This window comes from Chinchilla lanigera, unplaced genomic scaffold (assembly GCF_000276665.1).
Source record: "Chinchilla lanigera isolate Chin_1 unplaced genomic scaffold, ChiLan1.0 scaffold00057, whole genome shotgun sequence".
Taxonomy (NCBI): domain Eukaryota; kingdom Metazoa; phylum Chordata; class Mammalia; order Rodentia; family Chinchillidae; genus Chinchilla; species Chinchilla lanigera.
The window spans coordinates 13,246,515-13,318,603 of record NW_004955458.1 but is presented as its reverse complement, the minus strand read 5'-3'; the positions used below and the strand labels follow the sequence as shown (position 1 = coordinate 13,318,603).

The 72,089-nt window shown below is 40.5% G+C and overlaps 1 long non-coding RNA gene across 1 annotated transcript; it reads left to right on the top strand.

The window, feature by feature from the left end:
- Positions 1-24,890: 24,890 nt before the first annotated feature.
- LOC106149951 lies at positions 24,891-28,839 on the top strand. Its single transcript, XR_001236444.1, has 3 exons — positions 24,891-25,698; positions 26,034-26,055; positions 28,221-28,839. It is a non-coding gene; the product is annotated as an uncharacterized LOC106149951 (long non-coding RNA).
- The last annotated feature ends 43,250 nt before the right edge of the window (positions 28,840-72,089 follow it).

Below are 72,089 nucleotides of genomic sequence, written 5' to 3'. Positions count from 1 at the left end.
TTATGCCTGCTTTTCTTGCATAATTGTTATTAATGCCCCTTTCACTTAAAAAAAATTCTCCTGAGTTAGAGGAAAATGGAAATGTTCTAAAATTAGATTGTCCTAATGTTTGTAAAAAGCTATGATTATCACCAGGAAACACTGAATTGTATACACTATGTAGGTGAATTTTATGGTACATGGTAACTATGTGTCGATGAAGCTGTTTGGAAAACTTGGTCTAGTCTGGGTGGTAAATAATGAGTTTGTCCTGTTTGTACAATCTGCAAATAGTTTTAAGACAAGGGAAAAAAAGAAAGAAAGAAATGAAACTGGAGATGCTTCCTTTTGTCGGGGGAGGCTTCCCCTGATACGGTTTCTGAAGCGTTGCTCATAGCAGATGCCGTCCAGAACAACAACAACAAAATGATTATGGTACACCAGTAATTAAACTACTATTTTTGATAGGTGAACCCTTGCGTTGGCATTGGGTTTATTTTAGAATTTACCAAAAACGTAGGTGGCTTGTACAGGAAACATACCGTATAAATTTTGCTAAGCGGTTGAATGCTTTAACTAAAATTGACGTGTCTGTTCCCGTGGCTGGGTACTAAGCCACCATAGACTTCATTAGTAAGAACCGTTTCTCTTGTGCTCACACTCTGTGGGACAGCAGTTTAAATGGAGCAGGCAGAATAGGTTGTCTGCTTCCTGCTGTTTGGGGCCCAGCTTACTGCTGGCTTGGACCTTACTCAACCATCAGCTAAAATACCTACAGGTGGCGTTTCCTCCTGGCGTACTTTGGCGTCCTCAGCACAGAGCAGCTGGGTTCTGCGAGGGAGCATTCCAAGAGGGCAAGGCATTTTTAGAATCTGGCACATAGCATCACTTTTATCAAATCGTGTTGATCAGAGCACAGAATTCTGCCTGGACTCAGGGTGTGAGCACATAGATCACTCAGTGGGGAGGGTGTCAGCTCACGTTATGAAAAAGAACGTGAAGAATGGGAGATGGCTCAGGGTACAGCTTTGAAAAACATGCCTCCCCTCTTCCCTGTGTCTGACCCCTGGTGCTCCTGTCCCGTCATTATGATTCCACTCCAAATAGTGGGATCCTTTGCTAGGAGGGAGTCATGGTGGATTGGATGCAAGAGTTCACAGGGATGAGGCTGTTCCACGGTGTCTGGGTCTTGCCATGAACCCTCACAGGCTTTTGTTTTATTTTATTATTATTATTATTATTATTATTTTGTTTTGTTTTTCTCCGGTACCGGGAACCGAACTCACGACCTTGCGCTTGCCAGGCAGGCGCTTTTTGCCGCTGAGCTAAATCCCCAGTCCCCCTCACAGGCTTTTGGATGGGCCAACTGTAGCCACGTTATCAAATTGGCCTACAACGGTCTAGTGAATCTCTGCCATTTGGGGATTCTGTCGTTTTCAGATCAATCAGCCATCTCTTTACTTCTCTCTTCTTTCTCTTGATGTTGTTATTTTTGGTGGCTTGATCTTGCCTGCTTACAACTTGGAGTTTGTAAGATACATTGTCTCCGGGTTTGATGTCAATGCAGTCCATATGGTTTTTATTACCTAGTTCTGTTTCACCTGGGGAGGTGGCAGGACCCAAAGTTACGCTGCCCCTGCCATCACCATCTTCTCTGAATTCACCCAGACTATGCGTTTTAAAAATGTGAATTGGTTCATTGGTTCATTCACCCGCTGCCTAAAACCCTAGTGGCACGCCGTTGCGATGCCACTAACCCTCACCTGGGGCACTCAGTCAGTAGTCAGGCTTTCATGCCTCGCTCTTTGCCCTCATCTCCTCACACCCTCCTGGTGTGCGGTGCACTCCCCACAGTTATCTCTTAGGGCCTGGAAGTCGCCTGGATGAGAGCTTCCTGTTATGTAAATATTGTAAATGCTCTGTCTTCCCCCTGTGTGGTGGTTTCTAGTCATTCTCCACCATATTGTTCCACTTTATTTTTACCGTTGTACTCAGCATTACAAGTGATATTTATTTGTTTGTTTATTGGTTCCTGTACAACAAATAGTAAATATTGTCTGTCTTCTTAAACACTGTACTGCAAGTTCCCATCAGATAGGAGATGCTCAGTAACTGTTAGCAGGCCAAATGAAGGGATAAAAAAGTGAATGAAAAGTGAATACCAGATACAGGTTTCCTGGTTTTATGAAAACTGTAATGATCTTTAAGCTAATTTTTCTTTTGGACCTCAGTTTACTAAAAAGCATTTCTAGCTCTAATATGCTTTGATACTGTAAATCTGTGACATTCATGAGGGCTGCATCTAGGGGGCCTTTTTATGTCCATAGAATCACAAATACTAAACATAAAACTTCCTTCATAAAGTGTAACTGAAAAGTTTAAGTGACCCCTTAATGGTTCTTTGATTACAGAACTAAAATCCTTTCTATAGCCATTAAAATATAATTAGCCACTGAAACAAATGCTACACTACTACATTACACAAGATTTTTATTTCCAAGAGGCTTTTATTCCCCTGGATGCCCCGTGCTTTGGCAGATTATAGAGAACCCTTCCCAGTCCTCATCACAACCCAGAAGTTTACATTTGTAATCCCATGGAAAAGTAATTGGAATTCTAGCAATTCCAGTCTACCACTTCCAATGCAACCCATGGCGAGAATAAAGACGCTAAGGCATATTTGTAGTTGTGGGGAGCCAAGAGGTCCTAAGTCCAGCTAGGAAGATGATGAACTGGAACAAAGGCCTTGAACCAGGTCTGAACCCAGGTTTCATTAATTTGTGAAGAGAGTAGCTTGGTGATGAGTGACTGTGAGAGTGGCGGGAAGTAGGTGAGTACCGTGAGATGGGCCAGGTGGGAGACCTGAAACCACCTCTGCAGTATGCAGACAGAAGGATCTGCAGAAAGAGTAATCTGCATAACACAATTGAGGTAGTAGCTGACGTTTTGGGGCCAGTGCTTTAGCTCAGATGTGTAACGTTTTATGCCCTGGGAAGTCCTAGCCTCTTATCTTGAGGCTCCATCCCAGCCCACAGCATGGAGCATGGCTCTCCATCCTGCCCAGGCTCAGATAGGTTTTATTTGGGAGCTACAGAGAAACACTGCCCTGTCACCTTGCTTCAAAGACGGCACGTCAGCACCTTGGCTGGACCGATTTGCAATGCTCAAAGCCAATTGAAGGGATAAGGAAAAGTCCTAGTCAGCTCTCCACACATCAGTACATGAAAATAGGACCAGGTTTAGCCAAAACGGAGATAACTGCTCTTCATTCAAGAAGAGTTGTCCAGATTGCCCTCCACAGCAGATGGTTCACTCCAACTTAATTTGAAAACCAGCCATATTGACCTGGAAGAGGAAAGACAAACCATCCTTGGCCAGCTTCAATATGATTTTACTTTTCAGTTCAAAATTATATGTAACAGAGCTATTTTCTTCACATATAGCACTTCATCTTCATCAAAGAGGTTTCTGGTTTCTTCTCCTCCTCTGAACTCCTCTGTGTCGGGAAGATACTTTTGAAGCTGTGTGGTCAGCTGATGGAGTCACGCTGTAGACAGAGCTCCTGTGAAGCTCACTGTAGATAGTGCTCACTTTCACATTCTCAAGCTCACTGTAGCTGGAGATGAGATTTAGTTTGTCTGTGCCCTTCTGACTTGATTGTCCGTCCTATCTAGACAGTTTTGGGCCAAGCTCTAGTTTCTCATGAAGTCGTATTTCCATTTTCTGTTCTCCTCAAGTTTTCACTGTGGAACAATTTTGTACTGACTGAATATATCAAACTATCTACCTAAAACAAGGTGATGTCATAGACTGAAATGTGCCTAACGCTGTACTGAAAATTCAGCCCTTTATTCTTTCACGTTTTCTTTCTTGCAAGTTTTATTTCTTTGCTCTTCTTTCTCATAGGTAATAGAACCTGCACAAGCATGAAGAAAAAAAATACTCCTCCCCTGGTTGGTGGCAGTGATCCTAGGTTCATACCAGCTTTATGAACTGTTTTCCTGAGAAAAAAATTCAGTACCATAACAAACATTTTACTTTCCACCTTTGTGTACCCAGAATCTTCTATACATTCATTTCATTTCATTTCTCCCATGTTCCTGCAGTGGAGATGATTCTAGCCCCATTTTAGCAGCAAAGAACACTAAGGTTCAGAGAAGTTAAAAGTAAAACTTGAGTTTTATTCCAGGTCTGATCTCAACATCTCTCTCATTCTTGCTCATGTGTACGTGACACTCTTTTCTGAAGGGATAACAGCACTGTCTGATACAGATATGATATGAACCATGAATTCAAGCCACTCATATGATCTCATGGTACTATGGTCACATTTTAAAAAGTCAGAAGAAATAGTGAAATTCATTTTAGTGTTATATGTTATTGCACAAATACTGTATGTCATAAATAATATGACCTCAACATGCAACAAATAGAAAATTACTAATAGATCATTTTACTTTCTTTCATATAATCCTTCAAAATTAGTGTATTTTATTGTATGGTGCATTTTGATGCAGTCTAGCTTCATTCCAAGTGCTCATTATTGGGAGAGCCCAGAAGCTGTATTCTTACCACCCTTGGATGTTCCATAATTTATCATTCTCTGATTCAGACAGACAAAGAGATTGTTCTGGGTCTGTTTTTATTTTGAAAATGAGACTCTATATATCTTTGCATCTACAGGTCTTTGCATGTGTATATGAACTTAAAAATAGGATAATTTCCAAGATATGGAATAGTAGATGAAGGAATGTTTGTTTTTACATTTTTTATACATTGCCAAGTTGCCATCTGAAGAGGTTGTTGTACAGATTTACATTTCTGTCCACATTGTATGAGTGACTTTTGTCCCTGTCACCACTGTAGCAATTAATGAACAATATTATTTTTGCCAATCCAATGGGTAGAAGTGTTCTCATGTTGGCGTCACTTTTGAGCAATCGTTTTCCGGCTCTAATTGTACAGTGTTGTAGATTCTACCCCACTCTTCCTCTTCTCAGGTTCCCCAAGTGGCTTTGTACTTTACGCCTTCTGTAAATATACTGCTTTATGCTTGAATTGTTCATCTTTTGGTGTCTCATCTTTTCTTATAAACTTCTTAAGCTCAGGGCTATTCTGTTTTTTATGTCTTTCCTCAATGAGTAGAACTTCGCTTAATGCATAATAAGCCAGTATTACATTTTTTGCCAATTAAAGAGTAAATGACTTAATTCTTTTTGAATTAGGCTATCTAATTGTTTTATGAATTTAATAATTAAAATGACATCAGTAACTGTCAGTGAAACTCTGTGATTTATTGAGCTACATGGTCTTGACTGCTAGCTGAAGCCAAAGATGTGTTCCATCTATAATATTCGGGATGGAAACAGTCATATGGTTATCTTACTTCTAACCCTCAGAGTAAGCATTTCTGTGAATATACCGAAATCGTATAGGACTGATTTGGACACCTATGTAGGAGACAGTGAAAACATATAGGCCCGGTGCTCGTAGTTTAATCCGTTCTATCTGGTTTATCATCTTGCAGTTGAGAAGCAGCTTCTCCTCTGTAGCCCTGGGCATCTGGCTGCTGAGGTCATTAGGCCAGGGGCTATGCCATCATTTAGTTTTGAGGCTCTTGAAATGTGATTTGAGAATGGATTTGGGCAGAAGAGTGTTTCCAGCACACATGCGTCCCTGGAGATAATAACACATGTTCCATTTTGGAGATGTTAGCTTGTGTCTTCCTCCTCCGTGCACATAAGCATATCAAGGATTTTGAGAAGCTCAGTGATTCTCAAATTGATTTGACCACAGAGAACTATTCTATTTTCTTGTAACATCTATCAATATTTCATAGAATCCCAGTTTTCTACAGAATAGAGTGGGAGAAAAACAAAAAGAATTCTTTTCCTTTTTGTTATTTATTTATATGAATGGAGCTAAATTATATGTTTACAAATATTTATTACTAAATATGTATATTTTAAACTACTATTGTCTATCTAGCAGAGAATCATTGTTCAGTTTGGGGCTTGTTTTTTTTGTTGGTTGAACCCAGAAATAAATCACAGAGAAGTTGAAATTTTTCACTTAGTCATCTATTTTTTAACAGGCAACATCCAAGGACCAATTAAAAAGATTAAAGCTAACTTGAGGCTTTAGAAACAGCTTTAAAGCCTAAAATTCGATATCTGAAGAAAGTAATGATTTTTAAGAAATAAATCTAGCTATTAAATTCTCTTAACTGGGTAACATTTTTAGATACGTGGACTGTTTCCAGAGAAATTCTTCTAAGACTTCTGTGCTGTCAAATATGCAAATTTCATGACCGTTCTTATATTTTAAGTTGTGGAGACTTACCTATCAGGTAATATAAACTCTAATCTGTGCATAAAAACTCTTAAATGCCCCTCATCCATTTCATGGCTTGTGGGGTTTGTGCTTTTCTTTTAGACTCTCCGAACCACTCACCTTGCTTCTCTCTCAGCTCCTCATTTCCTTCTCTCTCTGTGCTCCTTTGAACCATTCACTGCTGGCAATTATAGGCCGAGCGCAGATGCATCCTTTAATTTAATTTCACATTCCATCATCTGAAACATGACCGGGTGCGCGCTGCGTTTGGCCTTCAGAGTGCTGGGAAATCAATATGTTAATTTACCTCCATCTTCTAAATCATCATTGAGAGGGCAAGGACCTCCTGTGACGTGAGAGGCTCACCCTGGGGAAGAGGAGGGTACGAGGTACTACCCTGCACAGTGGTACTTTCAGGGGTCTCTCCTTCCCCCCCTTTGTTCATCAGCCGTGTTGTAAATATGTTTGTAAGTTAACGATGTGTAACTTTGAACACTTTTCTTCTGCTGAAAAATGCTGTTTGTGGTCATTATGATTCCAAGCCCGCTCTTCATACCCTGTGTAGCCCTGTGTATCTACAGCAAGCCACAAATACTTAACGCACCGAGGCAGCCGTGACACAAGTGTACTTCCAGTTTTTCTGCGTTCTCCTGGCAGATATTTCCATGAATGCCCCCCATGCTTGGATTCCTTGTTAGCATACAAATCATACTGCTGATTCATATTTAAATTGCGGTAAAGTAAGGCCTCCAGAGTTCTTTCTACACCAAATGCCCTAAGGTTAGAGTTAAACCTTTCTACTTTCTTATATCTGTGCAATCAAAATGTTTTACATTAATGAAAGTATATATCTGTAATATAGGATACATTCCACACCTTTTGGTTTTGTCTCATTCTTCATGCAAATGAAGTGCTTTATGCATTTCATGTACCTGTACTATTCAGCACATTCTCTTTAACTTAGCTGTATCAGTTCCATTTTGCATTAGTTGCATTTCTGTGTCTTTATGCAATCCATGGATAGAAATAGGAGGCATGGCAGCTGTAAGGCCTCCAGTTTTCAGAACATTAAGTGAATCTCCCTCAAACCTTGGCGGGTGGACTTACCAGTCTGTTAATGTCTTCTCCACTTCAGTGAATGGCAAAATAGAAGCAGTGAGATTGTTCCCCAGTCTCACAATGAGTAGTATGTGGTGATGCTGAATGCCACTCTTCATGAATTTGGTTTTGTCCTTTTTTTTATTCTATCACAGTATCTCACTGAGTTTACTTTCAAGTCTACTCTTCCCTACCTTTTGAACTTCAATAAATATTTCTTTACTCCCACCTTCTAACACCATTTGAGTTTCCCGTGACTGTATGGAAATTAACTACAGTAGTTTTGGGGTCATAATTTCATCTCGTATCTTTTGATGTAAGCCATTTGTGTCTGAAGATCTGAGTGCATAAAGTGAAAGCACTAAGCTGAATATCCTTCCACCTATTACTCTTTCACTGGTAGAGGAAGTGGATACAGAAGAGGCCCTCAGACTTTCTGTTTGGTTTTGATAGTTGCTTAACATTACAGCATTTAAACCCCACTGTGCACACAGAGACAAAGGCAGTGACTTGGTCCCTTTCTTAATTCCTGCCAAAAACACGCCTGACATGAATAACCTGAGCTTCGAAAGGGCCCGCTGATTGGAGATAAAGTGAGAGCTTCAGTAACTATTAAAATATCATTTCTGGGCTCTCCCCCTTCACCCATTCCATGTCTGTTCCCCATTACTAACAGAACTGCAGAAATTCCTTCTCTTGAATCACCTTAAAATGCCAGTACTCTAATTCCTTTTGGAAGTCCTTTGCCTACTTATTCTAGGAAGTTCTGTTTTCCTAGCTGCCATGTTTGAGGAGGATCTCTTGTCCTGTGTATTTGTGGATCTCTCCCCAACCCTAATGCTCTGAAGTATGTCCTCAGGCCTAATTTGAGTCTCCAATGATTTTGAGAGTCAAACTACAGGGAAATAGCCTTTATCTCCTGCTTGTGCTGTATGTTTTCCAGGACCTTTGAAGTGGGCTCTTCTGTTCTTTACAATGCCTGCAGGACTCTCAGAAAGCAGAGAATTTCTTTCTTAATTATGTATTGATTTTTCCAAGTTTTGTAATTGCCTATTTAAGATCTAAGTTCACCCCTTCTTAATTTCCCTCTTTCGAACGAAAGTCAGACAAGGTAAGAGTAGAGGGTTCCATCTCTGTATGCCATTGGATTAGGTGTATTTTCTATCTCTGCCACCTGTGAGCAAATGACCTTAGACAGTTCACTCAATCCAACCAACCCCTAGTTTCCTGAACTACACAATGGGGATGGTGTATCTTGCCTATTTCTTAGATAACCAATAACCATTTCTGTACTGTATCTAGATTACAAATTCTCAATAAGTCTCGGCTGTTTATTGCTCTTATTATTACCATATTTATTATGGTTTTCTCTTTGCCATCCAGCCCTTTTTATGAGTTATTTATATAAATGGATGTTGCTTCACAAGTTGGAGACTCTTCTATAAACTATGGCACTTGGAGCGAGCCTCGGTGAAGTTAGTCTCTGTATTAAATCTGGGTCTTGGTTGGGTGTGGCCAAGTCTGCAAGAACTTAGGCTCTTTCCAGACCCAGTAAAATAACCTTTCTTGTTTACTTCAGTCTTCAACAAATTGATTTTTTTCAAATGAGCAGGAGGAGACTGATTTTGAGGCAGTTCTTGCTATCTAATAACCCTTTGAAAAGCCAGGTCACTGGTATAACAGGCAAATGTGAGTGTGCCTAGAAGATGTCTGGTTCTTTGAGAGTCTTTTGCAACGAAGTTAACCAAAAATAAGTTGCCTTCAAATATATTTAGACTAAAATGACCCCACATTTAAATCAGCCTTAACATGTACTTTATGGGTCTGTAGCAATAGACAACACATTGACTTTCCGTTAGGATATGCTCTTGCTTTGATTTTATTTTTACTATGTATTCATACAGTAGTTGCTACATCTATGTGTATATGCAAGATCTTGTGTGCATATCACTCAAGACACATATTTACATGTAGTTGAAACTTAATGCTGCTTTGTGTTATTGTATTTCATTTGTGGATGAAATTGGAAGAAAGCAATGAGAATAGAAGTATCATCATGGAAATGGATGTCCTTTAAATATGCATTTTATTTGTTTAAGTGGGAGATTAGGAGTTCAAAAGATGAAATGGACTGTAGGACTGACTCTTTGGCATGCCTCTGAGCAATAAACTACAACACGCAACAAACTTCTGAGTTTTAGTTTGGATTTAACTGATAAAGTCAATGAGGGTTACCTGTGTCATGAGACAGGGAGTTTTCCGAGGATTGTGGAAAAATGCAAAGGGAAATAAACCCATGGCGTGCAGTCAAATTAAAACAGGTCACTGATCCACTCAGCTCAGCCTTTCAGATGTCTTTGCTCATTTCTTCCCTTCCCTTACTTCTCTGTGGCCGTTATATAAACCTTTCCATCGTGTGCCTGAGATTTCCCAGAGGGTCTGCCTTGTGACCTTGCCTCTACCCTACTGTTTGCCATTATCTCTTTCTAAAAGGATGAAAACTGTCTTCCCCGTCGTAGGCAAGATCTGAGTCTCTTTACTTTCCTGGTTTTTGACAAGTATAACCTTCACAAAATAATCTTGGGCATGGCTGAGCCCTAAAAAATAAATTTTGTAGTACTTTTGTGGCTGAACTATGTGCTGAGTCATACGCTCCATCCATGCGCTCGTAAAGTTTAACTGCCCTGAACAATAATGATCTGACTTTGAACTATGACAGAACTAAAGGACTGCTTTTAGTTCCTATTATTCTTTTGGTTAGCTGAGTGTCCTTTTGTTTATTCCATTCTCTGTGTAGTATTTGCTGAGGGTCCACTATGTAATAAAAAAAGCAACAGCTCATATTTATCAAGCATAGTGCTAGGCACTATACAAAGTACCTTAGGAACTATGGCTTATTACCCAGTCACACAGGTGAGAAAGTGGAGGTACAGGTGCTTAAATAATTTTGCTAAGGACATCACTGGTAAGTGGCCATATTTCAGTAGCTACAACACCCATCCTTCAAGCAATGTACCAAAATATTTTTAAAACAATAAACACATTTAATATTGTATTATTCACTTCTCACTTACTGAACCCGAGAGTGACAACAAGGTAGGATGGGAAGGGAAGCAACTCCCTTTCCTAATGCCGCTGTCTTATTTTTTGTGAGTTTAGGGATGGACCCTGAGATGGGAGATTGTTCATTCTGGAAGACATAAAATTATACTGCAAAGGGAAAAAAATCACTAGTTGTTAGCGCAAACTTGCTATAAAGAGAGATGTTTTTCTTATACATTCAGAGGGTTTGCACCAGTAGGATGATGAAGGGTGTGTTTTCAGTACACTGGAGAATTCTCTCTGCGGCTGAGTTAATTTTTCAGACACTGTGTTCTGAAAATGCCACCTGTGACCTTGCCCCTGGCCTGCAGAATAACGCAGTGCAGAAGCCTCACCGCAGGGAATTTACTGGTTGCCACTCTCAGGCTGGGGCCTGGGGCCTTTTCACGCCTGGATCATGTTGATTAGTAGGGAGAGCTGCTTTGTGAGTTCCCAGGAAGAGGTAGTACGACAGTGGTTCTCACACTTTAGGAAGCATAAGCACAGGGAGGAGGGGACATCCACGTGAAGTTTACAGGGTCTCATCCTAGTGAATCTGACTTCGTACGTGGAGTGGGGCACTTCCAATAAGCACAGCAGGGTATTCTGATGACAGTGGTTTGAGGAACACACCTTCAGTAAGGCTAAATTAAAAGAACGTTTCCAGGTGCAGAATTAATTGTGCTGCTGAGTACATCGGACGGAGGCCGTGATCCTCAAAGGAAGGGTCCCTGGACAGTATCGGCATCACCTGGGAACTTGTTAGAAATGGCAGTCCAAACCTACCGAGCGAGAAGCTCTGGGGCTGAGGCCCAGCGCGCTGTCCTTGAGCAAGGGCTCCAGGTGGTTGTATGCACCAAGGCGCCCTGGCAGAATGTCGTTCCGTTGCTTCTCACATGTAGCTGCATATTGGTATTACCTGGGGAGGTTTAAAAACTGGGTCACATACTCAGATATTCTGATTGGCTGGTCCGGGATGTGGGCTTAGCACAGTAATTTTGTTGAAGGCTGCATAGCTACTCTACTGTGCAGCAAAATTTGAAAACCACTACCCCAAAGGTCAAGTTACCAGAGTTTTTGTCACTCTGCTGTGTGAAAACTCTTTTAATACACAAGCACTCTTCCCCAGTCACTAACAGCGAAATGGCACTGTATGAAGCAAATGATAAATGCTATGTAAAATAGCGTCTAGCCAGCGCGTTTATTTTCCATGATTCACCTTTATGTACATTCATAATCTGAGCATGGAAAAAGATAAATAGCTCTCACCAAGCCATTAGGAAAGTCAGAGTCAGTGTTGTAATGAGAACATGCCCTTCCTGCCATCCCTCCCTTGGCCTGTTGGCCAGTCCGCTGGGTCTCACAAACTCTCACATCATTAGCTGCTTCAACTCCCTCAAGTGCATCATCCCCTGTGTCTTTATTGCCATGGAAGCAACTGGCAAGGTTGCAAGTCCCAGCCAACAAGATCTGCAGCCTCTCTAGCTGCTTGTGGCTACATGTAGGCATCCATTTGAAGACAAATACTTCAGCTATTGGCAGTAATAAAAAATGTAGTTTGGGGAAGGAGGTGCCTGCAAAACTGAGGTTGTATAAAATATTAATTTCAGTGAAGTTCGTCAGAAAGTGCCAGTAATTGGCAAATGGCATTCACTAATGGAAGATATCCTTACCCACTTTCTCAGGACTGCTCCTGATTGCGGAGCAGAAGCAGGCGATACTAATCTGCTGCCCCACCTCCACCCTCAATAAAATATATAGCAAATAGAGCATTTAATCAGTGTCACTGCTTGTATAGTTCTGTGACTCCAGCACTTCTGAAAGTGCTTCTTCAAGGACACAGAAGTTACTACTCATTGCTGAAGCGAATTGATTCTGCCTTTTATAAGCTTGTGGACGCACAGAGTTGACAGAATTATGCTGATTCTTCACCCTCCCTGCTTCCTGTCATGGAGGCTGTGGTTGTGTGAACGAGGCACATCACAAACGAGTCACTATACCTCAGCATTGTTCAAAAGGGGGAAAACTCAGGGCTATTATCTTGTTACAAAGCATTACTTCACTCTGGCATCAAAACGTGTATGTTACAGCTTTGGTAAACGAAGGTAAGGAGAGGCAAAGCAGCAGTCAGGGCCACTCCATCTTGATGGGCTCGTGGGTAAATGATTTGCTTGTCTTTCAGTTCAGTGATTATGCAGTTTTCTCTCTGATTAGTGGCAATTTTTCAGCCTACTGTGAGAAATCATGCCTGGTAGTTTATGAATCCAGGAAAAGGTCAGTTTTATTGATTAAGGCTATTTTTCTAAACATGGGCCAGCTACTTGCTGGGAAGGCAAAAATGATGATGTATAACATTCTTCTTTGGTCTTTCTGTTTAATTAGATGTATCAGAAAACCCAGCACCTTTAATCCTGTCACAGATCCTTCCATGAAGTAACGCTTTCGACATTTCAGCAGACAAGGTGTAAATGTTGTGAAAGTAGTTTTTCTTTTCTTTTCTTTTGTTTTTTCCTAAATCTCTTAGCCTTAGGTACATCTGAGAACTTCTTGCTCGTTACTCTTTACTTCTCAGATGTGACTGCCCTTTTTTGACTTGGAGAGTTTCTGGAAATATTGGTCGTGTGATGTAGCTTTATTTGAAAAATATAGAGTTTAAAGGTATTTCTGTGGATAAAAGAGAGTATTTTGGACAATTTCCAACATAAACCTAATTAGAACACTTATAGTGAAAAGCTACACAATGGCTTTCTAATATTTGAACCTGATTATCTTGGATAGTAGAAGTAAGAATAAATATAGAAAATAATGATCCATTCTTTAAACTCTGCTTTGTCTATGACTATTACCTGGACATACAAGAAAGTTTTAGTGCAGGACATATATGCAAGCAATAGCTTGCTAAATTACATATTGCCTTGTAATTTATTGTGTCAAAATGCTCCCCATTTCATGGATGGTGAAATTAAGTGGAAGATGTGCTGTTATTTGCCCTGGGCCTTGTGACTTCTAAGTTATGACTTTTTGTGGTGTTGCTTCATTCCTCGAGAAATACAAGACTTTTAAGACCCATCTGTCAGCTTTGACTTTATACACACACTTTGCATAATGTCATTTGACCTAAAGCCAACATTCTTGTTTATATGGCAAGTACATTTGCTAGAATTAATGTCTTGTACCTCAGACTAATTATAAAAATATACTTTGGCTCCTGTTTTTTATTAAATAAGTGGATTTTAAATATCATTTGATTTTTGTTCAATTGAAAATATCTTACTGTATTTCTCTACTGCCTGGTACCTAAGCACAGACATTCTAAATTGACTTTCAGTTCTTAGTGTCTGAGCTCAGTACTTTTCAGGGACTTAGCAAAACAGGTTAGCTAATTTTCTGCACAGTCATCAGTCTTATCATCATTTAATTAATGCTATCTGGTTCACCTTGAAGTCAGTCAGGTTTTTATTAAAATGCATTAAAATGTTGACATGTAGAGTTTTGAATTTCCTGTAATTTAAAAACACTCAAACCCAATTTATTTTGAATGGGTCAAAAATTCCACTAGAAAAAAAAGGGAAATGAGACATTCGTTTATCTACTTCGTTACTCTCTTACTCACACACAACAAATGTCTACTTCGTGGTGGATGGAGCCTTTCTTGGGTCCTTTCCCAGAACTACTTGCTGAGGATGTGCGTGCACATGCATCGAAGAGCATGTACACCACCCCTTAAGTAAAAGTCACCAATGTACCATTAACAAATTTATAACTTCTTGGAAAGATTAATTATTCTTGGCCTTGACTGTTGATCTTTTAATCAAACAGTGTCAGTAACCCTCAGAATCTCCTGCACTGTTTCATCTCTCTACACATAAGACCACCAACGCAGGGCCACTTCAGGTGTGCTTGAGTCTTCCAGAGCAGCCATGTGGAAGGAATGGAAGCCACGTAGCCCTGATAAAAAGCGCCGAAAATACAGTATGGTGCGTCAGCTTCCAAGGCATTCACACTCAGGTGGGAAACGCAGTCGTGTGAACTCAAAGTTAAAATAATACAGGCAGTGCTTTAGTGAAGGTGTGTGCTGTGTGCTGGGATAGGACAAATGGTGAGTGACAGCCCTGCCTAGAATGGCAACCACTTCTCAAAGGAGAAGCCAGTGTGCAGAGATCTGAAAAATCTCCATGTGCTTTTATACAAAGTCCCCAGGGTTCTGGACTGGTCCTGAAAAGGGCCTCTGATCCCCAAAATATGTTGGCCACCTGCTGGTTGATATGGAAAATTCAAAGGCCTAGAGGTTCAGTCCTTCAAGGCTTTCATTTCTGTCAAAATACTTGTTTGGTCAGTCTTGCATGTCTCTATTTGTTTTCCTGAGAAACCACTTTGAAGATATCAATAAGTAATACAACAACCATGATTAATTTCCTACAACTTTGTCTGTAACTCTGTTTTGTTTGTATTGTTCTTATGCTATTTTGTAAATGGATGTCTGTTAATATGTTTTCCTTCTTTTATTTTTTTTAAAATATATATATATACTTTGGGCAGTGCTCATAACTCAAGTGGCCAACGTTCACGTCTCAGGGTGGATGCATTTCAGGTGCTTCTTCTGAGCATGTTTTCATAGTGGAAAGTGAAAAACCAAAGCAACAGTGAAAAACGCTTGAAAATGTGAAACTTTTGAGTGCCCACGTGATGGCATGAAAGGGAAATTCCAAACCTGGCTTCATGAGGGGCCACAGTCAAAATACAGGAACACTGACCATATTGTACATAGTTACCTTCAGGCTGTGTGTCTGCGGAATGTAAATGAATTTCACGTTTGGACTTGGGTCCCATCCCCAAGATATCTATCTCCTTATGTGTCCATAACTGTTTAAAACTCTGAAAACAATCCAAAGTCAGAAATACCTCTGGTCCCAAGAATGTTGGGTAAGGGCTGCTCGCCTGTTCCAGGAGAGTCTTGATGGTGTCAGAGTTGAGCAGATCAACTACACCTACACATTGTTTAGCTAAGGACATCCTAGATTTGCACTCTCTTCCTGCTCCCCTACTTCCTTCTACTTGTCCCCTTTCTCCTCCTGATTCTTCCTTCAAAGGCAGTGTATACTCCTTTCCCTGAAACAGCGTGAGAGGACCATTTACTCTCAATACTTACAAAAGCAAATCCTCAGCATCTCTTACCCAGGAGCTTTCCACAAAGCATATATGTCATGTATCTTTGCTTCTAGTGTGTTGTAGCGAAGGCAGTGTGAAGGAGTTAGCATAGTCAGCAGTAGATAAGTCAAATAAAGCTACTGGAGAGTTTAAAGGAGGGAGCACTTTACCATTGGGAGTGAGGATCAGATGTCTTAACTCACAGATGGGAGTGGGCTCTTCCATTGCCCTGCAGAGAGAAGTTACAATACCACACTCCTGGTTTCAGCTAAGATCTACTAAAAACAAAGAAAAAGCAGCACCATGATGTTGCTTCTGACTTTTTCACTTGCATAGAGTGATACTGTAAAGGGGGATCTTGGCTGATTAAAGAGAAGTCATTTCAAAGATTGTCATGGATGGGAATGAACCTGGGAACCCCGGGAGGCAGAGCCATCCGTCCGTAAAAGGCTGGAAGTATTCAGGTGCAGGCTGGAACCATTCAAAGGGAAACAGTGTCCTAGATGATTCTGAAGTCTTTCTCAAATTGAAGAGTTCTTGAGCCTATTAAATGTCATCAGTAGTTAGGAGAACAGGCCGTAACTAGAAGCCTGTCCCATTATTGAAAAATGTTCACTTTCAGTGAAGGGTGGATAGTTTGTGAGATACGGAGCCCTGTCTTTTGGTCTGCACTGAATGAAACTATAAGAAAATAATCTTTGATCAGGGATGCTGGTGCATGCCTGTAATCCCAGCACTCTGGATGCTGGTGGAGGAGGATCACCATGAGTTCAAGGCCATTGTGAACTACACAGGAGGACAAAAACCACATTGTACTTATCTGCTCCTGGTGGATGGACATTTGGGTTGTTTCCAAGATTTAGCTATGACAGATTGTGCTGCTGTAAACATGGGTGTGCATATACTGATGTGTTATGTTGTGTTTAATTCTTCTGGGAAGATACCCAGAAGGGGAATAGCTGGGTCGAGTGGGACCTCTAATCCTAGTTTTTTAAGGAATTTCCACACCAATTTCCACAGTGGTTGCACCAGTCTAAACTCCAACCAACGATGGAGAGTGGTTCCTTTTTCCGCACAGCTCTGCCAGCATTTGTTATAGGTTGGTGTCTTGACAATAGCCATTCTTTCTGGGGTGAGTTGGAATCTCAGTGTTGTTTTAATTTGCATCTCTCGAATGACCAGTGGTGTTGAACACTTTTTTCATGTATTTATTTGCCGTTTGTATTTCATCTGAGAAGTGTACTGAACCAGTAAATAAGATCCAAAATATACAGTAGATACTGGGAATTGGGAGGAAGCTGTTCAAAAGATAGGGTGGGGGAAAGAAACTGTGATGGGGGAAAAGGGAAAGGAAGGAAGGGAAAAAAAGAAAAAAATACATATACACAAGATAGTTAAGGTAGTTATACAGCTAGTTTCTCTTAGTTTGTTGAAAGCAAAGGTTTGAGCTGATATTGTTTGGACACTATTTCATGTCATCTTGTATTCTGAGTAGCTACTATGAAGATAACAATATGCAATCTCTTAATCATCATTACTCTTCTACTGGCCTGTTTTGAAACTGTTTCATTGTTATTTTTTCTCTTTAAAATAAAAATAATAATAGTAAAAATCATTATGAGTTCATATATAGATACTGTGTATGCACATATGAATATATTTTTATTTTCCTTATCTATCAAATAAGTATAACAGTAGAAGCTACTTGCTACGGTTATACAAGGACTTAATTCACACAAAGCATTTAAAACATCATGTGGAACATAGAAGGCACAGAATAAGTATTAGGTTATTAGTAATATTTTTGCTGCTCTGATGTTTTTTAGACTTCTTAAGCTGCTCTGCTTTTCACAGATAGGAGAACCCTGTAGCGGCTTGGTACAGCTCACAAGAGAGGGAGGGCTTAGCTCAAATGCCAGTGATCCACTTTCTCTCTGGTTACACTGTATTCCAACATGAAAGAATAGAAAGAAAAGATAAAACACAAACTCCTTTCCATCCCTTATCCTCTCAAAAAACTGTGAAATATAATAGGTTTTAATAACTAAACCTTTTAGAATTTACCCATAATCAAAAAATCATAACTGGTGTTTCAGTAATAGGAACCCATTCGTTTGCTGTCAGTTACAGGTGAGTTTCTTGATATGAAAAAAGCACATCCCTGAAAATTTTAAGTTAAATTAAATGGTCAAAAATATCAGTATAAATAAAGCAGTAGCTGTTAGATAAACTGCTTCATCATTAATTATGCTTTCCCTGAGTTACCTTGAGATCACAGTTGTTGATAGGAAGATGATGATTTTGCAGCCAAACTACATTAAGATTACTAATTAATAATGAGACAGCTGTAGCCTGGAGCCAAGATAAAGGAATTCTAGTTCCTTCTATCATTAGTATTGAAACTAGAGTTTGTATTCCTTATCTTGATCAGCTATTGGCCTCTAACTCTTTCTTATTTATTTTTTTCACTCTGACCAGTTTTTCTGTGGCTGGAAGTACAATTGGAATTATTTTTCCAAATGATTGTTTATACCTAGTTTTGACTTGGACAACCAAATGGCCTCTTGCACGGTCTGCGTCATTTTTGCCTTCCTCATCCGCAGCTGCACGGTTCTCTTGGCACACTGCATAGCCCTGGGAGGCATGCTGTCCCCTAGCTGTCCATAGCAGGCTGCATTTGCCTGGTTAGGCAATGTAAGTGCTTACTGCACCACTTTGTAATTTGTGTTGCGTGAATTCAAGTGGGAAGGCTTTAGGAGAATTTTCAGAAAAAAATATAAAACAAACTCTTTGAAAATGTGAGAACATAATAGATGCTTAGCAGACAGCATTGTCATTGGAGATTTGTACATAATTATTATTCAGTTTTAGGTGGTACTTACGCTCTTTGTCCAGGATGAGAAGATCCATTTGTATACATCATCATTATCCCTCCTGACACGTGCTTTGGTGACATTAATCTGTGTTTTATTTCCTGCAGCAGTAATGATGGGGTTGTCTTCCGTGGCTTTATTATGTTGTCATGCTTTTTCCAGTGATCGTCCTCACAGTACAAAAGAAATATCTCGTGTGGGGATAAACTCCAAAATAGCTGACATTTAACAGTCTTGCTGGCAAGCATCCTGTTTTCTTTCACTTTGTTCTTTTCTTTGTCAGGCCGAGTCCTGGGGAGTTACTGACTGTGGTTAGACGGATAGTTGTTTGTAATTTTATGACAGAAAGCATTGCTGAGGAGGAGCTTATTTCTCAAGACTAGATAGCTTGCCTCGGGTAGGCTAGATGGAACATCAATTCGAGCCTGCAAATGACTAACTCGTTTGAGAGAAACCTGGGAGAAGAAAAAGTAAATCACCAGGCTAATCTGGAAGTCCACTAGTAGTTGAGGTTGTATGAGTGAGATTTACAGTGTAGGGCATCAAATTCTAAGTCTGATGAGGGAAGCACAAATGGAAAAAAATATACCAGGATCTACTTTGAAGGTAGCAGGGATTAGTTTCACAGTAGAGATCTAATGAGGCAATGTTATTCTCATTCTTTCTTTCTCTCTGTCTCTGTCTCTGTCTCTCTCTCCAAGATCTCACTGTGTATTCCAGGCTGGCTGTGAATTCACTCTGTAGGCCAGGGTGGCTTCATACTGGTGATCCTGCTGACACTGCCTCCTGAAATGATGCAATTTTAAGGCTACAATTTAAAAGAAAAAAGCCCCTCAATCATTTGCATTTGCATTTTACAGTAGCAGAACAAAACATGTGGGCATGGCTTCTATAAACAGAATATCAAGAAAATGGTGATCAGTGACTATTGTCTATATCTCAATACCCTCTGCTAACAGCCTCAGATACAAAATACATTGAAGACAGGAAATGATGAGCTAAAATCGACCAATACTGGTTATTAATTTGTTAGATGTTTTCATAAGGCCAATCCCCAGAGTAGAATCAATCTGTATAACCACTGCACATTATACATGCTCCCATTAAGGCATTTAACACATTGCTTTGCAGTTGTGTATTTTTATGTCTGTCTCTTCAAATAAATATGAGTTTCTGGAGGCAGGGACATTGCCTCATTTCTCTTCTATATTCCAGTGGAAGCACAGCGCCTAGCAGACAGTAGTGCTACTGATGTTTGGAGAACTGAATTGAACTAAATAATGCATCTGTATACTGAAGGTTTTAAGCAGATGTTCAGCTGTAAATTTTAAGTTTTATAGCACATGAAATTTACAGCAAGAGGAAAATATGAAAAGTGTTGATAGTAACAGAAAAATGAAGTCTGTAGACATGCTTCAAGCCCCCTGCCCTCTTTCTTCACTTTTAGCTCTGCTGACGAAGGTTTTGGGGTTTTGCCCTCATAGCCTCTCTGACCAGGGATAAAGGGAACCATTGACACAGTTATGCAGCAAGAAACATTCTTCCTACCAGGTAAATTGGCTACATGCAAGAATCTCCTTGTTGACAGTTGTGCCTTGTCAATTAAAGTAAAGCTCTTGGTTAACAACCATAAATCTCCAAGTCAAAAAAGAATTAGAACTGTTGTATCTCAAAATAGGATGTGACATCATGAAAAGAGCAAAAACATGGAGACTCAGTTTTAATGTTGATTTAGTTCATTATGTGCCACATAAGGAGCCAAGTACCGTACAGATGTTCACCATTTATTTTTCTCAACAACCCTTAAGGTAGGTAATATTATTCTTGTTTTTCTAAATGAGAAAACCAAGGCAAAGAGAAACAAAACAACCTGTCAAGTTCACTTGATCATTAGGACGTAGCAGAGCCAGGATCCAGCCCAGACAGATCTACACCCTCCCTGCTGCACCACCTTTGCCATCTTGTTTTACTTTAGTTGCTGAATGAAACATGGAGACTCAGGAAAGTTGAGGTTGTAATCTTCCAGCCACAAGATTCCTTCAAAATTCAGCTCATTAAACACCAAAAGTTCTTATAAATAATGAAAGATTGAAGCTTTGCAGCCTGTACTCCCACTGAAAACATAATGAACCCTGCTACATGCGAAACTCCAAAGAAAAGGTAATTGCAACAAACCTGTCTTTAAAAGTTTCTCGTTGAGTTGGGAGATGATGTGCAGCAGATCTAACTGACATCGTGGGAGAGTCAAAGTCCTAGTAGGGCATGGATCGAAGAAAAACAGAAGTCACATTTAGTTGAGAAGGAAGAGCAGGATTTGTGCCATCTGGAACCGCGAAGAAGGGTTCTGAAGGACTGGGAAGACTTGAGGCTAAGCCAGTGGGGTCTTATTTTAAATGGAAGGAAAACATAAACAGGCGCAGAAAGAAGGCAGAGCAAAGGAGTAATGGGGCCTGTCCCCAACAATGACAAGTGGAGGTTTGGATGCCAAAGATGTATGTATTTGGAAGGCAGAAGGGGCATCCATGTACGTTTTTGAGTAGGGAAATAACGTACAAAAGACCTACCTATACAGATGTTTAGGATGGAGAAGAAGTAGAACTTAAGCACGGGTCTGTGATGGTTCGGTCCCCCCAAATCTCATGTGCTTGGAAGGTGGCTGGATCATGGGGACATTGTACTCACCAGTGCATTTATCCACAGATGACCCCAGCCCTGTCCTGCTAGGAAGCAGAGCCTGGCTGTGGTGGGTCACTGGAGGCACACCCTGGAAGGGTGTATTCCTGTCTCTGCTCCTCTTTCCTTTGTTTCCTGGCTGAAATGGAATGAGCACATGTTCTCTGCTAGGTTCTTTCACCATGCTGTTTCTGCCTTGAGGACACACAGCCATGGGTTGAATCCTCTGGAAACTACGAGCCAAGTTAAATCTCCTCTTTAAGTTGTGGGTGTTATGCATTTTGTTCCAGCAACGGGAAAGTGACTAGTACAGGAAATTAGTACCAAGAGTGGGGTTATTGCCGTGACTGCACCTGATCATGTGGATATATCCATTTATGAGTTCAGTACCTAAATGTGCTGTGGAGCTTGGTCCTGATTGGAAGAGGTGCATCATTGTGCCTATAATATGGAAAAGCGTATTGTTGTTCCTAGCTCCACCTTTCTCTCTCTACTTCCAGGCTGCCAGTTTCCTCTGCCAGGCTTTTGGCCCGTGCCATTTTTGCCTTGGAGGCAGCCAACTGTAGACTGAACCCACTAAAACTGTGAACCAGAATAAACATTCCCTCTTTTAATTGTGTGTGTTGGGTATTAGGTCTCAGCAATGAGAAAGCTGCCTTATACAGGATCTTTTACAGTGCTGTCAAGAAGGCAGGGATCAGGTGGAGGAAGCTCTAAAGGAAGGAGCCCACAAGCACGAATGACTGTGTTCATGGAGTACAAAAGCAAGAAGCAGATAGCATTTTATCAAGTCAGTTTTAGCATATGGATTAAAGCATCTAATAAAATTTAACCTATCTCCTTTGCCACCCTATACTTAGTGATAATTTCAGACGTTCTTTAGAGCTTAAAGCATTCATGAATTACAGTATGCGATAGCCTGCTCAAAGTCATGGAGGTGCCCCAGGCTAGTTTTGAGTGTAAAAATGGATACTTCCTAACAGAATGCAGCACAAACATTGAAACAAGTTCCAGATCAAACAGATGTTCAGAATGTTTATAGCATTTAAAGCCTTGTTGGGTAGGCATTTTTATTCCAAACTAATTTCACAATGCTCTTCTGTTTTCAGGAGCATTTTTTTATTTTTATATTCCCAAATTTAGTACATTTATAAGTGTATATCATTTCTTTCTTACACATTTCATAAATTTTGTTTTATGCTTGTGATAAAATATATGGGCAAGTTTATTTTTTTTTCTTGCTAGATTTGTTTTGGGGAAAGTAATGGAGAAAAATTTTTATGCATCAATGAGCTTTTTCATTTTATAGAATTGTTTTAGGGCTGTAAAAGTAACAAAAATGTATGTGAAGCAATTATCAAAGTTTGTGGCTCATAGGAGGGCTCAGATTGCTTTGCCTGTGTGAGACAAAAGCAGTTACTTACAGCTCACATAGTTAATGGACAGACTCTGAGGGCAGAAGGGCTTAGGGTCACACCCAGCCTTGTCACTTCCTGACTTTATGGCCTCTGTCAAGTTCTTAGCCTTGATAGTTTCAGTCATTAAGTGGTGATGAAACAAGTCATATATATGATTACTTCATATGCATATATATATATATGTATAAATATATGACTGTTTCATACAGAATTAAGAGTGAATACTGATTTGCCTCAAGAGTTCAAAGGTTGACTACCACCCTGTTGTCACCCCCACCATCACTGTCACCCCTACCACCACCATTACCACCATTATTGAGGCTCTCATTGCTGGTTTAAAATCTACAATTAACACCGTGTAGTATAATGACCAGGTACTTATCAGAAAGGATTCTCATGAGATAAATGTTATTATATGATACATGTTTGTAAAGTACGTATAATATCCAAGCTACGCAGGACACTATCATAACCAGAGTTCTAGAAAACTAGCTTGAGGCAAGTATTGGAGTATACTTTATTTGGGATATATAAACCCAGGTCAGTAAGGTGAGCAATAAGGGAAGGGGGTCATAAAACGACAGATATTGTGTGACTTCCCTGAAGAGAGATCTCTAAAGTAGTCAGACTCTGGGAACAGTGAGTAGACCAGTGGTTACCTATGTGGAGGGTTATAAGTAGTGTTCAAAGGACATAGAGTTTCAGTTTTGCGAAAAGAAAAAGTTCTAGAGAGCTGTTGCCCAACAATGTGAGCATGCTTAATCTTACTGAACTGTGCAGGTAAGCATCACTAAGTGCATAGGTTCTGTGTTAGGCGTGTTTTCCCACAACTTGAAAAAAATGGGGAGGAGAAAAGGAGGCAAGAAAAGCAGAGGGAAGCAATGGTTCCAGAACTGGTCACCGAGGACCACCAAGGAACACAGCCAGTTGCTTGGCAACTGCATCCACTCGCCATGTGGAACTTTTCTGGACAGATGTTGCAGGATAGCGCCTAAAATAGAAGTGAAAACACGTATCTGCTCAGCTCTCTTCCTTCTCTCTCGGGGCTCAGACTCAGGAAGTCAACTCCCCCCCATGTCCGCGTTGCACTGGGCCTCTCTAGCTGTTGCATGGGATGCCAGCCGTGACACCTAGGGGTGGCCGAAACCAGAAACTCCAGCTGTGTGGCTGATGGATCCCACTGCCCTGCAGCAGCTGTAAGGAAACAGTCAGCTCTTCCAGGGCAGATGATGTTAGCGCGGGAAACTTAGTGCCCGAGGTGGGAGGAAGCATGGCCAGGGGAAGAAGGAAAGTGTACAGAAGGTTTGTGTCCGGTACGTGCCCCTGTTCCCTTTCAAGCTGACAGAATCATTACTTTATACCCTTTTTTTGACTAAGGACTTCCGTGTTACAGTGTCCCCCATTAGAAGCCACTGATTGGTTATTCCTTGGCTGGATATCGATCATGATTTTAAGATTCTTTCCCACATGCTTTGCCCTCTTGGCCTCTGGAAAGAGGAACATAGTGAGTTGTAGTCACTTATGCCTTATATAGTGCAATGAGAGATGGCTGTACCCGACATTACTGGGTATGTATTCCATTACTATAAGGTGCCTGATGACAGGTGTCCTGACTTGGCCAAGCTGTGAGTGCACTGCCTGCCTTGGGAAAGATTCTCCACACCTGCAGTCCAGGAAAGGCAGAGGAGCAGTAACAGCTGTCTGCCCCTGCTGGGAGTTCTGATGGCCTATAGAAGCTGAATAGGGACAAAAAATTTTGTTTCTCTTTACCTATAACGGAGACTTAACGCAGTCTTCTGTGTGTGCGTATGTGGCTGTCCCCTCCCATCTATAATTCTCAGGAAACCGCATCGTGGCAGTGCAGCTGGGGAGGGAGCAGACACCTAATACTTACGAACTCCCTGGGAGTGTATGATTTTGTTTCAGTCTTCGACAGTATACACTATAATTTCAGCACTGTCGTATTTTCTGTTTTCTTTTGCCTTTGTTCTGTAGACCTTTTGTAAATTCTAGATTACAATTGATTGAGTACCAGATGTGTGCATCCGTCAGTCTGTTTTCCTTTGTCCAAAGGAAAAGCAAAACTATTCTGAAAAATCACAACAGATCGTAATTATTTACCAGCAGGCTGTCACTAAGCCCTGAGGGCGCGTTATGAGTCAGAGCAAGAGGAGCCGCAGTGGCGGTGGTTGGATTTGATGACTCACGTGAACCATTGGAAGGGGAAGAAGAACGGAACCACACTTTTCCAGGGAAGTACTGCTCAGGCATGGTATTCATGTGTGAATTGAATGCACTGCTGGATCCAGGAGTCTTTTTTCACCAACCATTAAAAAAAAAAATGTTTTCCCAATAAAAGTTAGGTATAAGCTTTCTGTTAAACCAGTGCAACCTTCCCCAATACTGTCAGCGGAAAACTTCTGGCAAACCTGCACTGAGCACTACTGTGGGCTAGGTGTTCAGGGTTCACAGATGAACAAACGCATCTACCCCTCAGGAGCTCATAAGCTTGTAAATTATTTAGTCAGCAATAAATAATAAATACGCATAATGAGTGCTATGGGAACACAATGAAAAGGGCGATTAATTCGGACTGGAGGGATGGAGGAGACTCTGCAGAGAAGGAAACTTTGATCGATGATTAAATGTTAACTGGACTTACTAAAGTAAATAAGGCTAGCTGCTATAAGAGACAGACTTCCAAATCTCAGTGGCATAACGCAGTTTATTTCTCACTCGTGTCGCGGATCAGTGGCCCAGAGAGGATCAGCAGGGAGGAAGGTGACTCTGCTCTACAGAATAAATTAAGGGCAGAGGCTCCTCCCATTGTCTCTTTTGCTCTTTCAAATTGGTGGAATGAGAAGTCGACAGATAGAAATCTGGGTAGGCAAGACCAAGAGCTAGCACCCTTCGCTCCTGTTCACATTCTGTCTTCCTCGGCCCAGACACATGGACACATCGAAGTACAGGAGGAGTTGGAAAATGTGTCTCCGCCACGTGCCTCAGTAGAGGAGGAGGACACAGACGTCGGCAAATACGAGTTACCTTGCTGTAGGAAAATTGTTTTACGTTGAGAAGTGGAGTTGGATAACAAGGTCAGCTGAAGTGGAGAGTGTGAAAGAGTTTGGGAAGGAGGGAGTGTTCTCTTTTGGCCGTGGTGCACAGTATGGTGAGCAGGGAGGGTGGTCACTGATAAATAATGCTAGTCCAAGGCTGGTTAGAGACAACCTTAAAATACTCTGCAGAGAAGTTTTTGCTATTATTAGAGCTGTAGCTCTCCATTGTTGTTTTAACATGAGCACATATTAAATAAGTGATTTATTTTCTGAAATTCATTTTTGAAATAGGTATTACATTCATTATTTGAAATATAAGACACTAGGTTTTCATAATACAATTTTTAAAAATGGGTTCTTTACTTTTTTTCCAGTAAGACTGCAACCTTCTTGTAGGTAAGTGTCATAGTTACGCTTCGTATATTTCCCTGCAGTTTTCCTAGACCCTGATCTAAAAAGGCACAATGTGTAGTTAATAAGTGATAGTTTAATAGAAGCTTCACAGAAATGGCTATCATTTAAATAGGTGTAAGAAAACAGCACTACTAAGCTATGATCCTGTATCTAAATAATTGTCTTCATAATGACCAGCAACTAAGATTATCTGTATTATGTCATCAAACTACATATAATGCATTGGGCACTGTTGTGAGAACAGGTCCTTTTTCTTAGGCATGTAAGATCTTAAATAAAGGAAACACATGACTGTCCTTGAAAAATACACTATTCGTGGAGAGTACTTTATCAGAATGTCTTTGGTTTAATTTATTACAAAACCAAATGTTGTTTGATGCTTTAAGCTAGAAAACATTTAGATATGCATGTGAATTTTGTCTCCCTGAAAACATTAGGTTAATGGGACTTTCAGGTAGAGGAAGATCTTAGTGTTTGATGAAGTGCTTACACCACAAATAGTTCACTTAATTTATTGCATGCTGTGATCCTTCACCTAGTATACCTTAAATAGAAGCTTCTAACCATCATAAATAGTTATGTCAGGCTTTGCTATTTTTAATAATATGGATAAATATGGATTTATAATATGGATAAATATATATATTTATAATATTTATAAGATAATATGGATATGGATAAATTTATAATATGGATAAATATTTTCTCCCCACAGAAGTGCATGTGTTAATGATTTGTTGAAAAAATTAAGGGTCTACTAGTGAGGATAACTATCTAGTGTTCTCCTTTCCACATCTGTTAGCTGGGGCTCTTTAGATGTATGACTTGTTGGCTTTATTAATAGTTACTCATGATGGCTTGTGCTGTGTTTTCATTCGAAATTGAAGTGAAGCTATAGAAGTCACTTGAGATTTTACTTTCCACCATTGGATCATAATGTAGACTTTAATTTTGTGACACGTGTTGTTGGTACTTTCAGATTATATGTGAAACTTAAAAGCAAATTTGTCAAGTTTATGTGTGAGGTAAATTAATCCAAAATTAAATCTGTTTATTTTAACTGAACAAACCATGAAATGTTTCTTATTGGGGTTAATGAAAGCATCGCCCCATCCTGAATCCATATTCTTACTTAATTCTGTATTCATTCGTGGAGTGTCTGCCTAACATTCCCTCATAAATACCGATGAGAAGGCCCAACTCCACTGTTGAGGGGCTCCCTGCAGTTAGGAAGGAAGGAGGCCTGAAGGAGGAGGCTTTCGGCCAGGTTAGTATTGAGGTACCATGAAACTAGGAACTCAGTAGTTGCTCTCTGGGCTACACTTTTCTCTTCTGGAAGAATAATCTTGAAAATTCTTTTATTTCCGAAGGGTGTGCACAAGGCCGGGGGTGAAAGTGGGTACAAAATGGAGAATGCATAAAGACACAACAGTTCACCAGTTGTGTTCGTTACTGGTCTTCCATGGTAGTTTGAACACGTTAGCGTTCGTATCTCTGTTAGTTTCTCTACTCTCTCCAAACTCTGTGTGCCTTATTTTTCTCGATCTTCTCTTCTCCTTTCCCCTCCATTACATTCAGGGTGATGGAGGTGAAATTGTCCAGTGGCAGATTCCTCTCCAGTATTCCTACCTTAAGGTCTGATAATAAAAACTCCCCAGAGTTCCACAGGCTATATCTATAATTCCTTTTCAGTTTCTCACTTGAACAGTGTTTTTATTTTAACTTAAAACACTTTTTAAAAGTCAATGCTATCCTCCCAGAAGTAGACTACTATAATAAATATAGGAAGATGAAAGAGAATAAAGTTATACCAACCCTAGAATATTTTAGTCTTTATTGGTTTAAATCAATCTTCCTATTACTTTAGGAATGAATTACAGTTCATTGCCTATGCTGTTTTAATGATCACATGTAAAAAAACTTACTTTAAATTCTCTTTGATATCTACAGCATGGTGACTTAACCCCTGTTTTACTAGGCAATTTATTGCAGGAAACACTATTTCTGTTAGAATATATATCACTTATGTCGGATTTTAGAATTAGATTCACTTTTGGTCTGTAGACATTTTGGTGTGCAGTTCTGATTTAATGGACATATTTAAAGGTGTCATTCCAAAGGAATGATATGTCCTTTTTATTTTACAGAGTATCACACCTAGGTTGGCCTGTTGCCTCTGGATAGAATGAACTGAACCACCTGGGACAAAAAGGAGGAGGATGAGTTGCCTCCTGCTCCCATGGGTGCGATTATACTGAAGCACAGTTTCCTGTGGGACCTCTGGTTTCTTCCCCTTGACAGGTAGACTAAATCACACAAGTTGTTGGCTTTCTCTGGTAGTGTGTATAAGGAGCTGGCCCTTCCCTGCAGCCGCCTGGCGCTCAGCACTGACAAGAGTTGCTTCCTGTGAAACATAGGCTCGCAGAAAACTCACATCCTCCGCTGGAGCTCAGGCTCACACTGTGTCATAGCAGCTCCCTGTCCTGGCGTGCTTGTCTGTGTCATGAATGAGGATAATAGATAGAATCTCCCTAAGTCCTAGTGCTCAATAGGTGGAATTCATCTGCCATGGCAACACTGGGCAAAGCAAAGTAAGGCATTTGAATCTCTACCCATGAAAAGAGAAGAAGGAGGCATGAATGTAACCTGGGGTACACACCCCACACATGTAGATCGGAATTCGCTGCCTTCAGTTTATCGGGACTGACTTGGCGGGGGTAGTGAAGTTAGCATAATTCTAACTGTCCCGGTACGTGGGTTTCAGGCAGAGCTTACGAAGAATACGAGGAGTGTAACCTCGTGCAGTAATGTGCTTGTCATTGTATTAGTTTAGATGTGAAGTCCACTTTGATAGGCACCCAGATGCTTCAGTCCTGTTGCTCTGTCATTGTCAAGCATTTTCTGTATCCAAGATCTCTCATCAGAATATCTGCATTTCAGCAAGCAGAAAGGGTGACATAGGAGGGAGGGATGTTCACAAGATGCGCACACTGATTCTACTCATCCTGCTCGCATCCAGTTTTTGCAGGGCGGGCGGGAAGTGAAGTAATCCTCAGGAAGTCAGACTGCCAGAGTACCTCCGTAGGAGGCTGCTACTAGATACTGGTTGGTGAAGAAGGATCTCGGTTTTATAAAATCAGCATTTATAAAGAGTCACTAAAACACAGCCACAGGAAGCGCATCGGAGAAAGCCCATTTAGCAAACATAAACAGCCTCGTCAGTGCGCTCTTAGATGAGTCATTGCCTAACGTGTAGCAGAGAAGCATGAAGTGGTCTCTGATGAATACCACACCAAAGGCCTCTGAAAATTGAGGTGGTTTCTCTCATAAAGTATACTGAGTAAACAAAATAGGAAAACAGGTGGAATAATAAATGCTGTCATTCACTCAGTGCATTCATAAGGTGTCACTTGGTACCTTGTGTTACAAATGTGGAAAAGGTCCAAGAAGACAGGTTTTGTTCCTGAGTAGCTCACATTCAAATAAGGGAGATAAGTATGTAGTAAAAGATTAAAATGAACATACCCAGGTAAAATTAGGGTTTCTGTAAAAGAAGACTAGAATGGAAAGAACACATTTTGGTGGACAACTAGCAGTCAACTAGTTGTATGCTAATTAATTTACTGAATAAGTACTGATAAGTGTGATCCACACTTAGGATATAGTAGTGTCTCTCTCTCTCTCTCTCTCTCTCTCTCTCTCTCTCTCTCTCTCTCTCTCTGTGTGTGTGTGTGTGTGTGTGTCTCTCCCTCCCTCTCCCTCTCACTTTCCCTCTCCCTCTCCCTCTCTCTTTCTCATCTATCTATCAAAGTCTGGGTTTATCCATATGAGGTCATAAGAATGGTTATACAGTGGAGATGAATATACTTATGTATAATATACTTTATAGAGTGCATACCTCATCCTTGCTGTATAAATAATTGCTTTAAAGATGATAACAGCAAACAAATTAGAGCAAGAGTGTAAAAAGACCCAAACATATCTAAATAGAAAAAAAAATTATATGAAAAGTTCTAGCTAAGAAATAGTAGATTATTTATGGGGTCAAGGGAAAGAAATTGCAGTTTTCTCCCCAACAAAGACAGTCCTGAAGTTCCTCCTATCCTCAAACCCCCTCCTAAAGGTGCTGCGTAGCTATAGCATTCTCCATACAGCTTGTGGTTGGTTAAAGATGCAACTTTGGGGCTTGTGCTCTTAGCGTTGGGAGATGAAGATATGGACTCCTGCCAGTTAAATGGTGAAATTTAAAAGTCACCCAGGCAACAAGAAATAAAATGGGAAACATGTGAGATACAGGGATTACTATTACTCTTGTTTTACACGTGAGGAAACTGAGCCACGAAGAGCTAAAATCACACAAGTATATGTGGTGGTGTCAGGTTCTGTGGATCTAGAGCCCTTGTACAAGTAATGAATATTGATGGCTCGGAACTGTGTGAAGTTACAGCACAAGGCCTCAGGATGAAAAATCACACCACCCGTGATACTGTGTCATCTCTATAATCTTATAATATCCAAGACAATATAAATGCTATGTAAAATCTTGTTTTCTTTATATTTTGTTTATAAATAGTTATTTTGTTACTGACAAGAAAATAGTCTGTAGAGATTCAGTACAGATGTGGTTTTTCTTCAAATACTTTCATTCTGTGGTTGGTTGATTTATGATACAAATCCGTGAATGCAGGTGCAAAGGGCTGGCTGTAGACATAAAGTTTTTATTTCCTCACTCTTTTATAATTTTAGAATTTTTACTGACTGTGAATTATACCTACTGTGTTTAAAATATTATTGTGACCTATCTTTTGTTCTCGTTGGAGTTAAACAAAAACCACATTATACCTTAAATCTTATTGTATTCAAAGTGCTATTATAACCCATCTTTCATTCTCTTTGGAGTTAAATAAAAACCAAATATTTACAAAAATCAAGTATTACTGAGTGAAATGCTGTACTTTTTGTGTAGTCCTCAAAACAATCTTGAAAAAAAGGTAAGTTTTTAAAACCCATTTTGCAGATAAAAAAGCCCTAAAAAACTTAAACATTTTAGCTGTTCAGATCTGAATAGGTTTATGCCTGTATAGTTTTTCTTATTTTGTGTGCTACCCTGCCCAACTTTCTATTCTCTTTTGCCCTGAAATAAAATTCTCTTTACCACTGTTATATTTTTCTCTTAAACCTCACCTACCTCTTTATTCACCCAATATGAATGCTTAGAAAGAAACATTTTTTTACTTCATGTTTATCGGGGATCCTTTAAATTTTTATGACTTTGTCCAGGTGTAATTTGCTTGACTCTAGAAAATTCTGCTGGAAGCTAGTCTTTGCATGTAAACAAGTGCCTCTTCAATTCTGTAAGCATAATGCTATGGTTAAGTACATTTCCTAGGATTCGCTTTTAAGTTCTAGATAGAGCCAGCCAATCAGGGCATGGTTTGTATTTACTTTATTTCCCCCTTATATTAAATTCCTTTCATTTTGTTTCATTTTGTTTGTTTTGCTTTCCAGGCAGACTCTCCCAATGTAGTTCAGGCAGACCTTCAATTCACTGTGTAGCCCAGGCTGGCCCTGAACTCTAGGCAGTCTTTGAACCTCATCCTTCCTAGGACTGGGGTTACAGATGTGCACTACTGTGCCTGATCCTTATATTTTTTTCTAGAGATCATCTCGTTGTTTAGTGTAGAGCATATAATTTGTTCATTTCCCTCTTAGTTCACTGCATCTCAGTATCCAACTCTATATATACTCCTTCAGTTTTTCTAATCCTAAATCTAACTCTCTTCTGTTTATCCATATACGTTTTATCAAATTTTTTTATTAGTGGTACGTTTGCAATACATGACTGCTTTCATCCAGGGAGTCAGTACCATACATGTACATAACGCATGTTAATTCTACTTCTGTCCCCTTCCACATCCCTCTTTACCCCCTCCTTCCGTCTCTTACACTTCTGTATAAAACGTAATATATAATCTAATCTTCGGTTGTTCAGCTGACCTCTCAGCACCATTGTTGCTATTACTCAGATGGAATGTGGTTTATTATAACAATGTTTGGTCCATACATGGATTTTGATGATTCATTGTTCTGGCAGTGGGTAGGATAATAAATGCTTGAAAGCCTTCCCTGCTGAAAAGTAACTCTTTCCTGTAAATTACCCAATAGAAATCCATTTAAATTAACAAATTCCTTTAAAATGTCAGTGCTTGCTGGGAATATTAATCAGATCGGCCTTTCACACTTTAGTGCGTGAAACAGTGCTTTCATGAGATAATCATATTCGTTTCTTCCTAGTATCTAATCAAGTTCAGCCACAGTGGTGTGGACAGCGAAGTCACGCAGGTATTCTGAGACTGTTAAGGGAAAGCATCTGGCAGACCCGCCAGATTTCCGCTGAGACAGCAGTGCCTGAGTGCGGGAGGGGAGAAGGGTGTGTCCACTGCATTATGAAGAGGGGCCGCGCCCTCTTTGTGGCGCGAACAGTTTCTCAGTTCTATAGAGCAGCCCTTCTCAAATGTCGCCGTGCCTGTGATTCGTACAGGGATCTTTGATTGAACACGTCTACAGAGCAGCCTACGATTTTCCGCTTCTAGCAGGCTTCCAGAGGATGCTGGTGCTGCTGGCGTTGAGAACCACATCTTACATAGCAAGGCTATAAAATATCAGTGCTCTATAAATAAAATAGTGGGTTCAACAACCTACTGGATGGTCTTCCTTTCTAAATTTTTATTAGCTGTCTTCTGCTTTTTTACCAGTCTCTCTTGTTGGGCATTCGTTCTGTTGGTTATGAAAGGCCTCAACAGTGGTCGAATTCCTCACAGAAAGGAGCTGGGCCCAGGAGGTCATGGTCAGGAGGGTGGGTGCATCGATTATTCTGGCCCTTTTTGGTAGTACTTTCATTGTCTTTTGCATTTGAGCTCCTGGTAGGAAAGAAGGTGCGATCACCATGTTAACTCCAGCATTCTCTTTTTTTACACTGAGCCCCTTTTTATAACACTAGAAAGAGCCTGTCTGAAGTGCTTCAGTGATGCCTTTGAGGAGGAAACCTCGCATGAGTATCTGGCTTGACAGCTTCTCTAGTCTTACATCCAGAGGTTTTCTCCTTCACTGGCACAACTCGACTATCTTGGAGCCCTGGTGTCCACTCCTTTGAGCTCTTCTCCCAGAGTTCCGTTTTTATTCTAAGTTCCCCTCAGTACATTCAGCAACTTTAGTTTTCTAACTATAAGATTTATGGATCTCTCTCGCCCTTCCATAAATTTCACAGCCAGTACAGAATTAATCTTTTCTTATGGTTAGACTGGCATAGGATAGTTATCTCGTGAAGTATTCTAAGCTCCTTTATCTGCGAACAAACTTCAAGTTTTTCTTTTTTAAATTTTAAGCTTTCAGTAGACTTCACAGCAGCCAGAATGCGACCTAGCTCTGATGGAGTATTGCTGTGTGGTGGGGCCCTGCTCTACCCTGACCCATCTGTGTCTCTGCACCCCTTCTGATGTGCACCCACATTCTGAGCCTTGAACAGCTTGCCTTTTCCAGCTTCTGGGAAACCTCTGTGTCTTGCTCCTAAAAGACCTTTTTCAATGAACTTTGTTCTCTTTATTTCATTCCTTAGGAGTTTCTAACCATTTCTCTCTCTCTTTTTCTTTCTCTTTCTTTCTTTCTTTCTTTCTTTTCTGACCATTTCTCTCTCTTTTCTTTTTCTTTCTTTCTTTTTGTTTCTTTTCTTTCTTTTTTGTCTTTCTTTTCTTTCTTTTTTTTTCTCTTTCTTTTTCTTTCTCTCTTTCTTTCTTTTTTTCTTTCTTTCTTTCTTTCTTCTTTGAAATGTCCCTGTCACACACTTTCTCTGCATGTCCAATCTTGCTCATTTTCCACGTTGCTCAAGGGTTAGTTCTACTTGCTCCAAAAAGCTGGTCATGTCTCTCTCCTCTGTAAAGTACTTGCCATCTGTAGCACTTGCAATCTATTGCAGTCTCTTATATGATATATATACACATATAATATATTAAAACCTCATGTATATTTGTCTAATCCACCAGAATGTGAGCTTCTCAAGAACAAACACATTATTTTGTTCATCACTATTTCTAGAAATCCTAGTTCAATGTGTGGAATCTGTTGAGCCAAGAGTAAATATTGACTGAATGACATTTATTGATCAGGCTGTTACTCTTTTTTATGTACCCCTGTCCTTCTATACTTATCAATTACCCCTTGTAACTATCTTCCTTTTGCTTTCATTCATCTACAGTCTTGAACAAACCAGTGAAGACTTTGGTGTTCTCTACATGAATTATCTGTAATTTATTTTTATGTTTTCTGCAGGGTTTTACTGACTGGTCCTCAATGATGACTCTGGAAAACTCTGGTCCTTTTTGCTGACCAGTTTGTATGTGTTGTAGTGAGACTTCCTGTAGAGGAAGTTTGGCAGCATTGCCCCCAGGGAGCAAGAGAAGCTTGTGCTCTTGCTTGCTATCCCCGTACCTCACGTGAGGGGCAGGGAGAGATTCTTTCAGACACAGCTGCCAGGTGATGCGTGAAATGTTTGTCCCTGACATTCAAGTAGCCCCTACAATTCAGTGCTTCCTACTTTTCCTTTTTAGAGGATCAGAATGACTATTCAAACAGGAAGCCCAATTCATTAATTTCCTGCTGGCAATATGTATTAGCTATACAGTAGCATGCATTTAACAATGTTAGCAGTACTAACGGAACTGTTCATAAATATAACTGGGTAGGGTTTCTGTGTATGAAACTAAATTATGGTGGGTAAAGTACTTAAACAGTGAAAAAACAGTAACTCTTAGATGCTTTCAGGAGCCGGATGTACTGGCTGCATGCACAGAAGCAGGTGCCCTGACTGGAACCAGTGGCTGGGCTGAAGCACAAAGCCTGGAGATGCATAGCGTGGTGGGCTCGGCCTGCAGGAGCACCTGGCTGACGTGGTGCTCCTGGTGCACAGTGAGTTTAGCAGTGCAGGGTAGACTGCTTCACACTGGACTCTAATTCTGAATCTCACAGATCAGAATGCACAGTAGGATCCAAACCCAGAAAGACAGAGGAGGCAGCAAGGTTCCAGCTAAGGAGTCTTAGAGCACAGGGACCAGAAGCTCTGTGACGGAGCACTGGGGTTCTTGTTTTGTTCTTTTATTTCTCCAGCCCCTGTCCCCTCAAAATGAAGGGCTGAGCATTAAAGGAGGGATGGGGAAGGGAAATGCTCTTCTACTAGGAATTGTGTATCTTTTTGGAATTGAGGATCATCTTGATGAATGCACACTTGATGAACAAAGAGGAAAAGGAACATTAAATTAGATTGAACTTAGGCAAGGTTTAATTTCTTTTATTTTTATGTATTTATTCACCTGTTTACTCATTTACTGTGCTGTTCTCTTTGGTAACTTCCCACTGGGAAAATGAGAGTGAGGTGGCTCTCTCGAGAGCATGCCCATAGAACGGAGACAGTATTTTAATTTTAACAAACGAAGCCATGGAAAAGCAGTGAGGGGACATGAAAGCCACTATTGTCATAGGCAAGGTGAGGAATTCGATACAGCTACCGTATCTATGTTTGTGAGTTCAAAGTAGAGAAGTGGAAAGTCCTGAGTTGTCAGTGAGGTTCTGCCTCTTTCCACTTAGTTATGCACCAGACGAGAGGTCCTGTGTAAAGGCTCCCTTTTTGTCAGAGCTCTGACCATTGCAGTAATCCATCCAGAACTGATGATTTTGAATAGAAGATCGATTAATTTGTTGCCACACTAAGTTTACCACCCTTAAACTGTGCTAGGTTTCACTGTATAATGTTAACTTCCCTTTTGCTCTTCGTTATCTCATACTTGGTGGATTGTACACATCTCAGACACTCCACAGTATGATCCTGGTAAAGGTCAAGTGCCTGGCCTTGAAAAAGGACTGTCTATATTATGAATGTCCATTCCCTAAATTGTTCCATAAAACACAGCGCTTTTTATACCGGCTCATATACTGGCCTCTTCTACATCCCTGTCACCTGATCCATAGATCTAGTTGTATCAGTCATATCTTATCCTCTGATAGGATTCCTCATCATAATCTCCAGTCTGTGGAATTCATAATAGAGTACCCTGGGTCACTCCACCAACCAAAAGGACAGCAGGACTCCTGCTACCATCCAGACTTAATTCTTCTATTTTTCCACTAACCCACTGGTTCTCAGTATTTATTCTACCCTTGCGTATCTGGGGATAGAATTACTATTATCCTACTACTAGTTTGCAGATGTAGCTTTTCCCCAGAAATATTTAATGAGCATCTGCTACATGCCAGCTGTACAGAGCCCTATGGTACGTATTAGATGAATAAATTCAGTCCTTGCTTTCTGGCTTCAGAATATCTTCTCATTCATCTCTTTCGTATCCATTTTCATTGTGACCACGGGTCTTTGAGGCTCTGTTGTTCGCTATGGATAGATATCTATTATTGGCCTACTTATTTACAAAGTCTCATCGAAAAAGGCTGCTGGCATTGTGGTGTTGTTGCCACAACATTTATCACTGATGTTAGCTATTCTGTCGGTAGAGAGGATGCACTGCTCTTTTTTCAATATGAATTTAATTCTGACATTGTCTGCTTTGGCTGTTACTTTTGCTAGTATCCACTGCCTTTAACTGCTGTTTTTAATTGTCAAAATATAGAAAACACATTGGCCCGACATTTTCCCGTTACTCTTTGTCACCTCACCATGGTTCACTCGGCATTTTCCTCTCGGCTTGCTGTTCCCTGCGATCATCTCTGGAATAACAGCCGCTTCCTCAGATGTTACTGTTTTCTGTTTCCTGTTCCTTGTCTCGCGCGGTGCAGCTTTACAGTGTAATCATGGCATTTCTTCCGAGGGAAATGTGTACAGTGGATACGACAGACGTGGCCAGATTTTTCTTGCCCAAATAGTATAAATCTATTTATCACTTCATTCCCAATTAACGTTCTTCAAGATTCTCTTGGAAATGCGATGGCTGTTTTTACTTGACTTTCTAATTATCTTCCTGTAATATGTTCTCCTTCTCGGGGACTTGGGTGTCCGCATGTCAGGATGCCCTCTGGGCACTTGTCTTAGTTACTTTTCTCTCGTTGCTGACAAAAATACCCAACTCCCAAAATGAAGGAAGGAAAGGTTTATTTAGCTCACAGTTTGTGGAGGTTTCAGTCCATACTTGGCTGGCTCTGAGGCAGAAGATAACAAAGCAACAAGAGCAAAGAAGAATGGCAGCCGAACAGCAAACAGCCAGAGCAAAACTGGAGGAATGGCGGCAAGCAGCTTCTTTCTCTGCTTTACTTTGTAATCAGGCTACCCCCACCTAAGGGGCGTGTAGCTCTCACATAATCTTTGCCCTCCTCTTCCACAGGCTCAGGATGTATACAAAGTAAGTATCCTGGCTTCCTGCTGAGTCACTTAGCCAAACCTCTAGACTCCCCAAGTTGACACAATGTTTCAACCATAACGGCACTGTAGCTCTTCTTGGCAACTTGATACCAGTTCCTTGATGATTACAAGTAAACACTTCCGTCCAGGATAAGGTTTTTACTTGGATTTCGTTGTCCTTTCCCATTTTCCCTCCGCCTCTGCCTTTCTCTCTCTGTTTCTGTCTCTGTCTCTGTCTCTTTCTCTGACACTGTCTGCTTCTCTCTCTGACTCTCTCTGTCTTTCTCTCTCTATGTGTCTGTCTCTCTGTGTCTGTCTGTCTCTCTCACTCTCTCTCTCCCCCCAAAAAACTGTTTTATTACTTGTTCACATGTAGCAAATATTCCAAGATCTTTTCAAGAAAAGTTCAGGTGAGGAAGCTCCCAGTAAAACTGATAGAACGGGGCCAGGTTTCTCACAGAGAATACTCTTTATGGAGTTTTCAGTAGTAAACCCCTAAAAAACTGGCAGCCATTATAAATCAAAAGCAAGCTGTGTGACAGTAAAATAATTCACGACCAAAGACATATTAGATACTGTATAGAGTGGAGTAGAAAATGTACCATGGTGTATAACTTTACACGACACTACTGTGATCTGCGGACAGGAAATTGTTTCCTTTGGTATGAACTGAGGAAAGAATTGGCAGAGAAGGTGGGATACAGTGAAGAGGAAATGTCCCAGACAAAGGAAAGGGTTGCAGCTATTTTCTGAAGGCTGGGAGCTAGGATGCTCTAGAGACTTGCAGCGTATTCACAGATTTCTCATAACGTGGCTCTGTGCTACGAATGCAGCCGCTAGGTACATGTGGCTATCAAGTACCTGAAATGTGGCCAGTCCAGACAGAGAGGTGCTGCCGGTGTGAAATGCTACCGTATCACCCACGGGAGCCTTTCGCCAAGTACAGAGGATCTTAGCAATAACTGAAGCTGATTACATATTGAAATGAGAAGTTTTAATATATTGGGCTAAATTAACTATATTAATTTCAGTTTGTTTTAATTTTTAAATGTAACTTTTGAAAATTTAAAGTCACACGTGGAGCTCGTGTTCTCCTTCTACTGCACAGCCCTGGTCCAGCCTGCCCTATGTTGGTATGCCACTCTTCCATCTGCGTGGGATTTAATTTCTAACCCAAGAGCAAGTTAACTTTCTTGTATGTTCATTTTGCTTTCTCTCACATTTCCCTACTTGTTGGATAAGTTTATACATGTTGCTCTATCTATAGTTGAAATTTTATTTTTAAAATAGAAGGTGGATATGAATAAAGAGAAGGTGCAGCGTAGTTAGTGAGTTATTTTTATGGACAGGCCCTGAAAACAGTCATCTGAAATAAAGGATTTTTAAGTACTTTAAAGGAAGAACTATCAAATTTTCATTATAGATAGATACACTACTTGAAAAGCACTTGGGAGATTTAACTGATGCAGAATGATTCTCCTTTATCTGCAGGAGTGGGAGTCAATGGTGCATCTTCTTTGAAAAAAACGAAGTTGAACAATAGTTTAAGAGAGGGAAGCATTTTTTCTGAGCATCATTTTTTCTCACAGATTCAAGGCTTGGTCAAGTTGGGCATTTTTTCTTTAATTGCACTTCTAACTTTGAAAATTAAATCACATGCAAAATAGCAACGTGTGTATCCCATATGCATGGACTTTTCTGAGGGAAAATACGAACGCATCCACCAGGGTTCCCATCCGAAAGAAGTTTTGTCTAGATCTTAGTTCCGTCATTTCCTGGCTGGTGATTTTGGACAAGTTGCGTTGTCTCTCTCAGCCTAGTGTTTCTCAAATGTAACATTTAGATAATCTTAACGATCACTCATCGGGTTGCTGTGAAGATTAAATGAGATAATTATCCAAGGAATTTCACACAGTGTCTGGCGCACTGTTAACTGGTCTTACAGCCTTACCTTTGACTTTGAACACACATGCTCCATTTCCCTCTACATGGTGTGACCCTCTGTTCTTCTAATGGGATGGATCAACAGAAAGCTAAGTGATTTTTTCCAACATATTTAATGAGTCAAAAAGCACTCTTGGCATTAGAATTCAAATTTCAATCCTTCTATGCCCTGGGCCAGGAGCCAGAAAATTACTGCTGGCCACAGTTGAGCTTTTAGGAAAGAAGCTTCTATTATAGTCTTAGCATCCATCGTTGGAGTCAAGAACCTCACGTTGATGCTGACAACTCCCGTCTGTATCGCTTACGCTTTGTAGGCACTGACCGGGCTTCAGATGACTTAGTCAAATTCAGATGTCCACAACCAGCTGAGGAACCCACCACCTGAGATTTGACCTTTCATGTTCTAGGGCAGAAATGGGGATAGGGATTCCAACCAGAACAGAAAATCAATATTTTGGCAACATAGAGATGTATATTCATGTTCAGTGATCTAACATACCTAACATGAATACTAGATCATGTCCAGCCACTAGGGAGAGCACTGTGGTTTTTGACAATGTGTTCTGTTCATATCAGGGCTGTGTATCAGAAGAAACTAGATAAAAACAGTAGGACTTGGGGTTGAGGGTGGACCTGAGGAAGATAAAATTGCAGTCCTAGGGACACTAGGTTGAGTGTTGGGGAGAAAACATTTAATGGAATTCATTACTGCTCCATTTGCTAGAATTAATTTATGAAAAAGATGATTATAGAGAGCCCATCCCAGTCCTTGTCACAGTCTGGGAAGTTTATATTCGTAATCCCATGGAAAAGTTACTGAAATTCTAGCGCTTTAATTTCAATCTACCATTCCCGGTGCAACTCACACATAAATAAAGAAAAAAGTATATATCCAAGATGGTGCGGAGCCAAGGGGCTCCCAAGTCCAGCTACAATGAAGGCTAAGAGCAAAGGCTCTGACCCAGGGCTGAACCCAGGTTTTATTAATTCATGAAGAAGGGAGTGGCTTGATGATGAGTGACTGTGAGAGTGGTGGGAAGTAGGTGAGTGCTGTGAGCTGGGCTGGGTAGGAGGCCTGAAACCACCTCTGCAATACGCACAGAGAAGGATCTACAGAAAGAGTAATCTGCATGACACAATTGAGGTAGTATCTGATGTTTTGGGGTCCGTGCTTCAGCTCTGATGTGTAATCTTTATGCCTTGGGAAGTCCTAGCCTCTTATCTCAAGGCTCTGTCCCAGCCCACAGCATGAGCAGGGCTCTCCATCCTGCCCTGGCTCACACATGTTTTTTGAGGGAGCTATGGGAATGGAAAAATGCTGCCCTGTTGCCTTGCTTCAAAGACTATACATCAGCACCTTGGCTGGACCAATTCGCATTGCTTAAAGCCAATTAAAGGGATAAGGAAAAGTCCTAGCCAGCTCTCCACATATCAGTACATGGAAATAGAGCCAGGTTTAGGAAAATGGAGATAATTGCTCTTCTTTGAAGGAGAGTCCTCCAGATGGTCCTCCACAGATGATGATCTCAGTAACAAGCAGAGCCTAGTTTTCCGAACTGAGCTTCAACACACTTTCAGCAAGATTAGCGTGATGTGAACTTTTCCAAAGAGAGTAACACTGATGTGGTGTTTGTCCTTAGCTTTCTCTTGCCTGAGTTCAACATTGAAGGAGGCTAGGTTTGCAGACTGAAAATTGAGCACTGGATAGATGCCCTCTTCTTGGAGGGACAGAATAAAGACACAAAAGCAGTCAATTAAGATCGTTTCAGTAGGCAGCTGGACAGTTACCACTGTAGGCAATCTCAGGAGCACCTTTAACTGACTCATGGGACTTGAAACTAAAGACTCCTACATAAAACATAAAGGTGCTCTGCATGAATTTTCAACATTAATGTTTGGCAAATAAGTAAGTCAGGCTGGTGGCTCCACCATACTGTTTTTGTGCCTTTGTGTGAACTATTTTGCATTTTTAAATCTAAGTCTCCTTATCTGGAAAAGGGAGATAAGTTATGAAACCTAACTCAGAGGAGTTCTGTGGTATTTAAATTAGATCATCCAACTACAATGCCTGACATACTTCCCCAAGTGTTCAGTAGATACTAATAATGATTGTTATCTACTTTGTGATGTTAGCTCTTCTGCTGGCAGGAATCACAGTACCTAAGGTATCTGTTTGATGACTCAACAACATGATCCTTTTGGCCCAAAGCTTTATCGTGACTGAAACAATGGTAGACTAGGCGGCTGTAGTGACTGGAAAATGTACTAATTTGCCAATCATGTCAGTCTGTGAGAAAATATCTAAAGCTCTTGTGGCCCAGGCTTAAGAGTTCTCAGGGAGCTCTAAACAAAGGAAGGGCAGAACGGTGAGTGTTGTAAAGGAGGAGCTGGGTAGGGACAGTTCCTAGCACGCAGGGAGAGGCTACCTGGGAAAGGAAGCTTCCATCGGAGCTGTAGATAAAACACCTTTGTGTTGTAGCATTCAGAATAACATCAAGAGCGTTTGTTATTCTCCTTTGTCCTCCATTCTGACTGTCCCACATTCCTGTCTCTGGTTCTTCTCACTGCTGGCAGTCATGCAAACTCAGCCCTGGGCTGTCACCGTGTTGCCCCGCACCAGTCTCTCTGCGTCCTTTCTGATCCGTGCAGATCGTGTCACAGGAATGCTCCTTCTGGAGACAGGCCGTGACCCTGGCCTTTCCTCCTGACAGGCTCCATCGCGTTCTCCTTGCTCTCGGAGCGGAAACACGAAGCCGGTGACACCCTTTCCGGGCTCTCCTTTTCTGACCCTTCCCTGCTGCTCCAGCTCTGCTTCCTCCCTGTCGCTCTCTGTGCTTTCGTCCAGTCCTCAAACCCCTGTGCTTTTCTTGCCTCAAGGCATTCAGCCGGGGGTACTGGACACGAGAAATGAGTCCCCTGGCAACCCCTGTCTTAAAGGAGGCTGTATTTTAGTTCTTCTGTCTGGTCAGGTCCCATTGCTAAATGCTCTTCTCTTTTAGCGCATGATCACAACTTACTAGGTAATCACCCTTTAGTGTCTTCCTTCCCCATCCGAATCTAAGCATCACAGAGGCACAGTCAGTCTGCCCTGTGTCCTGTGCTAACCTGACTGTCCCTCACGGCCCCTGGTACATAGTGGGTGACGATTAAGTATTTGTGAGAAGCATGGACCAAAGAAAAATAATGAAATCGGTCTCTGACAGATAAAACAGATGTGGCAAAATTGTTCACTTAAAAAAATAATGTCAAAGGGTTACTCAAGGGATGGGAAGAGGGAGATAAAGGTGGTGCCAGGAAGCTGGAGAGATCAGGAGTCGTGAGGATTCAATGAGGTGAGTGTTAAAGGGGACAGGCGGAGGTACCCTGGGAATCGCTAGAGGTGATGCAGAGGGGAGTTTTCGGAACCTAGAAAGAAAACAGAGGCAGTCAGCCCCACTGAACTGCGATCGACCGCACAAGCACCTTGCACAGCGTCGGGAAATGGCATGGTAACCTTCCTGTACCAAAGGGAGGAAGACTGACCCTTGCTCAGCCGCGAGCTTTATTAACCCGCCCTGCTACACACATGCTCTCAGCGAAATCTTCAAACATCCATCCTCTGTGCCACTTTGCAGCTGTACCTGGAAGTCCCTGATGAATAGCTGCACACCCCGGTGAACTTTGGGATGTTAGTGTTTTAACCCAGTTCAAAAAAAGGAAGACAGGCAGAAAGAGGCTTCCAAAGCACTGCATGCCAAGAAAACACTGATGCATACTCAATTTGAAGGCTTATTTTTTAGAAAGTGTCATAACGGATCTTGTCAAATTCCAGTGTATTTGTAAGACACAAATTTCTCTACTTACCAAGCCTCTTTTCCAGTATCTCTTTCAGTTGTTTTAGGGACTTTTAGCAGCAGATAAGTATCAGTTCAAATGTGTAAAGTGTTTGCCACCTTTTCTGTATTTCCCTGGGTGCCGCGTCCCTTACGTTTGTGTCTCTAGCTCCTCTTATGCAGCTGCGTGATATCCTAAGGGCCACCTTTGCTTACCCGTAGGGGAGTGGAGAAAAAGCCCGTGCTTACAGTCTAATGCAGAGGCTTACTCCTTGCGGGATGGATTCATGCTGAAGATGGTAAAGAAGAAATGGGATTATGAAAAGGTTTGTCTTAGCAGCGGCAGGTTTTTTATCTGAAAGTTCCACCACCTATGATCGACTGCCCTCCTTCTTTGCTGCATTTTCTTAGACAGCTTCTGCTGGCAACTTCCTCTCTGGCTTTCTGCGTCTTTGTTCTCAAGTCCTCTCCTCTCTTGTCGCCTCTACTCCTTTTCTTTCTTTCCTGCTGTCACTTAAACTTGTTATCTTTCTACCAAGTTCGATCAGATTTTCCCTTTTGTCATAAGGGCATCTTAGAACGAATGACTCCGGGCGACGTGGAGGGCTTGGAGGTGTGTTCTTCGGACTGTTTGCTCGTTACCTTCCCAGGCTCCCTGTCACCTCCGCCCCTGGGCCGCTGAGCGTGTGTATGGTGGCCTTCGCGGTCTCCGTTAGTGTCTTTGTTCTACCAACTCTTCTTTACTTCAGAGGTTTTTTTCCTTTTCAATTGCTTTTCTCTGCTCAGAAGATTTTTCTTGGCCCTTCTTTCTACTTATAAACATATTGATTTATTTTCTATATTAGCATCTTAAAACTTTCTGCTTCTCTCCTAGAATTGTGGAATTATGTAATAATGAAGCTTCCTGTTGCATGGATGTGCACGATGACCTTGGGCAATCTGTTCCGCTAGGTGGTACTGAGCGAAGTGAAGGGAGCTCCCAGCACCGCTCTGAAGTGTGATTACACTGGCCTCAGTTTCCACATCTGGAAGTTGGGAATAATAAAAGTACATAACACATAGGATTATATAAATGACTTCACCTTTGTAAAAATGGTACCAGAGTACCTACCCACAGCCAGTTACATTAATTATACTTAGTACTAGACTTACTATCACTCTTCTTTAGGTCTCAGTGTTTGCAGTGATACTTCTTCCAAATAATGAATTCCAGAGTATTGCCTTTGGCCATGTTTTTGTGCTGTTCTTTGTACCATTCATAAAACTTGAGTGTGTGTGCCCAGCCATCCATGGAGAAGAACATTGCTGGAGTCGCTTCCTTCACACACTGATCTGCCTCTGTCCCCTCTTTACAATCTGGCCTGCTTTCTTCCTCACGCAGCATTCCGTCACGTCTCTCTGTGCCCAGAAAGTGACTACTTCTCTATCCTGACTCTGCTTCCCCTCGAAAAGTACAGTTCAGGAAGGTGATTTTAATTTTTAAGCACTAATCACGCTGAGCTCTTGTTGCCATAGAAACCGTAGGGCTCACACTGAAGCATGACAGTGATCACCCCTGACAGCTCACAGACTTGAATTTCAGACAATCAAAGGCACAGCAATTTGGAGGCCTGTTCGTTTAGAATTTTCTCTCACCCAATTTCAAGGAAGCACGTTGCAAGCTCTCCCAGTTTGTCAGAAGAATAGAAGAGCGTGTAGATGGGGAGATGAATGCCAACTTGCAGCCCAAGGTATCAGTTGCAAACACATTTTATTATTCTCTGGAAAATAAGGTTGTAAAAATGTAATTGCTGACACAACCTTAATGATAGCGCTTTAAGTATGCTGCTGTAATTAAAACAGGGATTTGATTATACGAGACCTCTGAGAGCCCAGCGTATATACCATTCACAAAGCAAGCGACTTTGATGCCTGCTGCTTCCGCTGTGGGCCCCAAATTTCCCCTGTACCTCTCCCAGCTGCAGTTTGTGTGGAAAAGCACCTCGCCCCCCGGCAGAAAGTACTAAGCATCTGTGTTTACAATGATGCCCTGTGGAGATGGCGCCATGGCTTTCAGCAGCCTTACCTCTGAAATGTCAGGAAGGGAGCTACGTACTCTTTCGCCTTTGATTTCCCTTACAATAAAACTTTTATGTATTGCACAAAGAAATTAAAGTCCTACAAGGCGTTTTGGTTAAAATTTGAAGAGGGCTGTCTTATTTTAGTGGGATGGCATATCCATTTTAGTCCTGTTTTACCTGATAGATGGGTTAGAAATTGTATACAGCTGCTTGTTACAGAGACCCAAAGACAGTGGCTATAAACAATTAGGTGGTTATTTTTCTCCCATGATGAGGATTTTAGAGGTGGATGGTCTGCATGTGGTGGTACCACAGTCTCCACGGGGAACCAGGGCCTTTTTGGTTTCCTGCTGGAGATCTGTAATGTGTGCTGGTTGCCTGAAGTCCCAGCAGAGAGACAGCCAACCATCTCATCCAAGTCCCAGGGAGCAGCAGGGAAGGGAGAGTCATACCCAGCTAAATCAGCTCTCCAGTTTGGGGAGTTTTCCCCAGAAGTCGCATCCAAAAACTTTCTCTCACCGCATGTTAGCGAGAACTTAGTCACATGGGAAACACACAGTGCATCAGCGCGGTGGCAGAGTACATGGCCACCTCCCCAGAACATCGGTCTTTCACAGTTAGAAAGGAGAGAAGGTATGCTGGTTTAGAAATTAGTCTGTGTCACAACTGACAGTGTATTTTTAAAAAGTATAAATGTCAGATTTATACTTAGTCCACGTTGTATTATTTTTCACCATACCCATGGGTCTCTCATCTGTGCATTCAACCAACTGTGGTTTTTTTGTTTGTTGTTTTCTGGTACTGGGAACCAAACTCATGACCTTGTGCTTGCCAGGCAGGTGCTGTGCCGCTGAGCTAAATCCCCAGCCCCCAACCAACTGTGAATTAAGTATATTTTTGGAGATTTAAAACAAAAACTTTCTCTGTACTGAAAACATAGTTTTTTCTTGTCAGTATTCCCTAAACAGTATAGCATGATAATCATTTGTCTAGCATTTAAATTTTATTAGGTATTATAAATAATCTAGGGAAGATTCAAAGTATACAGGCGCAAAAGTGTGTGGATTATAGTCAGATACCTTGCTGCTATATGAGGGATTTGAGCGGCCAAGGACTTCGGTGTCTGAGGGAGATTCTAGAACCGTTCCTCCATGGGAACATAGGGAGGGATAACTGTTACTTATTCACTCAGAATAGAAGTAATTTTTTGGTAGAAAAATTACTCTTTTTCATGGTAAAATGTAGACCCAGCACAATTCTTACACACTTTTGGATCATCAAATATTCTATTTTTAAAGTATCATTTTATGTGATGTTAGTGTTTTAAATTATATAGTTTGGGGCCTTTTGGATACATTGTGTTGCATACCAGCTAAAAAGAATGTTTCTCAACATTATATTTCTTTATTTTTTTTGTTTAATTAAAGCAAGTTTCTTATAAATTTAAAATCTGGTACAGATTTTCTTAAAACGCTAAAAATCAGGTTTTCAAAACTTTACATGGACTAATACAAATAGATCCTGCCTACATTACAGTTGATCCATGCTACCTGAAGAATTTTCTGAATATTTTTTAAAATTGTGGTAAAATATGTATCATACAAGTACCATTTTAATCATTTTTAAATATAGTATAAATACCTTTTCATTTTATGCAGACCCCTATGGATTTTAAATTTCTTTATTATGACAGTTCTTTTCTTGTCTACCAAAATATTTGATACCAAGTACTGTAGTACTCTACCAACCGTCATTATGCTGATAAGTTTTCATAACGAGGAATCATTTTCCCACCATTTTTATTTGTAATCTCAATGATTAAATGGGGAAGATATTCTATAAATGACCATAAACAGGTTTAAATAGACAACGTATTACTTACAAGAGAGAGGTCTTCTCCTGAACAATGCACAAGTGATCTTACACAAACAGAGCATCCCACAGTCCCTTAAGCGAAATCCAGAGAGCCTAACAGGATCCTAGTGCAAGAGTACGATTCCAGAAGAGTCATCCACAAAGAAGTGATTCATTTCATTTTACTACACTTCCTGTGTAACTTGTGTGGATGAAGAAGGTTCCAGAAAACAGCACTGGCTGGAATGTGAGAAAAATGACCACTAATCAAGGGTGTGTGATTACTAAATTAACCCCCTGATTGGTTTGGCTTAGTTCTGGGCGGGATTAAGGGTGGCCCACCCTGGGTATGAGTGCTATACGCCCTAAGGATGGGTAGACTGCATGAGACGTAAGGGACACAAAGAGGGTCACTGTTGTGACTTACGACCTGCTGCTTACTGTCATGCTGCCTTCTTCTTGCCATGAATTATTTCTCCTCTGCAATGCCCCTCTGCCATGCCACCTTGCCTTGGACCTAGCTAACTATGAACTGAAACCTCTACAAACTGTGAGCTAAATAAACTTTTCCTTCTTTAACTTTGAGTGTCCAGTATTTTGTCTCAGCAGCCAGAAAGATCACTAAGACACTACTGATCTTTAAGTTAGTAACAGAAATTGTATCATCTCAATAATTAATGCATTTTCAATCATTATTTTTACTACTAAAATGTTTCGGTAAACTGCACACGCACAATTCAAATATTTGCAGTTATAGCAATTTATGAAACAATTTACAGTATTTTAAAACCATTACTAGCCATTAGTGATAGATAATATTTTATAATAAAAATTCTGAGTGGCGGAATTATAAGTAATGCAGAAAATATTTGTGTATGTGACTGCAAAATAAAAACCATTAGTATAGTATAAATGTATCGGAAAGTGAATTAAAACTAGAACTATTAATAAGTGTAATAATTTCATAATTCATTCAGTTATTCTCCAACTATCTAGTGGCTATTATATATGAGTCAATCCTCTGCATATTGGTTTTGTGATTACTTAGAAGCAGTTTTCTAAATAATCACATAACTAGAAATGATGATAAGACAAAAGCATAAAAATGAGAAAATCTGTACCTAATTATCTCTAAAATGCATATTAATTTTCCTTAAGATGTGCTTTACAATAATGCAGTGGTTAATCTTGGATCTGACAGACAGACTGAAACTTCTATCCTGGTTTCATTAACTGTCATGGTGACCATCCCGCCATCATGGGCATGTTACTTAACCTGCAAAAGTTTCTTTCTGCAGTTGGCAAGTGTAGTCATTGTACCTTGTTGTAGACTTACTCTGAAAAAGAATTTAAGTGAAATAATATCAAGCATGTTGTCAGTCACACAGCAAATATTTACCTTTTCCTCACTACTCATCTTTATATTTTCATTATAGAGAAGCTATCTACTTTTATTGGAGAAAACTGCCTATAAACTGCAGAATTATGTGCACTTAAACGTTATATATGACAGAGAATTAAAATCAGTATGATTTTTCTTAATATACCTCAAGTTAAATACTATATCAGAAGGCAAATTATGATACAGTGGCACCTTGGTTCACGAACTTGATTTCTTCCATGGTTATGGAAAAGATGGCTGTATTCGGGTCCATGTGGGAAAGATGGCCGCTGCCATGCTTGTCACCCCATGTAGAGTTCACAAATAAAATCAGAATTTTACCAGAGGCTCCTGTTTGCAAACCAAATCATTTGCAAACAAAAGCATTAGTAAACGGAGATACCATCTAAGTGACTCTCTTTCTTATGAAATTTAGGCCATGAATTCTAGCAATCAAAATTAACTAGTTTTGTCTGAAGGAAGCTTTCTTGACCAGTTAACCCACAAACCCTTTTTGATTTGACTAGTAATATGTTTTGGATAATATTAGCAATTGTTGGACTTGGATTTTGTATAACACCAAGGAAGGGAGGGAAGGAGGGAAGGAGGGAGGGAAGGGAGAGAGGATTTTATAGATATCACCTTAATTTTTTATGCATGCTTGAATTCTGTGGGTAAATGTTCTAAATGCTTTTTGCTAGATTTCAAAATGGAAATTATTGTTTTATTTTTGTAAATTTCTCTTCTGGGCTTGCCATAGTACTTGAGGCAGGCCTGTTAGGGTCTCAGCATAAGAAAGTAAGCTTATGCACAAGCTACTGGTCTCCTATGCACTTTTCCCTCCTTTGTCAAAAGAATCCCTGTATTTGTGTGTTGTTTTAAACGAGGGTACATTACCTTAAAGCTACATGGGAATCTGAGTTCTGACTGATACGACATAGATAATAGCAGCACATAGAATGTCTGGAAAATGCTGTTACAAAATGCGTGATGTTCTTTATCTTTTCGGCTCCTGCCTGAATATGGATGTGATGGCTGGATATCAGGAAGGCGTAGTAGGACTGCAGAGGGGGAGGTACCTGTGCTAGGATCTGTGGAGCAATACGGTAGAAGGGCCCTGGGCCTAGAGTATTGTGCTGAGCGTGCGAGTCCTGCGTTTCCGCAGGAGAAGTACTATGGTGTTGAACCCACCATTAATTTGATTTACCTGTTTTTCACAGCTGAACCTAACCGTAAAGGCAACACAAAGAAAAGTTGAGGTAGTAGAATATGAACTGCATCATAGCCCACTCTCTTCTTCCACATTTCATTTTTGCTAGTAGCAGCACTCCGGTACATCTTCTGTCTTTGCAATTATCTATTGCGGTGTTTTTCTTTTTTGAGTGTCTGATCATTTCTATAAAATCTTATTGACACCTATTAACCTTTGGAATGCAAGGACTCGTCTTAGGTCAAGATTTAACATCACCAAGTGCAGCACTATAGAAAAATACTGGAATTCACTCTCGCCCGTGTTCTTAGGCAAGCTAAATCCTTTTCTCTATGTGGGATTTTCCCAGCCTTCTCTGAGCATATCAACTGCTCCTCAGAATTTGTGTTCATATTGCCTAATCATTCATCTATTTCATGTTCTCTTATAGATCTCCTAAGTCTGCTGTCCTTAATTTCCATGATGTTTCTACAGCAGAGTCCATGTTTAAAACCTAGTTTGTATTGGTTTTGGAAATAAGAGAATGGTACTCCGTGTGTATTTCCTTTTCTTATCAGTAAGATTGGTTCCATTAACACAGCATCATAGATAACCTTGAAGTCTCAACGTAGGTGCCGTTGGCTTCAGTTCTGCTCCACATTCTGCCACGGCAGCTTCCCAGTTCGTGCTCCTCCCCTGGCACGTGGCCGAAGACCAAGAGCACCAGAAAGAAACACAGGACGACTCTTCAGGTCTCACCACACTGCTGTCTTTCCGTCTTTCTATCAGCCATGCCAAAGGCACTGGCCGAAATCAAAGAAGCGGAGATATCTACTTTATCTGTTTCACAAAAAGACCCAGCAAAATCACATGGAGAATGCTGTAGATCTATAATCCTATTTCAGGAAGCTGAGAAATTTCTAGCGGTACTACAATCTGCCATACCGTTCTGAGTGGATATGTTTTCTCTCGATACACATTGTACATACGACGTGCACTCTTTTGACAGCTGCACAGAGTCATCTAACCCTGACATAAAATCAGGTGGAATGTGTACTTTGAGAGGCTTGAGCTGTATGTTAGAGAATTCTTTATTACTACAATACATTAAGAGTTCAATCAGTTAACTGAACTACGCACTGTATGTGTTCAACTAGTTCTAGATACCAAGGCTATCACTTAATATCCTGAAGGGGACATTATTGCTGGAGGAAGTTTGCTTTTGCTTCTGATAACTGTTGCTGGTTTCTTAGGGTCCAGCTGATCTTACTTAACGGACAAAATGAAGGCAGTGGTTAACTTTATTGCTTTGGATTCTTCCAGCTCAGTGATGCTTTGAACACTGTACTAAAAATACTCTGCTTAGCAGAGTGTAGTTTCTGTATATGATTGCAATATACTTTGGTGCCTCTGTGGACATAAAATATGACTGCTCCATGACAGGCTGCCTCATTGGTTGTTAGAGGTCAGATCAATTATACATAGGTGCTTAAGCTTTTAAAGATTTATTGTTCGTGCTCTCAGATCAGTTTGAAAAACAGAAGCACTACTCATGATGATACGTTAAACCCTACAGTTTTATACTTGTGCAGCAGAGGAGCAGCCGCTAATACAGGTCATTATCATTAGCCAGTTTCTCTCAGTTTTAACCTCCTTCTCTGTGGAAGAGACCTTTGCTGGTCATAGCATAGCTCTCTGCTCCCCTAAGCTTTCTGGTTCCCGTGCAGTGGGACAGGCCCAGTTATGGACCTAGACAAAATGCTCTACATTTTCCATGAGAAAAATAAATTAATGTAATAGCTAATTTATGTTCCATGAGTTACTTTTCTCAGTTTTACAACTTTCTAGGGCAGCAGGTCTAGCCATTTCTTCCAGTGAATAACGATCAAATCACTACAGGTACAAGTCAGCAGTTACAATAACTGTAAGCCACAACAATCTTGAATATGTGAAATTATCACTGAGTCAGACAGATATCTTGACTTTATGACCTTCAATTACTTTCCTTATCAGTAAAATGGGGATAGAATACTGCACACTGCAGAGCATGTAGAGTATAACTCCAGAGGAACTTTATTCCCTGTTTGGCCATTTCCAGTCAGGCTTCAGGAGAATCCAGGATGGCTGCACTCTGGGTGGTAACGCGGACCGAAGCTCATCATCCTCGCAGTACCCGCATCTCTGCATGTGGCCTCCAGGACAGCACACAGGGAGAATGGAGAGCTAAGGGCTGGCGTGCTGGTTCATAAATGCTTCAGCCAGGTAGCATCACATCACTCGGGGCCCTTCTACCCTGACTTTGACCGGAAAAGGTCACACTGATAGGTACGGACGACACCCATCTGCTTCTCTTCCATGAAAGCATCGTAGGGGCAGTTTGCCAAAAAGCGTGCTGATATGTGCAAAGAATCGACTGCCAGCACCCTGTTCAGACATGTCGGAAACTCCTCACCGTGGGAGGGCCAGAGCAGGCTTTCCAAAAACTATTTCCAACTTAGCAGAGCTACACACACCCCATCTTTTCACAGTACTCATGCAAGAATTCCTAGAGTCTCTCAAATGTAATTATGAGCTAATTCAACTCCAGAGCCATTGCTCTGAACTGGATGAATGGCAGTGTGTTCTGACACCAGAGCCGGATGTTCTCCTACCCCACCATTTCCACCAGCAATCGTTTGTGTATTTTATTTCCTAACCCATCTTTTTTCCTAGCACTTTGACCCTTAATCTGTAACACATTAGCTAACAAAAGAGATGCTCATTCATTGATCTTTATTCATCAGAGGCGTGTTTGTAAAATGACCTTCAAAATGGTAGCTATGATTGAATTTAGATGATTTCTAATTCTGCATGCCCCTTACATTTTCTTGTGGTGTTTGTTTGTTTTACACACAATTCACTACTGTGTGATGCTTTATAGTATCTCAGAAAACTCTACGGTGAAGCTAGGTTTGTGTGTGAAACTCCTTGTTTCCACTCTCAAGCCAACAGGAAATTTAGGATCCCCTTGTGCAGAAATTAAAATGATTACTTCCTTTCATTTTTTCCCAAAAGATATTTATTAAATGACATGCAAGGCCCCAAGCTTCTTGTTCAGGTAGGTTGGTTTATAGTGAATAAAGTGGATCCACTGGTGTAGTTTCTTGTATTTTTTAGAAAAATTAGCCAATATCAGAAATAGCTTTGGCAAGGAAAACATTTTTTTTTTTTTTTTTTTTTTCTCCAGTACTGGGAACCGAACTCACGACCTTGCGCTTGCCAGGCAGGAGCTTTGCCACTGAGCTAAATCCCCAGTCCCAAGGAAAACATTTTTATAGGATACAGGAATGCACAGTGGAAATACTACTTTGCTTGTGTTTGAATAACATGATTGTGGTAGAATTCCAGTTATTCCCACTGCAGCTATTTTACTTTGGTTATGTCATGTACTATCTAACCTGAAAAATAGAATATTTTGATCCTATGTTGCTATACAATATTACTAGCAAGGAACATTAAGGTGAAAAATTACTCCTGTACTATTATTTTGAATTTTCTTTTCTAGGAACTAGAAAGAAATTAGTAACTAGGAACTAAGAACTAGAAATCTATTCCATAAACTATGTACATAACAATCTATTTTGATGTGTTACATTCAACATTTATATTCTGGAAAATGAGTCCCAATTTGTTAATGTATGTTATTTTCCTATGTAGGAATAAGTAAAATAATTTTAACTTTTCTGAGCCTTTCAGTTCTTTAATATGCACATCACTGCCCCCAGAAATGGCTTTTTTTGTATTTTGTTTTTTGTTTTTGAGACAGCGTCCCACTATATATAGTCAAGGCTGGCCTAGTGGCACTCCTCCTGCCTCAGCCTCTGGAGCACTGGAATTGTAGGCATGTGGTACTGTACCTGACTCCCCTAGGTGTTCTCCTTTTCTTTTTTTTTTTAATGTGTATGACAAACTATTTCTTTTTTAAATTAATTTTCTTGGTACACTTTTAATGTACATAATGGTCCCATTCATCATAGGGCACTTGTCCATGCACATGGTATGTCTTGATTCTTTTTTCCCCATTCCCTTCCCCTCTCTGCAACCCTTCTTCTGCTCCTTATTTACAAAACTTTGTTTCCATTTTTCCCTTCTATGGTCTTGTTTGTTCCTTTCTCTACCTCCCCTTCCCTGTCCTCCTCCTTTGTTCCCCTTCCCATGTGAACATTTTCTTCGTACTTCCTAGGATCTGTGACCCACTTGGTCCTTATTTACCCTCTAGGTTTCTCACATAAGAGAAACAGTTCGGTATTACACGTGTGTCTGAGTTATTTCACCTCAGAATACGGTCTCCAGGTGCATTCACTTTCTTAGAAATGGGTATTTTCAAGAGCATTATTGTTACACAGATGTGAAAGTCTCTTCGGAGTCAGAGGCGTCATCGTGTCTGTTCAGTGTGGCTTCACCTGTGTGAAACGCAGTTCCTCACACTCGGTGGTGTTTCATTTTTCACTGGTCTTCGTGTTCTTCTTGTCAAGTGGGGTATTGAAAAAAGTTATCAGACATACTGGATTTTCCCTTGAAACATTGTTTCCGTGGATTGAAACATGATAATGTCACCATGGTTACTGTAAGTTCCTGTTAGTCGAATCAGAATCGTCAGAAAGTTGGTTGGTTCTCACAAATCTATCTGCTTCTAGCTCATGGAGAATTCTTCACTGGCTAGCAGCTGTCCTTGGGGAGAAAGGAAAACTCAGAGCTTCGCAAAGTTCTATTTGAATGAATCTAATTGCCAGGGGGTCCTTTTCCTATTATGTTAAAAAAAAAAAAAACCCAAAGACAAACAAAAAACTCTCTTCAGAGTTTTCTCCTTTTAGTATTATTATCATCTTCTAATGCAACCCAGTGTAACATCCATCCTTGGGTGTTATCCCCTTTAAGTTCAGAAACCGATGTGATGGCTGCCCTCCTGTTATCTTCAGCTCTCAAATGTTTTGTTTTGTTTTATATCTCTTTGTAGAAACCATCATCTCATTCAAGATCGTCCCAGTATTGCTTATTTTCCAGTAATAAGTAGTAGTGACACCGCTTTTATTCTCAAAAATTTCTTAATTGGGTAATAAATTACATAGTCATCCCTTGTCTTTATAATAGTGCCTACCAATTTTTCCTGCAGATTTATAGACCTCAAGGGTGCTCTGTGAGGAAAGAGCAAGAATTTGTATGTACATTGTCCTTCCTCAAGAATCACAAAGAACTTTAGTGGAAATTTCTACCGGAAGGAAGCGCTTCACTTTGTTTATCCTACTGTTTCCCAAATTTATTTAGCCGTAGAAGTTCCTATTGTTCCAAGTACTACAGTTTACAATTCTGTTTTAGAAAAACAGCTTAAGAAAATTTTAACTTCAGTTAGAATTAGTATAATTTTAAAGCCAAGGTAGAAAGACAATTCTGCATGTTAGCCATTCTGGCTGTCTCTGTCTACCTGTAAAATGATGGCGTTAGCGTGGGCTCATAGACCCAAGAAATTGGAAAAAAATCTTGGCAGTCATCTTAAAAGACCCTCCCTCATCCTATTTCTCGAGTGCTGGTGACCATGATGACTCATAATCAGCTGGACTTTAAGGATGGGAGGAATCCACGAGCAGTTATGAGCCTGGGTGGACGAAGGAGACACTGCATGCACAGTAGCGGGAAGAGCCTAATAGTTGGGGATTTGAGGGAAATTGAAAGGCAATCAGGAAAGTGTCATGCCAGAGACAGATCTCCATGGAAACTGTTTTGATGACCCCGGCAGCACTGATTTGATCGGTGCGCTGTGTGGGGAACACAGTGTCCTAGAACGCTGCATGCATTTACCTGTAATCTTCTGTACAGGAAGCTCCGAGTCTGTTATCTTCTAATCTATGCGTAGCTGCGCTAACCAAAACACAAAAGTGGGAAACAGACTTTTAGACCAGTAAGACTGAAAATCAGTATCTTTTAAACTCCACTAATTCAATTTTGTCTGTCAATTAGGTACATTGGATTTAAGTCCGATGTCATTTGTAGTTCGGGAAAAGACCAATACAATTACAGTTCAATAGGCATCACCATTTTAGGGCACAGACAGCCGTGGAGAGTCAATTTTAAAATGATCTGATGAAGATTACATTTTTAATTCTCTTTTGACTGCTCTAATATAAATCACTTTGGCAGTGTAGCTCTTAAATTTGCATAATGACAGAGCATGACAAGATCAGTTATCATTTTTAACTACTGAGTTGTCTGGCATTATGCTTGTGATCACATCTGTGTATGCACCCTTCCCAAAGCCAGAGGGACATCAGATGCATATATTTTCTGAATAAACACTTTCCTGAGCTAGGTAGTCATTTCTTTTTGGAAGTTTGGAAGAAAAATTCCAGACCATTATAAATGACTAAACAATATTTTGAAGAATAAAGGGTAATTGCACAAAAGAAAGCATTGTCTATAAAATTGGCACATAGATTTTTTTCCCCTTACACATTTAGTTTGTGTGTACTGCCCTCTGTCTACAAAACTCAAGAAAAAAAATTTCTGCCCGGAATTGTCTGAGACTGAGAACAGGCTGTCATAAATATTTATATTCTGTAACCTGCTGGCCTTTCTTTCTAGGGTAAAAGAGACTATTTTCAATCTAAGAATAAGTTGTGTTTCTTAAGATCATTAATGAAAAGTGCTTTTAGAATGTGCAACATATTCTGCTACAAAAACAGCTATATAAATAGTAATTGGGTTCTCAGCAATTTTATCAATTTCCTGCCTTGGCTCTGTGCTCGATTGTGAGAAGACAGAGGAGACGGTTGGAACAGCAGAATTAGAACACTCAGGGCAAGCCAAAGCTTCTCATCTTGAGAGCCGGGGGCTGCGGGATTTATGGTGGTGTAAAAAGATGGAAAGGTTTAGAGAAGAGAAATTTAAATCTTTCCCCCTTTTCTCCTTTTCTTCCATTCCCCACCAACCCCTCAAGAGTGGCGTCACTTCCTGGCTCCCACTCCTACAGCAGTATAAAGCATGGGGAACGTGTACGAAGCATCTAGATGCCAGTTCAGTCTGTCTGGGAGCCAAATGTCTGTGTTCTCGACCCATGCTTCCACTTCGAGGAGGCCCTTCGGTACGGATATGACCCTAAAACCGTGGTATTTGACCTAGCTGACTGTCAGCGTCCCCAGGGAACATTTATCAGTATGTTTTCCTGAGTCCCTGGTTTTCTGGGTGTGTGGTGGGCTGGGTAGTTGCCTGTCCCCGTGGTCTGGGGAGGAGACCAGTAATCAGAGTCTCTTTTCTCCTGTTTACAAATCCTGTTTTGTGAAAATCCCTACGAAAAATATTCACATAAGCTGGGATATACAAATAATAAGTTAGAAGTATGCTTCTCAAAGTATTTCCACTCTTACTGCATTTAGCCTTCACAATAGAGGAAGGGAGACGGGTGTTACAAGTTTTTAGATAAGGAAACTGAAGTCATAATAATGCAGGATGGTTCATTTTTCATAGGAAAATACTCGTTACGCTAATATACCAGCCACAGCAAATCTCCCTTAGTAGGAATAAGTAAGAATAAATACCTTTACTCAAGTCAGCGATGCTCCTTGAGTCAAAAGGGTACCGCGAGATTGGCTGGCTTGACTGAATGCTCCTCTGTGGGAAAGCCCTCTCACATTAGTCAGAGAAGTTCGTCTCTTCCCTTCTTAGACTGCTAGATGTGCAGTGTCTTCATGGACGCCCCTGCTGTCCATCAGCGAGGACAGGACGAGTGAGAGGCTGGGGTGAGGGAGGCAGTGGCAGTTCCTGTGTCTGATAAGATCTTGTCTGTCACTCTGCCTGTATGCCCATTTGCTACGTGTTTTAATGTTGGTGTAGTTTGTGGCTCAGCTCTGAGCAGAACCGGTCTTGGGCACGATGAAGTAGACAATCTTCCATTTATCCCAGCTGTCCTTACCAGTTACCATCCTTCTGCCAGGCAGCAGTGACTCCTGGTCTTGCTCACTAAGCGTTTAATCTAGGAGACAGACAGACACACACACACACACACACACACACACACACACACGTGCTTGTGCACACTCGCATGCACACACGCACAGGCACACAAGCCCAAGTAAATCAGAAGGCTATAACTAGGCTTGAAGTCAGACTTGATAGATATGGTACGAGTTCTCAGTTCAGTAAGTGACGAGAGGGTGCTGGGGATATGAACAGCACAAGCCCTCTATGAAGGGGAACATGACAAGTTCTGGAAAGTACGAGAAGTATAGCAAGCACTGCTGCGGCTGCAGACCGGAACTGAAGTTAGTCTGAGATGCAGATCACGAAAGACTCTGTGAAGTTCGCTAAAGACTAGATTTTGATGCCCTTCACGAGAGCACATCGCGGAAGACGTCTCAGCTGGGAAGGTAGAAGGACACTTGCTGTAGCTGAGGAGAGGGGAGAAGAGGCGGACATGGAAGCCTGCAGGAGAGCAGCGCAGGTGGACTTGGTAAGGGAGGGAAAGTCATAATGCACATTTATGGTGTGTGATCTACAGAACCTTGATTTGATTAACGGGTAGAGGGAAGGAAGGATGGATGGAGGTGTGGATGGATGGATGGTAAAGGATGAATCAAAACTGACTCCCCACTTACCGTCTCTACCCCCTTGGAAATGGAACTATTCACCAAGTGTATATAAGGGGAACATTTTTGAGGAAATCATCACAACAAATGTTCACCAAATAATGTAGGGACAGATTAGAGGGAAATAGATGAACATGAGACAAGACCCAGCTGGCTGACACTGTAAAATCGTCACATGTTCATCTGTGCTTGAGACATGTACCCCACCGTATGGCTGAGAGGTGTACTCCTTGGGAAGATGTTACTCACATGCTTAATAAATCCCCACCTGGCCTTGTCCCCTTTCCAGACGGAGGCTAAGACCCTGATTGGCCCAGACCACACCAGCGAAAGTTGTTGAAACCAGCTTAGCCCTGTAAGGTCCACCCCAGACTCCACTGCCGAGATAGCTCTTCTGTTTCTCAACATTTGCCACATTTTAAATAAACTTTCGCTTTGCGCCGTATCAGTTTTGACTCCTCCATTTTCCACTAAGACCCTCACTTCTTCATTCTTCTGAGAGGTGGAGGGTTATTACGGGTGACCCCTCCCCCCGTTCCCCACCAGACATAACAATAAGCCTTTATGACTTAGTTTTCCTGCAGTATACTGAAGAAGGTGATGTTCATTGCAAACCAGGCATAAGAAATGCAATGATGGTTTGATCATCTTCTGATAATTCAAAAGCTATGAGGAATAAACCTTTTTGCTGGTTTCCTTGAAAATTACAGAGCAATTGAGATTATGTGATACACTCATTGTAGATAGATTCTGACACAAACTTTTGTAGTGACTTAACAGAAAGTGAAAGATTTAGAGGACACCTCTGGCAATCAAACTGATAATTAAACCAGCTCTGTTTTTCTTTTACTGGTTTCCCGTACTTTGCATATTTCACTTAACTCTCAGAATTTCTTGAATACTCCAAGTATTTTAGAGCTAAATTATCATTTTTAATGAAATGCAATATGAATAGAAAAACTTTACTTGAAATATTTTATATTCTGGGTATACTAAATCCTAAATTTATGCATTGAATTCTAATTTTATTTTCTAAAACAGCTCTCATTAGGTTTAAATTGGACCAAAATGAACTGATGGCTGGCTTTAGAAAGTAAAACAAAATTAAATTTTCATATTAGTTAAGAATATCAAGTGGAAATTATATGTGAAGACATCTCGTAGGAAATTTAGAATAGTAATAAAATGTGTTTGTGTAGTGTGGGGGTTTGGACAATGTTGGGTCATTGAATGAGCAATGGGGTAAATTTAAATGAAAATTTTTACATTTACCTGTCTTTAATGAAGGAAATTACTTTTTTTATCAGGAAGCTATTCTAATTTTTCATTTACAATTCAGTAGTGCTTCCTGGCCAACCACTGCTATGACGGGGAGACAACATGGATAGTTGCTGTTGACAGAACGTGTAGACCAGCAAAGGAAACATATAAAACAATAGATTACGCATGGCCATATAAGTTTGTTGGAGACAGAAATGAGTCCAGGCTAAACAGGATCAGAGAGGGAAGAAATTCACTCTAGAGGAGAGAAAGTAAAGGTTCTCAGAAGAGGGAGCAATGGGGTGGAATTGGGGAGGGTAACCAGAGACCGTGATGGCTGGTGGGGGGTATTTCAGAGGAGCGGCTCAGCATGGGCAGTGGCCCTGGGGCCCAGCAGTGCAGGAGAAAAACTTACCAACTTCGGTCTGTTCTATGGGAGACTCTGGTTCCACTGTTCTGAGGGAGAATCCAAGGACCAAAGGTTTTGAAAAGCATCCCAGGTGCCTCTCGGGCTGACTGCAGCCTGGCTTCGCACAGTCTCGCTTAAATTCTAAATTCTTCAAGTAGAGGTTGTTTACTGATGACTGTTTCCTTGCACACTGCTGCCGCAGGGCAGGTGATCAGTACGTGTATGTGGAGGAATGAGATCCCTGGCTAGTAATCATTTAAACTGTAAGAGCTAAGTCCTGCTCTGTTTCTTAAGTACGTTTCTCTTTTTTTTGCTTTGGCTCGGAGTACATGATTTCAGTATTTCCCCTTTCTTCTTTGAAAAAGTAAAAAGATTAATCTTCATCAAGCAAATTCAGAAAGAAGGTCTTTGGTGGAAGAGTACTAGGTTATTTTAGCAGAAGAGAAAGTAGATTGCTGGTCTATTTTCTATCTTATCTGGCTCAAAAGCTCATAATAAAGATACAAGAAGTAGTTCCTGCAAGGACGGTGAACGTTTTGAATATGCAGTGCTCATTCTTCATGCCTCAGGCACTATTTGCTTGAGAAGAAATAGCCTGCCGCTGTAGTTCTAGGAGTCTAGAGATGAAAAAGACACAGCCCCTGCCTTCAACGAGTTCACTGCCTGGAGTTTAAGGCAAACACACAGAGCTCCTTACTCCTGTGGTGATAGGTGCTGGGCCTTCAGACTCAGGGCTGAGCACTGGGCCAAGCACTTTCGGTATGTCACTGTCTCCTGCAGTCTTAATAGCTTTACAACACAGGTATTTGACAGATGGTCAAACTGTGGTGTAGGAGGAAAGTGGTTCATTGCAGGTCACATATTTGCAAGGAATGAAACGTGGAATTTGACCTCAAATCTGTAAAACTGCAATCACATTGTTATAGAGTATACTTCATAAGTGTACTGTACTTTTCTGATGTTTTCTGATGTTTGGTTTCATTTATTCATGCCCAAATAATCATGAAGATAGAGAGAGAGAGAGAGAGAGAGAGACAGAGAGAGAGACAGAGAGAGATATACATACAGTACATGGCACAGGCACCTTAATTCAAGTCCAAAGAGAAAGATATCCCATAGGAGACAGAGTTGGGTGTCATGTCAGCACACTGTCTGGCCACACAAGTCAGTTAGCATTCTTATATACAACATCCTAACTTGTTTCATGCTGAAAAAGCAAGGTTTTGCCAGTTCTTAGAGGATCTTAAGAATATTACCGATTTATCCACAAATTATATTAATTTCCTTTGACCAAGAGTATAACAAGTTGGCACAATGGTTTTATTAATGTAGAATATTTTACATTTGTGTAAGTATTAAGTTTAACTTAAAACATGAAGGTATACATTGTAGTCAGAAATAAAACCACATGGAAACAGTGTATTTCACTATATGTTAAGGAAGTGATATATAGGATTGTATTATAAGAACCCACAATTTTTTAAAAGTCACTTTAAAAACCTTGTCACTAATATAAAAAGCAAACAGCAGTTCTTAGCTAATTCAGTTGATATTTTCACTGATGTGACAGTTCTGTGTGAATATTTATTTGAAAAAATGATGAGTCCTAAACCACTTCAGATTCTTTCTGTTCAACTAAATGATCTAGATTTGATTAGATAGACTTAGGATCTATTACTTAGAATATTAGTCGTATATATTCTTGTCGAGTAACTGCTTAGGTATTCTCAAACTCAGGCTAACACTTTTCGTAGTCGTACTTTCTTATGTACACGCCGTGTGGCAGAGCCAAACAGATCAATTCTGCATTCCAAAGGGACATTGTTGGTAGGTAGATTTTAAACTTATCCATTACTCGTGCATTTGTGCCTATGAATTTATAGTTATTTAGTTAATAAGGCATATAAATTCACCAGTGTTTGGATGAATGTGCCATTATTCCACTACGAAAAACCTCGGAGTTGAATATAAATGGATGCTATATTTATCATATTTAAGCTTTTTAATATCTAAGAGCACTGTGAATTTTATTTTATTGATGTATGTCAAGGCTTAGGCAAAATTTAATTTTCTCGATGTCAAAACGTTTTGTTGATCTATGGTGAGATAAAATTTACTAGGCTGGCAAAACTCTTGATGATTTAATTATGCTCATAAATTCTTAGACTTTTTCATACAAACATATATGAAGTCATATATCTGAAGCATGTTTTTACTAATGACAACTGAAATGCATCAATGGCAAGTCCGTTGTTAGGAAGCCGTGTTTCATTGGAGTGATGCTTTTAGGAATATTCTCTATTAAAACTCCTATGACCTCATTATTGTGCTGTTACATTTTTACTCAGATGTTTGAAAGTCCTTTTTTACTTATGCAGGTATCTAAGCAAACAAACCTTAAATCCAGTTATCCATCTGAGCCCTAAATCAATACTAAAAGCTATTTTACTGCTCTGATAAATTATATTACTATATTTGAAGAATCCAGGAAGTGATACCCTTCCGTAAAATCACAACAGATTGCTTCAAGATAAATCTACCGTATGTGAGCGGGGCCCACCATATTATCCAGTATTTTTGGAAATGCTATGCTTCGTCCTACTATCACGAACCGTGGTGAAGAGATCCGGAAAGGCAGAAACCTGTGGGAGATTCTTCAGTAAATTCTTTTCAGAGATAGGTATTCAGATTCACTCATGTATTGTATCCCTTCCTTTCCTTTCACAAGCAATAGTCTGAGTTGCAATCTGTGGCTTTATTTTTTAAAAAGAATCGCATGAATATTTTAAATGCAATTTGGTATACTATGTTATTGATCTTGCATTATTTATGTTAAGATTCTCTTTAATCATAAAGGCTTTGCAAAGTGCATGGCAGGGAGAGGGGGTTAAATTTCTTCTTGGTATTTAAGCTCATTAACTCAGATCATAGCAGCTGCAGAACTCAAGGAAAGCACATCGGGCTGTCTGAATTGTTTATAGGTGTGAGAAAGTTAATATATAGGTTCAAAATAAGTCAGTAAAATTTAGAAATATCGCATGAAAGTCTTTGATAAGTAAGTGCTAGCTTACCTCAAGAAGAAAATGTACTTATAAGAGATAAAGAATGACTGACCTGATTATTTTCACTGAAAAGGAAAAAATAGCCAATACCTATTAGATGAAAATACCTTGGACAATGATGACTCCTTTATTTTTTAGGCTACTTTATTATTAGTTCCCAAAGCTGGTTTGTAATCTCCCAGGAGGGCAGGGTACCTTTTGTTTTGTCAAACTATTTCTTCTCTCGAGACTTCATTCTTTTGGGTGTTGTGGCATACGCCTGTAATCCTAGCAGTCTAGGAGGCTGAGGCGGGGCTGTCACAAATTTGAGCCTAGCTGGGGAAGCTCGGTGGCTTAATGCCACTCTGTCTCAAAACGGGAATGGAGCTAGGGTTGTAGCTCAGTTTGGAGGGCCTAGGTTTAATCCCCAGTATCACTAAAAAAATGTAAACTCTTGTATTTTTAAAAACACCATCACAGGTGAAACGTAAATCCCCACTCCCTGCATGTGGGCAACAAAGGCATAGTGAGTTCCTTCCACAGAGCGCAGTTCCGGGAGGGAGGAGGACGCTCCCAGCGGAGGCGCCGAGGCACTGCCTCCCGGTGACGGCAGCCGTGGTGAGCCAGCTGTGCTCTGCACCCTTGACTGGGTACCGCGAGAGTGTCGCTTCACCTCTTTGGTCTTCTCTAGTCTCAGCCTAATCATGAGGAAGGTCAGACAAGCCCAGCTGAGGAACCTTCTACAAAACATCAGACCACAACTTCTCAAAACTCTCATGATCATCAAAACCAAGGAAAGTCGGAGAAACGACCATAGCCCAGAGGCACCTAGGCAGACACAACTGCATGCAGTCTGTTCCCCTAGGTGGGATCCGAGAGCAGAGAAAGCATACGAGGAAAATCTAAGGAAATGGGAATAAAATTTGGAGCAGAGTTAACAATAATGTGCCAGCACACAGTCATTAATTGCGGTGATCATACTGTGCAAATGCCAGATGTTAGTAAGTGGATGTGGAGCATACTGGAAATCTCAGTACTGTTTTTATTATTTTTTTTATAAATCTAAAACTATCCCAAAATAAAAATATTATACCAAAAGTCCAGAAAGTTGGGCGTATGAAATTTGCATTGTAAGCATTATATACTTAGAAAAATCATATTTGTATAGAGTTGATTAGATTTTTCTCTCATTTTTAGAGAGATACATCTGTTTTTGTGCATTTTTATTTTACAGAGAAAAAACTAACAAAAACCAACAGACAAAAACAAAACAACGCTAAAACAATAAAATCAATACAGAATTTGAAAACAAGATGATATATCTAGCTCTTCTGAATTAATATTCTATAATAATGGGGCCAGAGTCATCTTGAGATGGTGATGTTATTTCTGAGTCTTCAGTTATATAGATTTATATTTCAAGAATAAGAAGTTAAATTTTAGGGCTCAGCTCCCTTGTACTGTGATCTCAGGTATCAGCTCTTCTGTTCTGGTGTACATAAAGAAGTGCGGTTATGTGGACATTGTACGACAAGGTGTTCTAATAAAATATATAATACTTCAAGTCTTAGTGATTGTTGTGATTCATTTCCACATTCGTTAATTCCACTGGCATCTGTGAAACATCCCCCCCAGGCTACTGATTGGACTAGATGCAGACATAAAAAGATGGCATACAGCTCATCTAGAGGTGGAAGATGAAGCAGTTTTATAAAGTCTCTGGGAAATAGGCCAGGTAACCATTACAGCTGCCTCAGAGCAGGCGTGGAGCACAACAGGTGACAGATGCAGGGCTTTTATTTCCTGTAAGATCATTCGATAATTCAACAAATATTGGAAGAATGACCTGCTATGTACTTGGCAGTGCTCTAGTCACTTGGGTTTTGTCAGTGGACACCCAGACCAATAGCACTACCCACGTGAAGTTTATAATCCCTGAAAATGATGAAGTGTCTCCTCGTCGTGAGCTGAAATCTGAATTTCTGTGCCTCCTGTTAGGAGAAAAATACTTTTTCACAGAAAGTCTTTCTCATATTTGAGGGTAGCTCTTGTGCCTCTAGTTCATACCCCTACTCTAACCTCAGCGAATTCTCTTTTCAGCCAGACGTTCCCTTACTGTGATCTCATCACTTCCACCCAATTTAGGATGGCGGTGTAGCTCCTAAAAGTTAGAACAGGGATCAGAATTCCGGCTCTGTCATACAGTATCTGTGATTCTTGCATCTGTCCTGTGAGCAGACTGAGCCCCATTTTTTCTCATCTATAACATGAGAGTGCTTTTTATATAATTACTGTAAAATTCTGGATAATTTATATAAAATGGCTAATTGAGGGCTGGGCAAATAGTTCCCCAAGTATTCAAAAGGGGTAGTTCAGTACACGCTAACAAATCCCTTCTTGTTAAATATGTTGTGAAACTAACTCTGTCCTCCTATACTTGGGCAGTCGAATTTTTGGATGTAGATACCAGCATCTGCTTCTTTCAGTTTAGTTTTGATATGTTGGCAGTGCTTTATCAGAATTCCTTAAGGCACATGTATTGTGTTGGACTCTCAGCTTTTGCAAGAATACCACCACTCCCTGACACACATATCCCCTGCGTGTTACATAATAAGCACCTCCAGACAAATCAAACAGTACACGCAGTGAAATGTGTGTGTATTCACACTAGGTAGATGGACTTACACAACCTCATGTCAGCTCTGGCCTCAAAAGGATGAAAAGGAGGTTTAGCCACTCCTTTCTGCTGCCCTGTTAAAATCATTTGGAACCCTAAGTTTGTTTATTACCACCATCTGACACTTCCTCTTTATAAATATACCTTTAAATCCTCTTTAAAGTCCCGATAAAAACACACCTGAACAGAAGGGAAAGAAGGAGAAATTTTGTATGTATGTATATACAGGATAGTTAACATAGTTGTTCTACTGTCTTCTAATGCTTTGCTGAAAGAAACTGTCAATGAGTCCTTGATTGATCAATATTGCATGTCTCTATCTGTTTTCATGAGAAACCACTTTGAAGATATCAATATGTAATAGAAGAAGCATTGTTAATTTCCTACCACTTTGTCTGTAACTCTGTATTGTCTGTGCTGTTCTTTTGCTATTTTATAAAAGGTTGTCTGTCTGTTAATGTTTTCCTCCTTTTATTTTTAAAATAAAAAAAGCACACCTGAACATAAGTAGTTTCCTTTGCATAGATTTCTGACCAAATCCTCATATATTTTTTTGTATTCATTTAAAAAATTATTTTTCCTTGAATATGATTACCATATGGATACCTTACCACTTGGATAAGCACTGTAATTTCTTTCAAAATACTTTGAGTTTTACTTTTTCTGTGCTGTACCATTAATACACTGGGAGATTTTTTCTCATTTTTCATTCTAGTCTTACTCCTAAAGACATGTTATTTTTTATTTTATATGAGTTTATGTCCAGTTATGAAATTTATGGTGCATGGTAATGTTATTAACTTATCAGAGATTTTACAATTTATGTTTATTTCATGTGTCAATGTGCTGACAAGTGTATTTTCACAAAAATATCCTTTTTGGCCAGTAGAGGGAGTCCACTACAACTAAAAGTAGTTTACAGCAGATATTCAAAGAAAAAGTAAATGTAATTTGTAAATTTTAAAATATAAGCCTGGCGTGGTGGTGCATGCCTATAATCCCAGCACTCGAGAGGCTGAGGCAGGAGGATCGTTGCGAGTTTGAGACCAGCCTGGGCTAGAAAGTAAGCTCCAGGCCAGCCTGAACTGCATAGGGAGACCCTGTCTCAAAAAGGCAAAAATAAAATAAAATAAAATACATAAGCACATAATTTCTACATACATAACAGAAACATAAATACAACCTAACTTTGTGTATTTTCATTATGGAAAGACCATAATTTTGTATTTTCAGTGTATAAACATATTCATCTATCTTCTTGTGTTCATCTACCTGACATACTGTCTTAATTTCTTTTAGTATGAAGTGTAAAAAGGATATGAACATTATATGAGCATAACCGTATGTTTATGTGCTAGAGCTGTATAAAAACTAAGTTATCTTAACATTCTAAGAAAGTAAAAAGATTATGGACCTAAAACATATTCATATCCAATTGTACCTTTAAACCTAAGATTCATCATTTTGAAGCAACTTTTTAAACTGATATAAAATCTTAAAATGGGAAGTATAATTCCACTGTTTTTAGAAATCCAGTGCTGACCCTCTGAGGGCCACGTGTAGCGCACACAGGCTGCCCCGGGAAGCACCTCTCAGCGTCCCTGGAGTGGGGAGCAGCCAGCAGCTCAGCAGCGTTTTCCTGCTTTCCGCCCTCTCTGTCCCCACTCCGAGACAGCCCTCCTCCGGCTATCCTGTGTGACTTTGGTCGGAGAATATCTGAGCAGTTTCATCAGCAAAGACGGTTATCGGGAAGGTCTAGATTCACGTCTTTGTTCTGTGTCAAAAATCTATCTGCTTCTCATGTGAAAAGTGACACTGTTAAATGCCTGCGCCTCTAATCTTTGCTGTGGTGGAGCCCGCCCCGGCCAGAGGCCGCTTTTCTACTTGACAGGCTCTTCTTGTAGCCGTGGTGGCAAATGAGTGAAGTCTGGAGAGGAGGAAGATCGAAATTTACACACTGAGAATCACTGAGGGTTTGGTTTTATTTTCTAAATCATCAGTGGGATGTACCGAGTTTTCATTGCTCTGCCTATCACTGAATTAAGATAACAAGCATTACAAGTTAAACTCTCCTAATAGAATTTAAGAATTAACTACTGAAATGTAACTCTGCCATTATAAAATTTTAGCATTGCTTTGAATGGCCACGGAAGACACTCTTTATTGGATATCCTAAAATTTAAACATAAAATTTTAGACAGAGGTTAAATTTTTCTCCTTCCTTTCTGTATTTTTTTTCAATTCGCCGATGAACATGCCACATGTCATTCTTTGCGGAGCTATGTCTGATTCTGTCAAGTACGGATACAAAAAAGAATTATGAGCAGCTCCTTAAATTGTTCCTACTGTGTGCATATTTTGTGTGTGCTGTGTATCTGCAGAGACAGTTCACTTCTCCTGTGGGTCATGGCGACTTCGTATACCAGCTCACTTTAAATATTAAAATCCGGTAACAGGGTATTTTGAAAAGTGGCCCTTTACACTATGCATAGCCCAGAGGCTATTACGCCAATATCCACTTCTTCTGTTTCTTCTAACATATTGTTAATAACCTCTCCCAGGCAGAATGGACACTCAAGCCGGGTGTGGTGGCACATGCCTGTAATCCCAGCACTCGGGAGGCTGAGGCAGAAGGATGCTTCAAATTCAAGTCCATTCTGGGCTACAAAGGAAGTTCAAGGCCATCCTGAACTGCATAGTGAAACCCTGTATCAAAAAGACAAAAAAAAAAAATCAAAACAGAATCAACACTCAACTAACATCCATACTTACACAAAAACCTAACTCTTTTTAAAAGATGAGTTACTTGAAGTGCTTATAATGAGTAAAACCTTATAGATATCTAAATAGGCCAGGGAGAGTTTTTGAAATCTTTTTTTATCAGTGATTGGCTCAGGCAAGAAAATGGTAAGGCCTACTACTTTGTCAGAGGAGAAAGTGTGTTTACTATTTTTAACATACATTAGAAACTAAATGTAACCAAAGTTTTATTTACATTGTTTATGTATACCTTACAAGAAACTGAGGCGCAAATTGACCTCAGGCACAAACTGAGGGACAAATTGAGAAACAAAAAGTGTTCATTTGGATTGCTCAGAGTTGCAATTTGGGGGACATAAATTTCTGTAAGAGTGGAATGTTCCCCTCTAGTCAAAACTGTAGCTCTCAGCATGTAAACAGGAGATAGCACATTGCAGAGGATCAAAAGATTATTTGGAAGTAGATATGACTGAAGCATGGTCTTTCTCGTCCTACTAGCCTAATATTTAGGAATATTGTGGAATGCCTCCATCTGCCTTTATATGGTTTTAATTTCTAGTACTCATTTATGTAGCATAGCTTAACCTATCAAAATAAATGTGCAATCAGCAGTAATAATAAATGATCCTTTACATCTCAGAATGTAAGTGCCAGTTTTAGGAAGCCCTCAGCCTAGCAACTATAGCTTAGAAACCAGGTCTCCGTTGCTTGAAGGCTGCAAGGTGGGACGTTCTAAAAACGTGTACCTTGGGGGCAAAGTGGAAAGTTATAAAGTAAACATAATATGAACACCTACGTGTGGGGAGCCAGCATGCAAGGGAGTTCAGTTCATTTTCCTTCCTCCATGCCTAAAAAGTTTAAAACAATCTTAAATAAATGCTTATTAGATTTAAATCCTGCATGTTAACTATTTCCCAAAGTGTTGAGTTACATTTCAACAAGCAGGAATGAAATGATGCTATTTTTAATAGCCTCTATTGCAGTTCATCTCAATGAAAAGTTCCATAAAATCAACAGGAAATGTTAGGGGGAAACGGAAGTAAAATAAAATTATAGCACAACTCAGCAATTGTTCATTCATTTATCCATGCATTTATTTAGCAAACGTTTTATATTAGGGACCACATTAGGTGATGGGTATATGTTATGGTTTGGGGGATATTTTGCAAGGTGAAAGAGTTCAATACAAGACATATATTTTATAAGATTATTTATAATCACCCAAAGAACGATATACAAGAGAGTGCAGGAAATCTGTCCACACACTAAGACCAAGAAATCTAGCCAAGGGCCTGGATCCCATGGAAATGTCCTGCATGAGTCCAGCTGAAGACCTACAGCTCATAACAATGCCTCCCATGAGTCCAGCTGGAGGCCTAGAGCCCACGACAGTGTCTCATGCAGGCCTGTTTCATGGATCTGCACTGCAAAGGCCCGAAGGACAGTGGTAGAATCTGGGAAGTTGGTGCCAGCAGGAAGAAGGATCAGTGCTAGCAGGTTGAGGGAAATGCACTAGAGCCAGGAAGCAATGCTCAAAGTAAGAACCAAAGTAAGCTCCCCCAGAAGGTCCCCCAGCCATCCTCAGCAATAGTGAGGTCCCAAGCTCCTCCAGTGGTGAAGATAGCTGAGTCCCCATCGGGAAAGCCAACACAGCAAGCTTCTTCAGGAGACTGAACTGTGCACCTTCTTCCCCTATGGTGCCATGAAGCGATGCTCAGAGTGAGGACCAGAGCTCCCCCAAAGTGAACCGAAGCTATTCTCTGTGCCAACGAGGTCCCGAGCTCCTCGGAGGATGGAACAGCCAAGTTCATCAGGAAAGCCAGCATGACGAGCTCCTCCAACAGGACCACAGCTCCTTACAGCTTCCACCAGCTCCCAATAGCCTTTCAGCTCCCAACAGCCTCACTGGCAGAACTCTCCTCCAGTTCTGCCTCTTACGCTGCTGGCAACAGTCCCCAGGTGGGCCTTCCGCACCCAGCACCAGTTTACTCAGTTCAGCTGGAGGTTATAAGTTGACCACCGGTTGTCAATCCACTACAGTATATACTGCAAATAAAAACTGTCTTACTAGACAAGACATAGAGAAGAGGCAAACAGTGAGAATGTAATGAAGCTCAGCAAGGGACCTGCAAGGTGCTATCGCAGTGTGTAACAGTAATAAAGAGTCAGGGGCAACCGGAGACCCCAAACAACAGGACTAATTATCCAGAGAAATAAGGGAAGAGAGTGGCACTTGCAGACGGTTCAACAGATCCTTTGGTTTTTAAGTAGACTGTAGTGAAATACAAACAGTTTAGCTGAATTTCTAAACAGTTCTTTAAGCTACATCCCTCCCATGCAGTTACTTCCTGAAGGAACAGAAACATGTGTGACTCTCCTGATACAAATCCTCAGGGAGTTCTGCAGAAAAGTGGTTACTCACGGACCATCTTCCCGTGGTCCATGGATAAACATTCTGCACAGTGCTTGTCGGGCGCATTGGAGAGCTAAGTTTAATAGACGAAGGTTGCATCTCGTTGTTCTGGTTTGCGGTTTTGTGATTATTTTTGATGCTGAGGATCCTGTATATACACATTGGTTATTTGTGTTTTTTCTTTACTGCCCATCACGTTTCGAAGCTTTTGTCCATTTTTCTGTTCGCATCTCAAGTGTTTTTTCTTGACCCCCGTGTGTTCCTTATACAATAACATAGTGTGTTTTAGATTTGTGTCCCATCCTGTACACTTCTGATTGCCTGTGAGCTTTTTTAACATTAAGATTTTTAATATCAAAGCCCATTGATTTTCCTCCATCATCTCTTCCATTGCTTTTATGCTTTGAAACATTTCATGTGTCTGAAAATGATCACGTTCACCTAAATGCTTCCTTAGAAACTTGAAATTCTCTTGGTTTCCATGGTCTGCTCATCAAACTGGAATTTATTTTGATGCTTGTGGGACACGTTTAAATCGAGTTTTGGGGGAAGTTACTGTGAGCCAGTTTCACCTTCCGCCTGTTAGGTATTGATACACATTCCCTTTGCCCTTCTACTGCCTGTTTTACATACAGGGGTCTGTTTGTGTGCTACTCACTCTATTTCCCTGGCGCATGTGTCGGGCACCTTTTATGTACTTGTCACCTGCTTCTCCTTTTTAACCATTTTGAACTATTGCGAAGGGTACAATGGAGTGGCACCAGGTACAGTCACAGTATTGTGCCCTGTCAGCACTGCCCATTTCTAGCTTTTCATCATCCCAGAAAGACGCTCTGAACCTATCAAACAATAGCTCCACACCCCACATGGTTTTAATTGCAGTATCATTGTAATATACCTTAAAGTCCGATATCCATAACGTCATCCAAAACCTGGCTCCTCTTTCAAGTTGATTCTCGTAGTTCTATGTACATCTAGGTCGGCTGTACTTTTTAGCACAGTTTTTATTTTTGATTGGCACATGTAATTGTGCATACTCATGGGTTACAGTGTGATCCTTCAGTACATTCACACGCTGTGTATGATCAGATCAGGGTAACTGGCATATCCATCACCTCTGAGATTACCGTTTCATGTTGAAAGCTGTACTGTGGTTCAGAACAGCCCCCCGGTTTATCCTGTATCCTTGCTGGAGGGCTGTGTGCG